The sequence below is a fragment of the Ascaphus truei genome, chromosome 11, assembly GCF_040206685.1.
Source record: "Ascaphus truei isolate aAscTru1 chromosome 11, aAscTru1.hap1, whole genome shotgun sequence".
Lineage (NCBI taxonomy): Eukaryota > Metazoa > Chordata > Amphibia > Anura > Ascaphidae > Ascaphus > Ascaphus truei.
This window is the reverse complement of record NC_134493.1, coordinates 54,713,665-54,785,753: the sequence shown is the minus strand read 5'-3', so window position 1 is coordinate 54,785,753 and position 72,089 is coordinate 54,713,665. Positions and strand designations below refer to the sequence as shown.

The window sequence follows — 72,089 nt, the reverse complement described above, 5'->3', positions numbered from 1 at the left end:
ATGCTCTGCAGGGACTGTGCGTACCAATACATGGGGTGTAACTAAGCGATGCTCTGCAGGGACCGTGCGTACCAATACATGGGGTGTAACTAAGCGATGCTCTGCAGGGACTGTGCGTACCAATACATGGGGTGTAACTAAGCGATGCTCTGCGGGGACTGTGCGTACCAATACATGGGTGTAACTAAGCGATGCTCTGCAGGGACCGTGCGTATCAATACATGGGGTGTAACTAAGCGATGCTCTGCGGGGACTGTGCGTACCAATACATGGGGTGTAACTAAGCGATGCTCTGCAGGGACTGTGCGTACCAATACATGGGGTGTAACTAAGCGATGCTCTGCGGGGACTGTGCGTACCAATACATGGGGTGTAACTAAGCGATGCTCTGCAGGGACTGTGCGTATCAATACATGGGGTGTAACTAAGCGATGCTCTGCAGGGACCGTGCGTACCAATACATGGGGTGTAACTAAGCGATGCTCTGCAGGGACTGTGCGTATCAATACATGGGGTGTAACTAAGCGATGCTCTGCAGGGACTGCGTATCAATACATGGGTGTAACTAAGCGATGCTCTGCAGGGACTGTGTGTACCAATACATGGGGTGTAACTAAGCGATGCTCTGTGGGGACTGTGCGTACCAATACATGGGGTGTAACAAAGCGATGCTCTGCAGGGACGGTGCGTATCAATACATGGGGTGTAACTAAGCGATGCTCTGCAGAGACTGTGCGTACCAATACATGGGGTGTAACTAAGCGATGCTCTGCAGAGACTGTGCGTACCAATACATGGGGTGTAACTAAGCGATGCTCTGCAGGGACTGTGCGTATCAATACATGGTGTGTAACTAAGCGATGCTCTGCGGGGACTGTGCGTACCAATACATGGGGTGTAACTAAGCGATGCTCTGCAGTGACTGTGCGTACCAATACATGGGGTGTAACTAAGCGATGCTCTGCAGTGACTGTGCGTACCAATACATGGGGTGTAACTATGCGATGCTCTGCAGGGACTGTGCGTATCAATACATGGGGTGTAACTAAGCGATGCTCTGCAGGGACTGTGCTTATCAATACATGGGGTGTAACTAAGCGATGCTCTGCAGGGACTGTGCGTATCAATACATGGGGTGTAACTAAGCGATGCTCTGCAGGGACTGTGCGTACCAATACATGGGGTGTAACTAAGCGATGCTCTGCAGGGACTGTGCGTATCAATACATGGGTGTAACTAAGCGATGCTCTGCAGTGACTGTGCGTATCAATACATGGGGTGTAACTAAGCGATGCTCTGCGGGGACTGTGCGTACCAATACATGGGGTGTAACTAAGCGATGCTCTGCAGGGACGGTGCGTATCAATACATGGGGTGTAACTAAGCGATGCTCTGCAGAGACTGTGCGTACCAATACATGGGGTGTAACTAAGCGATGCTCTGCAGTGACTGTGCGTATCAATACATGGGATGTAACTAAGCGATGCTCTGCAGGGACTGTGCGTATCAATACATGGGGTGTAACTAAGCGATGCTCTGCAGGGACTGTGCGTATCAATACATGGGGTGTAACTAAGCGATGCTCTGCAGGGACTGTGCGTACCAATACATGGGGTGTAACTAAGCGATGCTCTGCAGTGACTGTGCGTACCAATACATGGGGTGTAACTAAGCGATGCTCTGCAGTGACTGTGCGTATCAATACATGGGGTGTAACTAAGCGATGCTCTGCAGGGACTGTGCGTACCAATACATGGGGTGTAACTAAGCGATGCTCTGCAGTGACTGTGCGTATCAATACATGGGGTGTAACTAAGCGATGCTCTGCAGGGACTGTGCGTATCAATACATGGGGTGTAACTAAGTGATGCTCTGCAGGGACTGTGTGTACCAATACATGGGGTGTAACTAAGCGACGCTCTGCAGGGACTGCATACCAATACATGGGGTGTAACTAAGCGATGCTCTGCGGGGACTGCGTACCAATACATGGGGTGTAACTAAGCGATGCTCTGCAGAGACTGTGCGTACCAATACATGGGGTGTAACTAAGCGATGCTCTGCAGTGACTGTGCGTATCAATACATGGGGTGTAACTAAGCGATGCTCTGCAGGGACTGTGCGTACCAATACATGGGGTGTAACTAAGCGATGCTCTGCAGGGACCATGCGTACCAATACATGGGGTGTAACTAAGCGATGCTCTGCAGCGACTGTGCGTATCAATACATGGGGTGTAACTAAGCGATGCTCTGCAGAGACTGTGCGTACCAATACATGGGGTGTAACTAAGCGATGCTCTGCAGGGACTGTGCGTATCAATACATGGGTGTAACTAAGCGATGCTCTGCAGGGACTGTGCGTACCAATACATGGGGTGTAACTAAGCGATGCTCTGCGGGGACTGTGCGTATCAATACATGGTGTGTAACTAAGCGATGCTCTGCGGGGACTGTGCGTACCAATACATGGAGTGTAACTAAGCGATGCTCTGCAGGGACTGTGCGTACCAATACATGGGGTGTAACTAAGCGATGCTCTGCAGTGACTGTGCGTATCAATACATGGGGTGTAACTAAGCGATGCTCTGCAGGGACTGTGCGTATCAATACATGGGGTGTAACTAAGTGATGCTCTGCAGGGACTGTGTGTACCAATACATGGGGTGTAACTAAGCGACGCTCTGCAGGGACTGCATACCAATACATGGGGTGTAACTAAGCGATGCTCTGCGGGGACTGCGTACCAATACATGGGGTGTAACTAAGCGATGCTCTGCAGAGACTGTGCGTACCAATACATGGGGTGTAACTAAGCGATGCTCTGCAGGGACCGTGCGTACCAATACATGGGGTGTAACTAAGCGATGCTCTGCAGGGACTGTGCGTATCAATACATGGGGTGTAACTAAGCGATGCTCTGCGGGGACTGTGCGTATCAATACATGGGATGTAACTAAGCGATGCTCTGCAGGGACTGTACGTATCAATACATGGGGTGTAACTAAGCGATGCTCTGCAGGGACTGTGTGTACCAATACATGGGGTGTAACTAAGCGATGCTCTGCAGCGACTGTGCGTACCAATACATGGGGTGTAACTAAGCGATGCTCTGCAGGGACTGTGCGTACCAATACATGGGGTGTAACTAAGCGATGCTCTGCAGGGACTGTGCGTACCAATACATGGGGTGTAACTAAGCGATGCTCTGCGGGGACTGTGCGTACCAATACATGGGGTGTAACTAAGCGATGCTCTGCAGGGACTGTGCGTACCAATACATGGGGTGTAACTAAGCGATGCTCTGCAGGGACTGTGCGTATCAATACATGGGGTGTAACTAAGCGATGCTCTGCAGGGACTGTGCGTATCAATACATGGGGTGTAACTAAGCGATGCTCTGCAGGGACTGTGCGTACCAATACATGGGGTGTAACTAAGCGATACTCTGCAGGGACTGTGCGTACCAATACATGGGGTGTAACTAAGCGATGCTCTGCAGGGACTGTGCGTATCAATACATGGGGTGTAACTAAGCGATGCTCTGCAGGGACTGTGCGTATCAATACATGGGGTGTAACTAAGCGATGCTCTGCAGGGACTGTGTGTATCAATACATGGGGTGTAACTAAGCGATGCTCTGCAGGGACTGTGCGTACCAATACATGGGGTGTAACTAAGCGATGCTCTGCAGGGACTGTGCGTATCAATACATGGGGTGTAACTAAGCGATGCTCTGCAGGGACTGTGTGTACCAATACATGGGGTGTAACTAAGCGATGCTCTGCAGTGACTGTGCGTACCAATACATGGGGTGTAACTAAGCGATGCTCTGCAGGGACTGTGTGTACCAATACATGGGGTGTAACTAAGCGATGCTCTGCAGGGACTGTGCGTATCAATACATGGGGTGTAACTAAGCGATGCTCTGCAGGGACTGTGTGTACCAATACATGGGGTGTAACTAAGCGATGCTCTGCAGTGACTGTGCGTACCAATACATGGGGTGTAACTAAGCGATGCTCTGCAGGGACTGTGCGTACCAATACATGGGGTGTAACTAAGCGATGCTCTGCAGGGACTGTGCGTATCAATACATGGGGTGTAACTAAGCGATGCTCTGCAGGGACGGTGCGTACCAATACATGGGGTGTAACTTCCACCTTTCTATGTCTGGTCAGCGGTCAGCGGTCAGCGGTCAGCGGTCAGCGGTCAGCGGTCAGCAGTCAGCCTAGCCAGTGTTGGAGTGCACATGTGACCTATTCTTTTTAGTGTTTTTATCCCATATTGATTTGTTGTATTAAATGTTTTTTATTTAAATCAGTCATTGCAGTGTCTCAGCCTCCGCTGTCCTGCATGTGAGTGTCTCAGCCTCCGCTGTCCTGCATGTGAGTGTCTCAGCCTCCGCTGTCCTGCATGTGAGTGTCTCAGCCTCCGCTGTCCTGCATGTGAGTGTCTCAGCCTCCGTTGTCCTGCATGTGAGTGTCTCAGCCTCCGCTGTCCTGCATGTGAGTGTCTCAGCCTCCGCTGTCCTGCATTTGAGTGTCTCAGCCTCCGCTGTCCTGCGTGTGAGTGTCTCAGCCTCCGTTGTCCTGTGTGTGAGTGTCTCAGCCTCCGCTGTCCTGCATGTGAGTGTCTCAGCATCCGCTGTCCTGTATGTGAGTGTCTCAGCCTCCGCTGTCCTGCATGTGAGTGTCTCAGCCTCCGCTGTCCTGCATGTGAGTGTCTCAGCCTCCGCTGTCCTGCATGTGAGTGTCTCAGCCTCCGTTGTCCTGCATGTGAGTGTCTCAGCATCCGTTGTCCTGCATTTGAGTGTCTCAGCATCCGCTGTCCTGCATGTGAGTGTCTCAGCCTCCGCTGTCCTGCATGTGAGTGTCTCAGCCTCCGTTGTCCTGCATGTGAGTGTCTCAGCATCCGTTGTCCTGCATGTGAGTGTCTCAGCATCCGCTGTCCTGCATGTGAGTGTCTCAGCATCCGTTGTCCTGCATGTGAGTGTCTCAGCATCCGCTGTCCTGCATGTGAGTGTCTCAGCCTCCGCTGTCCTGCATTTGAGTGTCTCAGCCTCCGCTGTCCTGCGTGTGTTAGTGTTGCTGCATGTTTTTTAGTTACTGTATCACACTACGTTTGCTTTTATATTATTCTTTACATGATCGTCTTCATGAGGAGAACCCAAGTGGACACCGCCTTCCATCCGGCTGTATACCCCCTTTTTTATATATTACCTTAGGGCCAAGCGCCACAGATATAACCTTTCCTGCTCGTTCTGTATCTGACCCAGGGTGTCAGAGTTATATCACAGGCTGCTGGCCGTCAGAGTTATATCACAGGCTGCTGGCCGTCAGAGTTATATCACAGGCTGCTGGCCGTCAGAGTTATATCACAGGCTGCTGGCCGTCAGAGTGATATCACAGGCTGCTGGCCGTCAGAGTGATATCACAGGCTGCTGGCCGTCAGAGTTATATCACAGGCTGATGGCCGTCAGAGTTATATCACAGGCTGATGGCCGTCAGAGTTATATCACAGGCTGCTGGACGTCAGAGTGATATCACAGGCTGCTGGCCGTCAGAGTGATATCACAGGCTGCTGGACGTCAGAGTTATATCACAGGCTGCTGGCCGTCAGAGTTATATCACAGGCTGCTGGCCGTCAGAGTTATATCACAGGCTGCTGGCCGTCAGAGTTATATCACAGGCTGCTGGCCGTCAGAGTTATATCACAGGCTGCTGGCCGTCAGAGTTATATCACAGCTGGGACTGATTGAGCCACCTGTGCTGAAGATGGTATATCCTGAAAACCTGACCTGTTGAGTGGCGCACCCCTGGCCTAGGGTGACCAGATCTCCAAAAGTAGAAACTGGGGCACATTAAAACATTATTTATAAAACCAATGACATCACTTACAAACAAACCCAATAACGGTATCGTCTTTATTTCTCGCCGCGCCCCCACTGATCCGGGGGTATGGATTTATTTCTCGCCGCGCCCCCACTGATCCGGGGGTATGGATTTATTTCTCGCCGCGCCCGCACTGATCCGGGGGTATGGATTTATTTCTCGCCGCGCCCCTACTGATCCGGGGGTATGGATTTATTTCTCGCCGCGCCCCCACTGATCCGGGGGTATGGATTTATTTCTCGCCGCGCCCCCACTGATCCAGGGGTATGGATTTATTTCTCGCCGCGCCCGCACTGATCCGGGGGTATGGATTTATTTCTCGCCGCGCCCCCACTGATCCGGGGGTATGGATTTATTTCTCGCCGCGCCCCCACTGATCCGGGGGTATGGATTTATTTCTCGCCGCGCCCGCACTGATCCGGGGGTATGGATTTATTTCTCGCCGCGCCCCCACTGATCCGGGGGTATGGATTTATTTCTCGCCGCGCCCCCACTGATCCAGGGGTATGGATTTATTTCTCGCCGCGCCCCCACTGATCCGGGGGTATGGATTTATTTCTCGCCGCGCCCGCACTGATCCGGGGGTATGGATTTATTTCTCGCCGCGCCCGCACTGATCCGGGGGTATGGATTTATTTCTCGCCGCGCCCGCACTGATCCGGGGGTATGGATTTATTTCTCGCCGCGCCCGCTGATCCGGGGGTATGGATTTATTTCTCGCCGCGCCCCCACTGATCCGGGGGTATGGATTTATTTCTCGCCGCGCCCGCACTGATCCGGGGTATGGATTTATTTCTCGCCGCGCCCCCACTGATCCGGGGGTATGGGTTTATTTCTCGCCGCGCCCGCACTGATCCGGGGGTTATGGATTTATTTCTCGCCGCGCCCCCACTGATCCGGGGGTATGGATTTATTTCTCGCCGCGCCCGCACTGATCCGGGGTATGGATTTATTTCTCGCCGCGCCCGCACTGATCCGGGGGTATGGATTTATTTCTCGCCGCGCGCCCACTGATCCGGGGGTATGGATCTGTTTCTCGCCGCGCCCCCACTGATCCGGGGGTATGGATTTATTTCTCGCCGCGCCCGCACTGATCCGGGGGTATGGATTTATTTCTCGCCGCGCCCCTACTGATCCGGGAGTATGGATTTATTTCTCGCCGCGCCCGCACTGATCCGGGGGTATGGATTTATTTCTCGCCGCGCGCCCGCACTGATCCGGGGGTATGGATTTATTTCTCGCCGCGCCCCTACTGATCCGGGGGTATGGATTTATTTCTCGCCGCGCCCCCACTGATCCGGGGGTATGGATTTATTTCTCGCCGCGCCCCCACTGATCCGGGGGTATGGATTTATTTCTCGCCGCGCCCCCACTGATCCGGGGGTATGGATTTATTTCTCGCCGCGCCCCCACTGATCCGGGGGTATGGATTTATTTCTCGCTGCGCCCGCACTGATCCGGGGGTATGGATTTATTTCTCGCCGCGCCCCCACTGATCCGGGGCTATGGATTTATTTCTCGCCGCGCCCCCACTGATCCGGGGGTATGGATTTATTTCTCGCCGCGCCCGCACTGATCCGGGGGTATGGATTTATTTCTCGCCGCGCCCCCACTGATCCGGGGGTATGGATTTATTTCTCGCCGCGCCCCCACTGATCCGGGGGTATGGATTTATTTCTCGCCGCGCCCCCACTGATCCGGGGGTATGGATTTATTTCTCGCCGCGCCCGCACTGATCCGGGGGTATGGATTTATTTCTCGCCGCGCCCCCACTGATCCGGGGGTATGGATTTATTTCTCGCCGCGCCCCCACTGATCCGGGGGTATGGATTTATTTCTCGCCGCGCCCGCACTGATCCGGGGGTATGGATTTATTTCTCGCCGCGCCCCTACTGATCCGGGGGTATGGATTTATTTCTCGCCGCGCCCGCACTGATCCGGGGGTATGGATTTATTTCTCGCCGCGCCCGCACTGATCCAGGGGTATGGATTTATTTCTCGCCGCGCCCCCACTGATCCGGGGGTATGGATCTGTTTCTCGCCGCGCCCCCACTGATCCAGGGGTATGGATTTATTTCTCGCCGCGCCCCCACTGATCCGGGGGTATGGATTTATTTCTCGCCGCGCCCGCACTGATCCGGGGGTATGGATTTATTTCTCGCCGCGCCCGCACTGATCCGGGGTATGGATTTATTTCTCGCCGCGCCCGCACTGATCCGGGGGTATGGATTTATTTCTCGCCGCGCCCGCTGATCCGGGGGTATGGATTTATTTCTCGCCGCGCCCGCTGATCCGGGGGTATGGATTTATTTCTCGCCGCGCCCGCACTGATCCGGGGGTATGGATTTATTTCTCGCCGCGCCCGCACTGATCCGGGGGTATGGATTTATTTCTCGCCGCGCCCCTACTGATCCGGGGGTATGGATTTATTTCTCGCCGCGCCCCCACTGATCCGGGGGTATGGATTTATTTCTCGCCGCGCCCGCACTGATCCGGGAGTATGGATTTATTTCTCGCCGCGCCCGCACTGATCCGGGGGTATGGATTTATTTCTCGCCGCGCCCCTACTGATCCGGGGGTATGGATCTGTTTCTCGCCGCGCCCCCACTGATCCGGGGGTATGGATTTATTTCTCGCCGCGCCCGCACTGATCCGGGGGTATGGATTTATTTCTCGCCGCGCCCGCACTGATCCGGGGGTATGGATTTATTTCTCGCCGCGCCCGCACTGATCCGGGGGTATGGGTTTATTTCTCGCCGCGCCCCCACTGATCCGGGGGTATGGATTTATTTCTCGCCGCGCCCCCACTGATCCGGGGGTATGGATTTATTTCTCGCCGCGCCCGCACTGATCCGGGGGTATGGATTTATTTCTCGCCGCGCCCGCACTGATCCGGGGGTATGGATTTATTTCTCGCCGCGCCCGCACTGATCCGGGGGTATGGATTTATTTCTCGCCGCGCCCGCACTGATCCGGGGGTATGGATTTATTTCTCGCCGCGCCCCCACTGATCCGGGGGTATGGATTTATTTCTCGCCGCGCCCGCACTGATCCGGGGGTATGGATTTATTTCTCGCCGCGCGCCCGCACTGATCCGAGGGTATGGATTTATTTCTCGCCGCGCCCCTACTGATCCGGGGGTATGGATTTATTTCTCGCCGCGCCCGCACTGATCCGGGGGTATGGATTTATTTCTCGCCGCGCCCCCACTGATCCGGGGGTATGGATTTATTTCTCGCCGCGCCCGCACTGATCCGGGGGTATGGATTTATTTCTCGCCGCGCGCCCGCACTGATCCGGGGGTATGGATTTATTTCTCGCCGCGCCCCTACTGATCCGGGGGTATGGATTTATTTCTCGCCGCGCCCGCACTGATCCGGGGGTATGGATTTATTTCTCGCCGCGCCCCCACTGATCCGGGGGTATGGATTTATTTCTCGCCGCGCCCGCACTGATCCGGGGGTATGGATTTATTTCTCGCCGCGCCCGCACTGATCCGGGGGTATGGATTTATTTCTCGCCGCGCCCGCACTGATCCGGGGGTATGGATTTATTTCTCGCCGCGCCCGCACTGATCCGGGGGTATGGATTTATTTCTCGCCGCGCCCCCACTGATCCGGGGGTATGGATTTATTTCTCGCCGCTCCACCACTGATCAGGGAGTATGGATTTATTTCTCGCCGCGCCCGCACTTATCCGGGGGTATGGATTTATTTCTCGCCGTGCCCCCACTGATCCGGGGGTATGGATTTATTTCTCGCCGCGCCCCCACTGATCCGGGGGTATGGATTTATTTCTCGCCGCGCCCGCACTGATCCGGGGGTATGGGTTTATTTCTCGCCGCGCCCCCACTGATCCGGGGGTATGGATTTATTTCTCGCCGCGCCCGCACTGATCCGGGGGTATGGATTTATTTCTCGCCGCGCCCCCACTGATCCGGGAGTATGGATTTATTTCTCGCCGCGCCCGCACTGATCCGGGGGTATGGGTTTATTTCTCGCCGCACCCCCACTGATCCGGGGGTATGGATTTATTTCTCGCCGCGCCCGCACTGATCCGGGGGTATGGATTTATTTCTCGCCGCGCCCCCACTGATCCGGGGGTATGGATTTATTTCTCGCCGCGCCCGCACTGATCCGGGGGTATGGATTTATTTCTCGCCGCGCCCGCACTGATCCGGGGGTATGGATTTATTTCTCGCCGCGCCCCCACTGATCCGGGAGTATGGATTTATTTCTCGCCGCGCCCCCACTGATCCGGGGGTATGGATTTATTTCTCGCCGCGCCCCCACTGATCCAGGGGTATGGATTTATTTCTCGCCGCGCCCGCACTGATCCGGGGGTATGGATTTATTTCTCGCCGCGCCCCCACTGATCCGGGGGTATGGATTTATTTCTCGCCGCGCCCCCACTGATCCGGGGGTATGGATTTATTTCTCGCCGCGCCCCCACTGATCCGGGGGTATGGATTTATTTCTCGCCGCGCCCGCACTGATCCGGGGGTATGGATTTATTTCTCGCCGCGCCCGCACTGATCCGGGGGTATGGGTTTATTTCTCGCCGCGCGCCCGCACTGATCCGGGGGTATGGATTTATTTCTCGCCGCGCGCCCGCACTGATCCGGGGGTATGGATCTGTTTCTCGCCGCGCGCCCGCACTGATCCGGGGGTATGGATTTATTTCTCGCCGCGCCCGCACTGATCCGGGGGTATGGATTTATTTCTCGCCGCGCCCGCACTGATCCGGGGGTATGGATTTATTTCTCGCCGCGCCCCCACTGATCCGGGGGTATGGATTTATTTCTCGCCGCGCCCGCACTGATCCGGGGGTATGGATTTATTTCTCGCCGCGCGCCCGCACTGATCCGGGGGTATGGATTTATTTCTCGCCGCGCCCCCACTGATCCGGGGGTATGGATTTATTTCTCGCCGCGCGCCCGCACTGATCCGGGGGTATGGATTTATTTCTCGCCGCGCCCCCACTGATCCGGGGGTATGGATTTATTTCTCGCCGCGCCCCCACTGATCCGGGGGTATGGATTTATTTCTCGCCGCGCCCGCACTGATCCGGGGGTATGGATTTATTTCTCGCCGCGCCCCCACTGATCCGGGGGTATGGATTTATTTCTCGCCGCGCCCGCACTGATCCGGGGGTATGGATTTATTTCTCGCCGCGCCCGCACTGATCCGGGGGTATGGATTTATTTCTCGCCGCGCCCGCACTGATCCGGGGGTATGGATTTATTTCTCGCCGCGCCCGCACTGATCCGGGGGTATGGATTTATTTCTCGCCGCGCCCGCACTGATCCGGGGGTATGGATTTATTTCTCGCCGCGCCCCCACTGATCCGGGGGTATGGATTTATTTCTCGCCGCGCCCCCACTGATCCGGGGGTATGGATTTATTTCTCGCCGCGCCCCCACTGATCCGGGGGTATGGATCTGTTTCAGTTTCCTCACAGAACAGAGACTCCCGTACAGCACAGCGATGCTTCGGCTTCTATTAATAAATCAAAGAATTGGACAATATAGGAGCGATCCGTGCAATAGCCGTGTGTGTGTGTGTGTGTGTGTGTGTGTGTGTGTGTGTGTGTGTGTGTGTGTGTTTAATAAATCCGTGCAATAGCCGTGTGTGTGTGTTTAAATAAATCCGTGCAATAGCCGTGTGTGTGTGTGTGTGTGTGTGTGTGTGTGTGTGTGTGTGTGTGTGTGTGTGTAAATAAATCCGTGCAATAGCCGCGTGTGTGTGTGTGTGTTTAAATAAATCCGTGCAATAGCCGTGTGTGTGTGTGTGTGTGTGTGTGTGTGTGTGTGTGTGTGTAAATAAATCCGTGCAATAGCCGCGTGTGTGTGTGTGTGTGTGTTTAAATAAATCCGTGCAATAGCCGTGTGTGTGTGTGTGTGTGTGTGTGTGTGTGTGTGTGTGTGTGTGTGTGTGTGTGTGTGTGTGTGTGTGTGTGTGTGTGTGTGTGTGTGTGTGTGTGTGTGTGTGTGTGTGTGTGTAAATAAATCCGTGCAATAGCCGCGTGTGTGTGTGTAAATAAATCCGTGCAATAGCCGTGTGTGTGTGTGTGTGTTTAATAAATCCGTGCAATAGCCGTGTGTGTGTGTGTGTGTAAATAAATCCGTGCAATAGCCGTGTGTGTGTGTGTGTGTTTAATAAATCCGTGCAATAGCCGTGTGTGTGTGTTTAAATAAATCCGTGCAATAGCCGTGTGTGTGTGTGTAAATAAATCCGTGCAATAGCCGTGTGTGTGTGTGTGTGTTTAATAAATCCGTGCAATAGCCGTGTGTGTGTGTGTGTGTTTAAATAAATCCGTGCAATAGCCGCGCGTGTGTGTGTGTGTGTGTAAATAAATCCGTGCAATAGCCGCGTGTGTGTGTGTGTGTGTGTAAATCCGTGCAATAGCCGTGTGTGTGTGTGTGTGTGTGTAAATAAATCCGTGCAATAGTCGCGTGTGTGTGTGTGTGTGTAAATCCGTGCAATAGCCGCGTGTGTGTGTGTGTGTGTGTGTAAATCCGTGCAATAGCCGCGCGTGTGTGTGTGTAAATAAATCCGTGCAATAGTCGCGTGTGTGTGTGTGTGTGTGTAAATCCGTGCAATAGCCGCGTGTGTGTGTGTGTAAATCCGTGCAATAGCCGTGTGTGTGTGTGTGTGTAAATCCGTGCAATAGCCGCGTGTGTGTGTGTAAATAAATTCGTGCAATAGCCGCGTGTGTGTGTGTGTGTGTGTGTGTGTGTAAATAAATCCGTGCAATAGCCGCGTGTGTGTGTGTGTGTGTGTGTGTTTAATAAATCCGTGTAATAGCCGCGTGTGTGTGTGTGTGTGTGTAAATAAATCCGTGCAATAGCCGCGTGTGTGTGTAAATAAATCCGTGCAATAGCCGCGTGTGTGTGTGTGTGTGTGTGTGTGTGTGTGTGTGTGTAAATAAATCCGTGCAATAGCCGCGTGTGTGTGTGTGTGTGTGTGTGTGTGTGTGTGTGTGTGTGTAAATAAATCCGTGCAATAGCCGCGTGTGTGTGTGTGTGTGTGTAAATAAATCCGTGCAATAGCCGCGTGTGTGTGTGTGTGTGTAAATAAATCCATGCAATAGCTGCGTGTGTGTGTGTGTGTGTGTTTAATAAATCCGTGTAATAGCCGCGTGTGTGTGTGTGTGTGTGTGTGTAAATAAATCCGTGCAATAGCCGCGTGTGTGTGTAAATAAATCCGTGCAATAGCCGCGTGTGTGTGTGTGTGTGTGTGTGTGTGTGTAAATAAATCCGTGCAATAGCCGCGTGTGTGTGTGTGTGTGTGTGTGTGTGTGTGTGTGTGTAAATAAATCCGTGCAATAGCCGCGTGTGTGTGTGTGTGTAAATAAATCCGTGCAATAGCCGCGTGTGTGTGTGTGTGTGTAAATAAATCCATGCAATAGCCGTGTGTGTGTGTGTGTGTGTGTGTTTAATAAATCCGTGTAATAGCCGCGTGTGTGTGTGTGTGTGTGTGTGTAAATAAATCCATGCAATAGCCGCGTGTGTGTGTGTGTGTGTGTGTGTGTTTAATAAATCCGTGTAATAGCCGCGTGTGTGTGTAAATAAATCCGTGCAATAGCCGCATGTGTGTGTTTAATAAATCCGTGCAATAGCCGCGTGTGTGTGTGTGTGTGTGTGTGTGTGTGTGTGTGTGTGTGTGTGTGTGTGTGTGTGTGTGTGTGTGTGTGTGTGTGTTTAATAAATCCGCTCGGTAGTATTAGAAAATAATTACTGCATTACAAAAAATTAATATTCAACTCTTAATGCCATTTATAATGAGATTTAATACACTGAGCATCCTGTGATTTCTATAGTTAGGAGGTTTTAGAACCTCCCCGGCAGTGCAAGATATTTGCAACACTTTCCTGTTTGGGATCATTTGTTGCCAATGTTCCCAGCAGTTTGAGCTGCAAAGTGTAACAATAGACAATGTTACCGTAGTAATATAAGAATGTATGTACAGTTGTGTGAAAAAGAAAGTTTCTCCCTCTTTGAATTCTATGGTTTTACATATCAGGACATCATAACAATCATCTGTTCCTAAATTAGGTAAATACAACCTCAGCTGAACAACAACACAGGACATATTACACCGTGTCATGATTTATTTAACACAAATAAAGCCAAAATGGAGAAGCTATGTGTGTATCTGTCAGTTTGCTCTGTGTGTGTGTAATGTATCAGTGTATGTCAGTGTGTATCTGTCAGTCTGCTCTGTGTATCAGTGTATGTCAGAGTGTGTATCAGCCTGCTCTGTGTGTATCAGTGTATATGTGTACTGTATGTCAGTCTGCTTTGTGTGTATCAGTGTATGTCACTGTGTGTATCTGTCAGTTTGCTCTGTGTTTATCAGTGTTAGTGTGTATCTGTCAGTCTGCTCTGTGTGTATCGGTCAGTCTGCTCTGTGTGTATCTGTCAGTCTGCTCTGTGTGTATCTGTCAGTCTGCTCTGTGTGTATCTGTCAGTCTGCTCTGTGTGTATCTGTCAGTCTGCTCTGTGTGTATCTGTCAGTCTGCTCTGTGTGTATCTGTCAGTCTGCTCTGTGTGTATCTGTCAGTCTGCTCTGTGTGTATCTGTCAGTCTGCTCTGTGTGTATCTGTCAGTCTGCTCTGTGTGTATCTGTCAGTCTGATCTGTGTGTATCTGTCAGCCTGCTCTGTGTATCAGTGTATGTCAGTGTGTATATCAGTCAGTCTGCTCTGTGTATCAGTGTATGTCAGAGTGTGTATCAGCCTGCTCTGTGTGTATCAGTGTATATGTGTACTGTATGTCAGTCTGCTTTGTGTGTATCAGTGTATGTCACTGTGTGTATCTGTCAGTTTGCTCTGTGTTTATCAGTGTTAGTGTGTATCTGTCAGTCTGCTCTGTGTGTATCGGTCAGTCTGCTCTGTGTGTATCGGTCAGTCTGCTCTGTGTGTATCTGTCAGTCTGCTCTGTGTGTATCTGTCAGTCTGCTCTGTGTGTATCTGTCAGTCTGCTCTGTGTGTATCTGTCAGTCTGCTCTGTGTGTATCTGTCAGTCTGCTCTGTGTGTATCTGTCAGTCTGCTCTGTGTGTATCTGTCAGTCTGCTCTGTGTGTATCGGTCAGTCTGCTCTGTGTGTATCTGTCAGTCTGCTCTGTGTGTATCTGTCAGTCTGCTCTGTGTGTATCTGTCAGTCTGCTCTGTGTGTATCTGTCAGTCTGCTCTGTGTGTATCTGTCAGTCTGCTCTGTGTGTATCTGTCAGTCTGCTCTGTGTGTATCTGTCAGTCTGCTCTGTGTGTATCTGTCAGTCTGCTCTGTGTGTATCTGTCAGTCTGCTCTGTGTGTATCTGTCAGTCTGCTCTGTGTGTATCTGTCAGTCTGATCTGTGTGTATCTGTCAGCCTGCTCTGTGTATCAGTGTATGTCAGTGTGTATATCAGTCAGTCTGCTCTGTGTGTATCTGTCAGTCTGCTCTGTGTGTATTAGTGTATGTCAGTGTGTATATCTGTCAGTCTGCTCTGTGTATCAGTGTATGTCAGTGTGTATATCAGTCAGTCTGCTCTGTGTGTATCAGTGTATGTCAGTGTGTATATCTGTCAGTCTGCTCTGTGTGTATCTGTCAGTCTGCTCTGTGTATATCAGTGTATGTCAGTGTGTATATCTGTCAGTCTGCTCTGTGTGTATCTGTCAGTCTGCTCTGTGTATATCAGTGTATATCAGTGTATATCTGTCAGTCTGCTTTGTGTGTGTCTGTCAGTCTGCTCTGTGTGTATCTGTCAGTCTGCTCTGTGTGTATCTGTCAGTCTGCTCTGTGTGTATCTGTCAGTCTGCTCTGTGTGTATCTGTCAGTCTGCTCTGTGTGTATCTGTCAGTCTGCTCTGTGTGTATCTGTCAGTCTGCTCTGTGTGTATCAGTGTATATCAGTGTGTATATCTGTCAGTCTGCTCTGTGTGTATCTGTCAGTCTGCTCTGTGTGTATCTGTCAGTCTGCTCTGTGTGTATCAGTGTATATCAGTGTGTATCTGTCAGTCTGCTCTGTGTGTATCTGTCAGTCTGCTCTGTGTGTATCTGTCAGTCTGCTCTGTGTGTATCTGTCAGTCTGCTCTGTGTGTATCAGTGTGTCAGTGTGTATATCAGTCAGTCTGCTCTGTGCGTATCTGTTAGTCTGCTGTGTGTGTAGTGTATCAGTGTATGTCAGTGTGTGTAACTGTCAGTTTGTTCTGTGTGTGTAGTGTATTAGTGTGTGTCAGTGCATGTAGTGTGTCAGTGTGTGTATCTGTCAGTTTGCTCTGTGTATCAGTGTATCAGTGTGTGTCAGTGTCTATCTGTCCGTTTGCTCTGTGTATCAGTGTGTGTAGTGTATCAGTGTGTGTCAGTGTGTGTATCTGTCAATTTGCTCTGTGTATCAGTGTATCAGTGTGTGTCAGTGTGTGTAATGTATCAGTGTGTGTCAGTGTGTCTATCTGTCCGTTTGCTCTGTGTGTGAGTGTATATATACATTAGCTGTACTACTGTATAACTATGTTACCCATTATGATCCTGTAATGTCCCCTACAATCTGTCTCCCCCCCTCCCCCGTGTGCCCTGACCACCGCCCAACACTATGGCCAGGTCTCCTCCCGTGCCCGCTGCGGGCGGGCCCCGGTGGGTGTGTGTGTGTGGGCGCGCAAAGCGCTGTGATGCGTACGCTGTCAGGGAAGACAAGAATATTGTCTTCCCGTGCCGCGATCGGCGTGCACCAATGGAAGGGCAGATATGCCCCGTCATGGCCGCGCCCCCCATCATGGCCCCGCCCCTGCGCTCCCCGCGAGCTCCCCTACAGACCGCCGATCGCAGCTGTAGTCCGTGCCTGCGCCGCCGTCCCGCCCGCCGCGCGTGCAGCAGTGAGGACTGGGGCCGCAGCCTAAGGCTTTGTCCATAGTGCAGGCTACGTAGCTCGCGCCAAACAAACACTCTGCAATGTAGTAGTGCATAGTGTGCGCACGCGCTACAGGGAGAGCGGCGCTTCGCAATACAAACAGGTTACGGCGAGGAGGAGGAGGAGCGCGGAAGCTGGCGCGTCCTACTATGGACAAAGCCTAAAGCAGTGACACGGTTTTCCCAAGAGCCCCCCCCCACAGCTGAGTATCTGAGAATAAACTACAGGAACCCTTCCCCTATTCTCAACCAGGTACAACCAACAGGTTTTACCAGTCCTGGTCTCCCAGCTCCCACTCCCCATAGAGATCACTGCAGTGTCTCCGCTAACACCTGCTGGGGATGCAAAATGTAAAAACAGGCCTGGATCAGCCTGTCCCAGGTAATGTGAGGTCAGCAATCTCCTCGCCATGTTACCAGGGGGATGGAGATGGAGACAGGACATTGGCGCGCTGGTGAGGGGGGCACAGGGGGGGGGGGGGGGAGAGCTGGCTTTGTGTCTGGATAAAAGGTCGCTGAGCCAGAGCCAAGAGGAAGGGGGGGGGGGGGTGGGGAGGGAGGGGGAGCCCTCCGCACAATGCGAGTGTGAGGCTGTGTGCGTACGAAGCCTGAATAACAAGGGAAGCCTGGCGCCCCCTCTTCCCACGGCCAGGGAAGGGGTTAAGTCCGCCCCTGCTTCCCATTCACACGCGGGTGGGCGGCAGATCAAGGGAGGGAGGGGGTGGTAATGGGTTTCCCGGCCAAGGAAGGGTCACGCAGCATATGCACACACAGGGGTGTTCTGCGCATAGGTGTACACGCAGGAATAGCGACACATCTATTTATAGGGATAGAGATACAGCTACTGTGTGTATGTATAGGGAGGGGATACATATATGTTATGGGATATAGATGCATCTATGTATAAGGGTATGGATACATGTATAAACATCTACTATCTTTGTGCGTAGCTGGAGCCCCCGGGACGTGCCCCCCCCCCCCCGCCCTAGCTGGAGCCCCCGGGACATGCCCCCACCCCCCCCCGCCCTAGCTGGAGCCCCCGGGACGTGCCCCCCCCCCCCCCCGCCCTAGCTGGAGCCCCCGGGATGTGACCCCCCCCGCCCTAGCTGGAGCCCCCGGGATGTGACCCCCCCCCCGCCCTAGCTGGGGCCCCCGGGACGAGCCCCCCCCCCCCGCCCTAGCTGGAGCCCCAGTGACATGCCCCCCCCCCCCGCCCTAGCTGGAGCCCCCGGGACGTGAGCTGGAGCCCCCGGGACGTGCCCCCCCCCGCCCTAGCTGGAGCCCCCGAGACGTGCCCCCCCCGCCCTAGCTGGAGCCCCCGGGATGTGACCCCCCCCCGCCCTAGCTGGGGCCCCCAGGACGTGCCCCCCCCCCGCCCTAGCTGGAGCCCCCGGGACGTGCCCCCCCCCGCCCTAGCTGGAGCCCCCGGGATGTGACCCCCCCCCTGCCCTAGCTGGGGCCCCCGGGACGTGCCCCCCCCCCCCCCCCCGCCCTAGCTGGAGCCCCCGGGACGTGCCCGCCCCGCCCTAGCTGGAGCCCCCGGGACATGCCCCCCCCCGCCCTAGCTGGAGCCTCCGGGATGTGACCCCCCCCCGCCCTAGCTGGGTCCCCCGGGACGAGCCCCCCCCCCCGCCCTAGCAGGAGCCCCCGGGACATGCCCCCCTCCCCGCCCTAGCTGGAGCCCCCGGGACGTGCCCCCCCCGCCCTAGCTGGAGCCCCCGGGAAGTGCCCCCCCCCGCCCTAGCTGGAGCCCCCGGGATGTGACCCCCCCCCGCCCTAGCTGGGGCCCCCGGGACGTGCCCCCCCCCGCCCTAGCTGGAGCCCCCGGGACATGCCCCCCCCCCGCCCTAGCTGGGGCCCCCAGGACGTGCCCCCCCCCCTCCCGCCCTAGCTGGAGCCCCCGGGACATGCCCCCTCCCCCGCCCTAGCTGGAGCCCCCAGGACGAGCCCCCCCCCCCGCCCTAGCTGGAGCCCCCGGGACGTGTCCCCCCCCCCCGCCCTAGCTGGAGCCCCCGGGAGGTGCCCCCCCACGCCCTAGATGGAGCCCCCGGGACGAGCCCCCCCCCCGCCCTAGATGGAGCCCCCGGGACGAGCCCCCCCCGCCCAAGCTGGAGCCCCCGGGACGTGTCCCCCCCCCCGCCCTAGCTGGAGCCCCCGGGAGGTGCCCCGGTGGGCGGTGGGTGCGCCACTGCCTAATTTGTCGGGTTTTTTTTGTATCAAACAGCGGCACAAACAAACTTCAAATATCTGAGGAACCAGGGTCAGCGGAGGTCAGGGGGACCCCAACCCATCTCCAGGGGACCCCCCTGCCCTGCATCAGGAACATTCAAATAGAGAAATGAGGACGGCTGATCTCTGGCGACACTAAGCAGCCTCTCAGCTTCTCTGCTAATGGTGTGCGGCCGGTAATCTGCTATAGTGCTGTAATATACAGATTCTCTCTCAGTGTCACAATACACAAATGACACATACGTAATCATTAAATATGCAGCTTCTTAGCTCAAAAAGCCTCAGTGTTCCCGAAGGGGGGGGGGGGGGATCTTTTGGAAGTGGCCCGTTATATGAATAAATTAAGGATGTTGTGATTATTTCTCATCTTAATATTTATATATCAAATACCCTGCGCCCGTCCTGAAGCCAGCTCATTTTTTTCTTTTCCCACCCTCCCATCCCTGAAAATAGCGATGTGACGCCTGACCATATCTCTGCGTTTCTGTCACCAGGTTCAGCGTCACTGCTTCGGAAGAACTTTCACGCCGGTCAACTTACGGGTGCCGGGAAACACTAAGAAGTGAGGCGTCGCACGCATACACCGCTCACCGCTCCATGCTGTTTTCTCCTCTCCTTGGCCCCACCCTCAGGCTCCTGGCACCTCCTCCTGATTGGCTGCTGCAGGGTAATGCAGCCAATCAGGATGGAGGAAGCTGCCCAGCTCCCTAGCAACAACCCTGCTCTCTCCCTGCTCGGGGAAATCCCGCGACCCCCCAAGCCGGTCAGGTCACTATGTCCAGAGAGGTAATACCGGACACATACATGTCCAGAGAGCTAATACCGGACACATACATGTCCAGAGAGGTAATACCGGACACATACATGTCCAGAGAGGTAATACCGGACACATTCATGTCCAGAGAGGTAATACCGGACACATTCATGTCCAGAGAGGTAATACCGGACACATACATGTCCAGAGAGGTAATACCGGACACATTCATGTCCAGAGAGGTAATACCGGACACATACATGTCCAGAGAGGTAATATCTGACAAATACAAAACTAGAGAGATAATACCTGACCACGTCGGCAACCCTCCGCCCCCCAGCACGCCGGCATCCCACCCCCCTTGGGTCAAGAATTCAATGATGTGCCCCAGGAATGCTGGCGGTGAGCCTGAAGGTGAGCGCAGTATAAGGGTGTCGGTCTGCCTTGTGCTCTGCACTCTCAGGTAACCGCTGCACTGTGGCTGCTATAAGGGGTCTGTGGGTCCCAGGCTGTTTATATTTACCCTGCAGTCGGGTCTGTTTGTGAAGTGAGGGTCCAGTGACGGGTCACAGACACACCGATCCTGTATTTGCTCTGTTTGCAGCTTTGTTCCTGTAAGAAATTAACCCGACTGTTTGTTCCATCCGAGCCTGATAACCAAACTCTCACATACATGTGTCGAAGAGACCTGTGAGGTTTGGAAAGCTCTGTACACTTGAAGAAGAGACCTTTGAGGGTTGGAAAGCTCTGTACATGTGAAGAAGAGACTTGTGAGGTTTGGAAGGCTCTGTACATATGAAGAAGAGACCAGTGAGGTTTGGAAGCTCTGTACACGTGAAGAAGAGACCTTATTCTATCTGCTTATTCATGCCCGTCCTCCACCGACCCAGCATCCTGAGCAGGTATGAGAGACTCAGCCCAGCCTGCACCCACCCAGCACCCTGAGCAGGTATGAGAGACTGAGCCCAGCCTGCACCCACCCAGCACCCTGAGCAGGTATGAGAGACTGAGCCCAGCCTGCACCCACCCAGCACCCTGAGCAGGTATGAGAGACTGAACCCAGCCTGCACCGACCCAGCACCCTGAGCAGGTATGAGAGACTGAGCCCAGCCTGCACCCACCCAGCACCCTGACCAGGTCTGAGAGACTGAACCCAGCCTGCACCGACCCAGCACCCTGAGCAGGTATGAGAGACTGAGCCCAGCCTGCACCCGCCCAGCACCCTGACCAGGTCTGAGAGACTGAGCCCAGCCTGCACCCACCCAGCACCCAGAGCAGGTCTGAGAGACTGAGCCCAGCCTGCACCCGCCCAGCACCCTGAGCAGGTATGAGAGACTGAGCCCAGCCTGCACCCACCCAGCACCCTGAGCAGGTCTGAGAGACTGAGCCCAGCCTGCACCCACCCAGTACCCTGACCAGGTCTGAGAGACTGAGCGCAGCCTGCACCCACCCAGCACCCTGACCAGGTCTGAGAGACTGAGCCCAGCCTGCACCGACCCAGCACCCTGAGCAGGTCTGAGAGACTGAGCCCAGCCTGCACCCACCCAGCACCCTGAGCAGGTCTGAGAGACTGAGCCCAGCCTGCACCCACCCAGCACCCTGAGCAGGTATGAGAGACAGCACAGCCTGCACCCACCCAGCACCCTGAGCAGGTCTGAGAGACTGAGCCCAGCCTGCACCCACCCAGCACCCTGAGCAGGTCTGAGAGACTCAGCCCAGCCTGCACCCACCCAGCACCCTGAGCAGGTCTGAGAGACTGAGTCCAGCCTGCACCGACCCAGCACCCTGACCAGGTCTGGGAGACTGAGCCCAGCCTGCACCCACCCAGCACCCTGAGCAGGTCTGAGAGACTGAGTCCAGTCTGCACCGACCCAGCACCCTGACCAGGTCTGGGAGACTGAGCCCAGCCTGCACCCACCCAGCACCCTGAGCAGGTCTGAGAGACTGAGCCCAGCCTACACCCACCCAGCACCCTGAGAAGGTCTGAGAGACTGAGCCCAGCCTGCACCGACCCAGCACCCTGAGCAGGTCTGAGAGACTGAGCCCAGCCTGCACCCACCCAGCACCCTGAGAAGGTCTGAGAGACTGAGCCCAGCCTGCACCCACCCAGCACCCTGACCAGGTCTGAGAGACTGAGCCCAGCCTGCACCCACCCAGCACCCTGACCAGGTCTGAGAGACTGAGCCCAGCTTGCACCGACCCAGCACCCTGACCAGGTCTGAGAGACTGAGCGCAGCCTGCACCGACCCAGCACCCTGAGCAGGTATGAGAGACTCAGCCCAGCTTGCACCCACCCAGCACCCTGAGCAGGTCTGAGAGACTGAGCCCAGCCTGCACCCACCCAGCACCCTGAGCAGGTCTGAGAGCCTGAGCCCAGCCTGCACCCACCCAGCACCCTGACCAGGTCTGAGAGACTGAGCCCAGCCTGCACCCACCCAGCACCCTGAGCAGGTCTGAGAGACTGAGCCCAGCCTGCACCGACCCAGCACCCTGAGCAGGTCTGAGAGACTGAGCCCAGCCTGCACCCACCCAGCACCCTGAGCAGGTCTGAGAGACTGAGCCCAGCCTGCACCCACCCAGCACCCTGAGCAGGTCTGAGAGCCTGAGCCCAGCCTGCACCGACCCAGCACCCTGACCAGGTCTGAGAGACTGAGCCCAGCTTGCACCGACCCAGCACCCTGACCAGGTCTGAGAGACTGAGCGCAGCCTGCACCCACCCAGCACCCTGAGCAGGTCTGAGAGACTGAGCCCAGCCTGCACCCACCCAGCACCCTGAGCAGGTCTGAGAGACTGAGCCCAGCCTGCACCCACCCAGCACCCTGAGCAGGTCTGAGAGCCTGAGCCCAGCCTGCACCGACCCAGCACCCTGACCAGGTCTGAGAGACTGAGCCCAGCTTGCACCGACCCAGCACCCTGAGCAGGTCTGAGAGCCTGAGCCCTGCTGTCCTGGACCTGATTGAATGTTTTCCCTGTTCTGAGGCTGCCAGCACTCCTAGGTGTAAGTTGCAACATTGTTTCTCTCCCTCCTGGCTTCCCAGCCCATTGCCTTGGCAACCCCCCTCTGCTCAAACATGATGTGGTTTGGCTATCCCCCTGCCATCCCCTGCTAGTTGGTTTAGGCCATTACTTGTTCCTGCTTGGACAGGAACACGTCTTTCTTTTGGAACCAGCAGCGTTCTGGAGCAGTTGTAGAATTATCATGATTTACCTCTGCCTCCCTTTTGCCACCTATCCCACTCCTCCCACCCCCTTTTGTTATTGTTCCTTTTTACAGTAAAAGCACAAAAGAAAAGAAGGACTCTGCGTGCATCTACAGGGAGTGAGTTAACTGCCTCTACCACTTGCCACAGTGTGCATCTTCAGGGAGTGAGTTAACTGCCTCTACCACTTGCCACAGTGTGCATCTACGGGGAGTGAGTTAACTGCCTCTACCACTTGCCACAGTGTGCATCTACAGGGAGTGAGTTAACTGCCTCTTCCACTTGCCACAGTGTGCATCTACAGGGAGTGAGTTAACTGCCTCTTCCACTTGCCACAGTGTGCATCTACAGGGAGTGAGTTAACTGCCTCTTCCACTTGCCACAGTGTGCATCTACAGGGAGTGAGTTAACTGCCTCTACCACTTGCCACAGTGTGCATGAGTCAGGACAAATGCTGTGTATATCGTCCTTCTGATGTGCCCTTCTCTGGTAATGAGCCGGGTAATGAGGGTTACAGAAGCCTATGAGATGATGACACGTGCTAACCCTATGTGCAAGATGGTTGTAGGGGAAAGAGAGGGAGAACGAGAGAGAAAGAGACAAGAAAGAGTTTGGGAGATGGGGATTGTAATAGTCTGGTAAATTGTACCAGTAGCCACCGGGACACAGGAGGAGGGAGTCCCAGGACATCCCACAGATGGGAGCAGGGTCGCTGAATGCTGGGGGGGGGAGAGGTTAACAGTCCTTTTAATGAACTGGAACCCCCCAGGGAAGATGTCGGGGATTGGCTGCATTGTAATGCTCACCCTGCTCTGTGTTCATTGCTCCAAGATCATTGAGTTCTCCAGGGCTACAGACAGCAGGAAGGAGACGTCCCCGCTGCCTGTTTAAGAAGAGTCGCCGCGTGAGGCGATCGATCGTGTGTTTGGGCTCAGTGACTCACCGACATCTGATCCCTGCGAGACGCGATTGCACGGAGATAACGACATCTGATCCCTGCGAGACGAGGTTGCACGGAGATAGCGACATCTGATCCCTGCGAGACGCGGTTGCGCGGAGATAGCAACATCTGATCCCTGCGTGACGCAGTTGCGCGGAGATAGCGACATCTGATCCCTGCGAGACGCGGTTGCGCGGAGATAGCGACATCTGATCCCTGCATGACGCAGTTGCGCGGAGATAGCGACATCTGATCCCTGCGAGACGCGATTGCACGGAGATAGCGACATCTGATCCCTGCGAGGCGCGGTTGCGCAGAGATAGCGACATCTGATCCCTGCGAGACGCGATTGCGCGGAGATGGCGACATCTGATCCCTGCGAGACGCGGTTGCACGGAGATAGTGACATCTGATCCCTGCGAGACGCGGTTGCGCAGAGATAGCAACATCTGATCCCTGCGAGACGCGGTTGCACGGAGATAGCGACATCTGATCCCTGCGAGACGCGATTGCACGGAGATGGCGACATCTGATCCCTGCGAGACGCGATTGTGCGGAGATAGCGACATCTGATCCCTGCGAGACGCGGTTGCGCAGAGATAGCGACATCTGATCCCTGCGAGACGCGGTTGCACGGAGATGGCGACATCTGATCCCTGCGAGACGCGATTGCACGGAGATGGCGACATCTGATCCCTGCGAGACGCGATTGCGCGGAGATAGCGACATCTGATCCCTGCGAGACGCGGCTGCACGGAGATAGCGACACCTGATCCCTGCGAGACGCGGTTGCACGGAGATAGCGACATCTGATTCCTGCGAGACGCGGTTGCGCGGAGATAGCGATATCTGATCCCTGTGAGACGCGGCTGCACGGAGATAGTGACACCTGATCCCTGCGAGACGCGGTTGCGCAGAGATAGCGACACCTGATCCCTGCGAGGCGCGGTTGCGCAGAGATAGCGACACCTGATCCCTGCGAGGCGCGGTTGCGCAGAGATAGCGACACCTGATCCCTGCGAGGCGCGGTTGCGCGGAGATAGCGACATCTGATCCCTGCGAGGCGCGGTTGCGCAGAGATAGCGACACCTGATCACTGCGAGGCGCGGTTGCGCGGAGATAGCGACATCTGATCCCTGCGAGGCGCGGTTGCGCAGAGATAGCGACACCTGATCCCTGCGAGACGCGGTTGCACGGAGATAGCGACATCTGATCCCTGCGAGACGCGGTTGCGCGGAGATAGCGACATCTGATCCCTGCGAGACACGGTTGCGCAGAGATAGCGACATTTGATCCATGCTAGACGCGGTTGCGCGGAGATAGCGACATTGATCCGTGCTAGACGCGGTTGCGTGGAGATAGCGACATCTGATCCGTGCTAGACGCGGTTGCACGGAGATAGCGACATCTGATCCGTGCTAGACGCGGTTGCGCGGAGATAGCGACTTGCTACCATGATGTGAATAAGTGAGCGAGGGAAATAGGTTTTGTGCGGCCGGGTTTGGAATGGAGAGCTGAGTTTCCCTTTAGTTCATCAATTCATGTTTTTTTTTGTTAGCTCTGATTAGTCTGACGAGCAATTCACAGAAGAGGTGAGTCTTACAGCTGCAGACCGAGCAATATCCTACATTTTTTTTTTAATAATTCAGTTATGTACTATGAGAAAATACTTGTAGAATTATTTTTTTTTAAACAACTCTGAATGACATTTTTAATGTATTATAATGTAACAAGCATTTTTTGTTTCTATATCAACCATTTACAAAGTCACATCCCCTTCCTCTTCTGAAACAGGCACACCCCTTTTTGAGCCCTGCCTTCTCTCTAGCAGTGCACCAATTGTATCTAGTGACTGCCTGGTCACATGATCATCCCCCACAGAACTTTGTCTCTTGGGTCCTCTTCTGCTGCACTGACAGCCATTTAGTGAACCCCCGAGGCGAATCTTCGCCGATCGATCACTGGAGAACGGATCGATCAGCAACTTAGCTAATCACTGATCACTGAATTGTGTGGATTGTATTGATGCGCGTATTAAAGGGGGGGAAATAAATACCGGCAGCTTCAAGTGATTTCCTTAGGCCGCGCTTATATTGCCGTCAATGACGTCACCCGTCGCCACAGGCGAGTTATATTTCGCTGGGCGGCGGCGGCGCGGGTTTCCGGGCATTTGATTGGTTCAAGGGTCGTCACATGAGGCGACAGCCCTTGAATAATCAAATTTTGCCGGCTACCAGTTTTCGCGACGTTGCTCCGTCGCATTTTCGCCGTCGCGCTTACTATAAGCGCACGCGGCGGTGGCAATGCGTTTGTTTTTCGGGCGACGTTGCGTCGCCGGCACTATAAGCGCGGCCTTAATGTTTGGAAAGTGGCGTCTTTCCTGATGTTGACGCAGAGGTTGTTCCAAAGTCTGGATCCTTCTGCTCTTTACAGGCTTAGCGTACGCACCCCCAGTGATTTGTTACCCCCCCGCCCCCGTCTCCCCCCACAAAAGGAGACCACGCTGATTTGTGGACGCAAAATAAGTCGCTGCTTTATTTATGAAAATGGAACCGTCGGCCGGTCCGGTGGCGCCTGTATGCAGATGACCCCGCGCGTCGCAACTAGTATGATGGGAGACACCCTCTGGTCTTCACCCACCCATCTGTGAAACGGTCCCACGCTCAGTCCCTCCTGGCGCCTGCGCCCAGGCGCATAAGTTGGCGCCCAGCTACCTAAGAGTCGGGCAGTGGTACAGCCGCCTTCCGCCATCTTTAAGTGTCCTGGGACCTCCCCAGCCGCAGCGCACCTCGCCGGTCCGACTGTATATGTGAGCGCGTCAGTGCGTGCCACCGGGACACATATTTGAATATCCCGCGGGGTCCTGGCGGCCGTGGCTGAGCGTCCCGGTGGCACGCACGGGGCGCGCTCACAAATGGAGTGGGAGTGGCGGGCCGCGCGAGGTGCCCTGCGGCTGGGGAGATCCAAGGACACTTAAAGATGGCAGAAGGCGGCGAGGTGACCGGCAGCAGGTAGTTCTGACGGCAGAGTGCCGGTGGCGATTTGGTCGCTATCAAAGTCGTAGACTGTTTCCACTAGACCACCTTTGGCGCTGCAGAGCATTGCGGAGTCCGGCATGAGAAGTATTTCCGCGCTTTCAGGATTTATCCATTTTTACAGATAAATTGCCAGGTTGTTTTTTTTTTCTTAAAGGAAATCCATTTTTTTTTTTAATCGATTTCCACGTGTTTATCACTCTCTCAATATCTTGATGAGAGAGAGACAAATGGAGAGGGGAGAGAGAGGGAGAGGGGAGAGAGAGTGGAGAGAGAGACAGAGAGAGGGGAGAAAGAGAGAGGGGAGAGAGAGAGGGGGGAGAGAGAGAGGGGGGAGAGAGAGAGGGGGGGAGAGAGAGAGAGAGGGGAGAGAGAGAGAGAGGGGGGGAGAGAGAGAGAGAGAGGGGAGAGAGAGAGGGAGAAAGAGACAGGGAGAAAGAGACAGAGGGAGAAAGAGACAGAGGGAGAAAGAGACAGAGGGAGAAAGAGACAGAGGGAGAAGGAAGAAAGAGGGAGACAGACAGAGGGAGAGGGGAGTGAGACAGAGGGAGAAGGAAGAAAGAAGGAGAGAGAGACAGAGGGAGGGAGAGGGAGAAGAGACCGATTTACTCAATTAGGGGAATCCAGCCCCCACCCCGACCCCCACCCCAGGAATATTTTTTTGTCACTCATAACGTAGTTTTCATCTAATTTTTAAGCAAATTGAAGTCGGGTTTAATGAAAAGTTTCTGATAACGGCAGCCGCAACAGTTACAAACAATGCGCCGATTATGCTGTCGACAAACTGCTCTTAAATAACGTGCGCCAATTTATGCCACCGGCGCTGATCATTTTAGTTCAACAGGTCTCCGGCGCCGTGGCTTGGGCCACAATGTGGGGAAAGGAAGAGAAACGGAGGGATTTCCGATCAATGTTTCCAGCAATTCCAAACACCAGAGGCAGCTGGGCCTGGCGGGCCCTAAAATCCGGGGGCCCTAAGATCTGGGGGGCCCTAAAATCCAGGGGCCCTAAAATCCGGGGGCCCTAAAATCCGGGGGCCCTAAAATCCAGGGGGCCCTAAAATCCAGGGGGCCCTAAAATCCGGGGGCCCTAAAATCCAGGAGGCCCTAAAATCCGGGGGCCCTAAAATCCAGGGGCTCTAAAATCCAGGGGCCCGAGGCCAGGGCCTGTCAGGCCTATTGGGAAATCTGACTCAGAGAGGGAGAGAGAGACTTTCGCAGTCTCCGACCTTTCCTTATTATCTCTTAGCTCACCGTGCTTCCACTGCAGCCCGGGATTTTATTGTATGTCTTTATTTATATAGCGCCAAAAGTGTACTCGGCGCTTCACAAGGAATACAGCACAGGGAATTATAAATCAGTGTTCGACAAACCTATACATTTGCTCGCCCCGGGCGAGTGGATTTAAGCCCCGGGCGAGTAAATATTGGCCCAAGCAGCACACGTTTGGTACTAGGTGGCGAGTAGATTTTTTTGTGTGGCGAGTAGATTTTTTGGTGATTTGTCAACCACTGATTATAATAATACAATAAGCGCAGTAAAATCAGACAATAGGAAAGGAAATCCCTGCCCCGAAGAGCTTACAATCTAAGAGGTATGATGGGAGACTTACAGAGCAGCAGGTGAGGGAATAAGTGCTGTAGATGGCAGCGCTTGGTCACAATGGGTGGTAGGAGTGACTATGGGTACGGGACAGTAGCCATGAGTGCAGGCTATTGGGATGCTTGATCTGTGAGGCGAGTTTTATGGTTAGTCAGTATTAGTTAGTTTTAGTATTAAATCAGAACGTTAACCCCATTTACATGGGAAGAGGTGGCAGGGAGGCGCGGGCGAGAGCGGGTGTGTATGTCTGGGTAACGACATCCAAATGAGCACTGCAGTGGGTAGCGTCTTTGCTTCTTGTCCATTTCAACATGGACCCCTACAAGCGTATGTGACACACTGTGTGTGCGCGCATTTGCATGCCATTACCCAGAATCCCCAGCTGCAGTGCAAATCAGCCCTCAGTGTGTCACTTAAGCTTATAGAGGTCCATGTGGAAGTGGGCAAGAAGCAAACAGTCACACACAATGTCATTACCCAGAATCCCTGGCTGCCGTGAAAGCACGGTGTGCTACCCGATCACGGGAAAGGGCAGGCCTGTCTGTCACAGGTGAATGTGCTCACAAGAGGGATTGTTATTTGCTGGACACTGGACGGTGGGGGGGGGGGGGGGAGGCAGGCGAGTGTCTCTTTGTTACTCATTAAACCACGGTAACAAACAGAAATAAGGTATTGAATTAGAAGTATTTCTCCCTACCTCAAGATAACAGGGATACAGGAAGAAGATAGCGCACTTTAAGTCTGGCTCTTGTGATGCGTAGTAGGCCTACTTGCAATGGAAGGGTTAACGACACAAACCAAACCCCCCCCCCCCACCACCACACGGAAATCAGGATAAAGATAAGTGTAGGGAATGGGTGCTGTGATGTGGGAGGGTGGGCGCTTATTTGAACAGGGGAGTAGCGCCTGTGACCTTTTTTGAAAAATGCAATATTTACACGTTTTATTTGCCGACGTTATTCCTGTGTTGGAAGATAATTAAGGTGACGTCCCTAACCGAACGCACAAAGAGGTGCACGTTCCGCCTTTGCGCTGTAATGCGCCATCTGGCACCGAAGAGGTTTATATTTTGTGAAGCCGTCCTCCCCGCGTTGGGGAAGATTTAAGGCCCGCGTGTGAATGGAGCTAGTGATTCAGTCTATCTGGTAAAGAGACAGCCTTTGATGTGGGTTTAGCCAAGGGTTATATCCCAGTGTCGGCTCTCGTTGTGATGTTGGGCAAGTCACTTTATCTCCCTGTGTCTCAAAAATTAGAGTGTAAGCTCTTCGGGCCAGTGCTCTATAATATATATATTATATGTTGTAGTGTGGGGCTGTTACTGCATCACGTGTTATCCAATTGTTCCCACGTAATAAGGCGAGTTGTGGACATGTAAGGCACTTGTGTCATCGTGACTGAGAGACAAAGGTCATTATTCCCATCACACTTGTCACTTGCAGGGTGGCAAAGTGATGCTTTAATTATAGAGAAGACAGCCAGCTGCAGCTGCAGTAACCAAGATAAGATGATGTTATTAGGCTGACTCACCGAGGAACGCATCACCTGCACCTCTCTCTCACTCCCTCTCTCTCACTCCCTCTCTCTCACTCCCTCTCCCTCTCTCTCACTCCCTCTCTCTCACTCCCTCTCCCTCTCTCTCACTCCCTCTCTCTCACTCCCTCTCTCTCACTCCCTCTCTCTCACTCCCTCTCTCTCACTCCCTCTCCCTCTCTCTCACTCCCTCTCTCTCACTCCCTCTCTCCCTCTCTCTCACTCCCTCTCTCTCACTCCCTCTCTCTCACTCCCTCTCTCTGCCTTTCTCTGTCCTCTCTCTCTCAGTCTCACATCTCTGACCCTTTCTATCTCGCTCGCTCTACCTCCTCCCATCTTCGTTTTCATCCTGTCATCCTGTCCATCTCCCCCCCATCCCATCCCATCCTAACCCCCGTCATCCCATCCTAACCCCCGTTATCCCATCCTAACCCCCCATCCCATCCTAACCCCCCTCATTCCACCCTAACCCTCCCCAATCCCATCCTAACCCCCCCTCATCCCATCCTAACCCACCTCATCCTATTCTAACCCCCCATCCCATCCTAAACCCCCCCCAATCCCATCCTAACCCCCCCCCCAATCCCATCCTAACCCTCCCTCCCAATACCATTACATGTGCAACTCATGGAGGCAACTCAAATTTCTTGTACGGACCTTACTGTGAGTGGGCTACCAGGATGTAGTTGCTCTGTTATTATATATATATATATACAGTTGTGTGAAAAAGAAAGTACACCCTCTTTTAATTCCATGGTTTTATATATCAGGACATAATAACAATCATCTGTTCCTTAGCAGGTCTTAAAATTAGGTAAATACAACCTCAGATGAACAACAGCACAGGACATATTACACCGTGTCATGATTTATTTAACAAAAATAAAGCCAAAATGGAGAAGCCATGTGTGAAAAACTAAGTACACCTTATGATTCAGTAGCTTGTAGAACCACCTTTAGCAGCAATAACTTGAAGTAATCGTTTTCTGCATGACTATCAGTCTCTCACATCGTTGTGGAGGAATTTTGACCCACTCTTCTTTACAACGCTGCTTCAGTTCATTGAGGTTTGTGGGCATTTGTTTATGCACAGCTCTCTTAAGGTCCTGCCACAGCATTTCAATCGGGTTGAGGTCTGGACTTTGACTGGGCCATTGCAACACCTTGATTCTTTTCTTTTTCAGCCATTTTGTTGTAGATTTGCTGGTGTGCTTGGGATCATTGTCCTGTTGCATTACCCAATTTCGGCCAAGCTTAAGCTGTCGCACAGATGGCCTCACATTTGACTCTAGAATACTTTGGTATACAGAGGAGTTCATGGTCGACTCAATGACTGCAAGGTTCCCAGGTCCTGTGGCTGCAATACAAGCCCAAATCATCACCCCTCCACCGTGCTTGCCAATTGGTATGAGGTGTTTGTGCTGATATGCTGTGTTTGGTTTTCGCCAAACGTGGCGCTGTGCATTATGGCCAAACATCTCCACTTTGGTCTCGTCTGTCCAAAGGACATTGTTGCAGAAGTCTTGTGGTTTGTTCAGATGCAACTTTGCAAACCTAAGCCGTGCTGCCATGTTCTTTTTATAGAGAAGAGGCTTTCTCCTGACAACCCTTCCAAACAAACCAAACATGTTCAGTCTTTTTCTGATTGTACTGTCATGAACTTTAACATTTAACATGCTAACTGAGGCCTGTAGAGTCTGAGATGTAACTCTTGGGTTTCTTGCAATTTCTCTGAGCGTTGCACGCTCTGACCTTGGGGTGAATTTGCTGGGACGTCCACTCCTGGGAAGATTGGCAACTGTCTTGAATGTTTTCCACTTTTGAATAATCTTTCTCGCTGTAGAATGATGAACTTTAAATTGTTTGGAAATGGCCTTATAACCCTTCCCAGATTGATGGGCAAGGCATTACCCTACCAACATGTTTCGTGCTACATAGAGCACTTTATCAAGGCCTTGCCATTTTTCCTTCCATGACTATTAAATATTTTTATGGATAACACTTTCCTCCTAAACTTTTTTGGATGTTTCCGGTTGTGCTCTGCATTTCTCTCTTCTATTGTATCTAACCCACAAGGACGGAGGCGCACCAAGATTGCCTGGAACCTGGATTACCATGGACGCTGCAGCAGACCTGTGAGTTTTTGCTTGCTACATGGTTATTATGTTCCGCTAAGGGATTTGGGTATTCCATTGGGGTGACAATTAGCATTTGGGTTCCTGGACTTATTGAGTGCCGCTTACGCGGGTTTACCAACTAGGATACCACACCCAGTACCCTCCCCGTATCAAGATTATACTCCAGGCATCATACAGGAACTATCATCTTCCTACCATAATTACCACACCTGTTTTCAGTCTTTAGCACCACGCATTATACATTTCCAGATTGATGGGCAGCAACAATTGCTTCTCTAAGATCATTGCTGATGTCTTTCCTCCTTGGCATTGTGTTAACACACACTTGAATGCTCCAGACCAGCAAACTGCTAAAACTTCGGCTTTTATAGAGGTGGTAACACTTGCTGATGATCAATTAATCAAGGGCATTTGATTAGCAGCACCTGCCTGCTACTTAGCATCTTAATTCCTATTATGGAAGCAGTAAGGGTGTACTTAGTTTTTCACACACAGCTTCTCCATTTTGGCTTTATTTTTGTTAAATAAATCATAACACGGTGTAATATGTCCTGTGTTGTTGTTCATCTGAGGTTGTATTTACCTAATTTTTAGACCTGCTAAGGAACAGATGATTGTTATTATGTCCTGATATGTAAAACCATAGAATTCAAAGAGGGTGTACTTTCTTTTTCACACAACTGTATATATATTAAAATTGAGCACATTTGTAAGAAGAACAACATTTCAAAAAAGGAACCTTCCACTGTGCCTCAAGAGGAAGGTTTGTGACCCGTGTATTCTGCCCGAGCTCACATATGGCTATGAAATTTGGACCCTAAATGGGAAGATAATTCAGAAGCTTCACACACCTCTAAGAAGTATGGAGAGATGTATGCTGGGTATTACTACCCGAAGAGACAGGGAGAAGAAAGAATGGGTTACAATAAATGACAATCGTCAGACTCGTATGGATTCCAAGAGTGATTAAAAGACCAAGACGATGACCAAAATTAAGATGGGAGGATGAGATCAGAACATGTGTGGGAGCGACGTGGAGAAGAGGCTGTAACCGCAGTACCAGGGAGATCATTGGGGGGGCTTCATCCAGCAGTGGGGAGACCAGGGCTGGAGAGGATGATGATGATATAAAATAGATAAAGAGAGGAAATATTTAAATATATATACAGAAAAAGAGAGAAATATATATAATATATTATAGAAAAAGAGAGATAATATATACAAAAATAAAGAGAGAGCAGCGTATGTGTGCGTGTATGCGTGTGTTCGCAAAGGATAATCAGCATTGGGGAGAGATGATGTACACCTAGATACTCAGTAATGCTTTATAGAGCAGAATTTTACGGGGGATGCAGGTATAAAAGCTCAGTGAGTCTGGGTCACTCTAATCTCTCAGCAATTCACAGCTGCCTTTTTCTGCTATAAAAGCTGCTATTAGGAAAATCGCATTTACGTGCAAGAACTGAAATAGACACTGCCAGATAGGCAAGTCACAGACACTGCAGTGTGTGTCATTCCCAGAGAGAGGGAGCAGGAGAAAGAGAGAGGGGGACAGGCGGGGAGAGAGGGGGACAGGCAGGGAGAAGGGGATCACAGACACTGCAGTGTGTGTCATTCCCAGAGAGAGGGAGCAGGAGAAAGAGAGAGAGGGGGACAGGCAGGGAGAGAGGGAGGGGCAGGAAGAAGGGGATAACAGACACTGCAGTGTGTCATTCCCAGAGAGAGGGAGAGAAAGAGAGAGAGAGAGAGGGGGACAGGCTGGGAGAGAGGGAGAAGGGGGGGGGGAGGGAGGAATGGATAGAGGAAGGGAGAGATAAAAACATGTAGGGAAAGAGATAGGTAGATAAATAGAGAAACAGAGGTAGGGAGAGATGTAGGAGCAGAGGGAGAGAAAAAAAGGTAGGGACAGAAGAGGATAGAATGAGGGAGATAGGGTATAGAGATAGGAGAGAGATAGGAGGGACAGGGGGATGGAGAGAGAGAAGAGAGGGGGTGCAGGCGCCGACAAGGTGGGGAGTGGGGGCCACCGACATGAAGGGGGGGCAATCCTCTAGTCCTAGGCCCCAGGAAATCTGTCGGCGGCCTTAGGTATAGAGGTACGTCTTAAGCCCATTTTTAAAGATTTCCAGAGAGAGGGGCCTCTCGGGTCGTTGTTCAGCCCCCTCCCCCATTGTACCACACTGCAGAATATGTTGGCGCTGTACAAGTAGCCGATAATAATAATAATATGGTAGAAGACTACTTGGTAAATCTGACCATAAACATGCTCACCTAATGTTCCCTTTGCAAACACTAGAGGGCGGGCTTGAGCTCAGTTCTTACAAATGATTGAAGCCTGCGTGTGAATATAGATACTGTATACTGTATATTATTACTAGCTGAGAGACCCGGCGTTGCCTGTGAGTTAAATTTCCCGCTAGGAAAGGGGGGGGGGTAAGGGGGGGGGACAGTGGACAGGAGGGTGGGTGGGCAGTGGACAGGAGGGGGGAGACAGTGGACAGAAGGGGGGGAGACAGTGGACAGGAGGGGGGGGGGAGACAGTGGACAGGATGGGACGGGACAGTGGACAGGAGGGGACGGGACAGTGGACAGGAGGTGACAGTGGACTGGAGGGGACGGGACAGTGGACAGGAGGGGACGGGACAGTGGACAGGAGGGGACGGGGACAGTGGACAGGAGGGGACGGGACAGGAGGGGACGGGGACAGTGGACAGGAGGGGACGGGACAGTGGACAGGAGGTGACAGTGGACAGGAGGGGACGGGACAGTGGACAGGAGGGGACGGGACAGTGGACAGGAGGGGACGGGGACAGTGGACAGGAGGGGACGGGGACAGTGGACAGGAGGGGACGGGACAGGAGGGGACGGGGACAGTGGACAGGAGGGGACGGGACAGTGGACAGGAGGGGACGGGACAGTGAACAGGAGGGGACGGGAGAGTGGAGAGGAGGGGACGGGACAGTGGACAGGAGGGGGACGGGACAGTGGACAGGTGGGGGACGGGACAGTGGACAGGAGGGGGACGGGACAGTGGACAGGAGGGGGACGGGACAGTGGACAGGAGGGGGACGGAACAGTGGACAGGAGGGGGATGGGACAGTGGACAGGAGGGGGACAACAGCGGACAGGAGGGGGGGCAGTTGACAGGAGGGGACGGGTACAGTGGACAGGAGGGGACGGGACGACAGTGGACAGGAGGGGGACGGGACAACAGTGGACAGGAGGGGGACGGGACAGTGGACAGGAGGGGGTGGTGACAGTGGACAGGAGTGGGGTGACAGTGGACAGGAGGGGGGGTGACAGTGGACAGGAGGGGGAGTGGGGTGACAGTGGACAGGAGGGAGGGTGACAGTGGACAGGAGGGGGGGGACAGTGGACAGGAGGGGGGGACAGTCGACAGGAGGGGGGGCAGTGGACAGGAGGGGGGGTGGGTTGCTTAAAATTTCCGGGTCCCTCCTCTCCACTCCCCCTGTATGTTTCTGGGCTCCCCCCTCTCTCTACGCTCCTGACCCCCCCCCCCCCGTAGCTCCGGTCCCCACCCTACAGTGCCTGACACACACACAGTGTCCCACACAGTGTCACACACACACAGTGTCACACACACACACACATACACACACACACACACACACACACACACACAGTGTCCCACACACACACAGTGTCCCACACACACAGTGTCCCACACACACACACACACACACACACACACACACACACACACACACACACACACACACACACACACACAGTCACACACACTGACACACACACACACACACACACACACACACCACAGTGTCACACACACACACACATACACACACACACACACACACACACACACACACACACACACACAGTGTCCCACACACACACAGTGTCCCACACACACAGTGTCCCACACACACAGTGTCCCACACACACAGTGTCACACACAGTGTCACACACACACACACACACACACACACACACACACACACACACACACACAGTGCCACACACACACACACACACACACAGTGACACACACACACACACACACACACACACACAGTGACACACACACACACACACACACACACACACACACACACAGTGACACACACACACACACACAGTGACACAGTGACACAGTGACACACACAGTGTCACACACAGTGTCACACACAGTGTCACACACACACACACACACACACACACACACACACACACACACACACACACACACACACACACACACACACAGTGTCACACACACACAGTGTCACACAGTGTCACACACACACACACACACACACACACACACACACACACACACACACACACACACACACACACACAGTGTCCCACACACACAGTGTCGTCGTCCCCCCCCCCCCACACACACACACACAGTGTTACACACACACACGGGACGGGACAGTGGACAGGAGTGGACGGGACGACAGTGGACAGGAGTGGATAGTGGACAGGAGGGGACGGGACGACAGTGGACAGGAGGGGAGGGGACGACACTGGACAGGAGGGGACGGAACGACAGTGGACAGGAGGGGACGGGACGACAGTGGACAGGAGGGGAAGGGACGACAGTGGACAGGAGGGGGTGGTGACAGTGGACAGGAGGGGGGGGTGACATTGGACAGGAGTGGGGTGACAGTGGACAGGAGGGGTGTGACAGTGGACAGGAGGGGGGGTGACAGTGGACAGGAGGGGGGGTGACAGTGGACAGGAGGGGGGGGTGACAGTGGACAGGAGGGGGGTGAAAGTGGACAGGAGGGGGGGACACAGTGGACAGGAGGGGGGGACAGTCGACAGGAGGGGGGCAGTGGACAGGAGGGGGGGTGGGTTGCTTAAAATTTCCGGGTCCCTCCTCTCCACTCCCCCTGTATGTTTCTGGGCTCCCCCCTCTCTCTACGCTCCTGACCCCCCCCCCCCCGTAGCTCCGGTCCCCACCCTACAGTGCCAGACACACACACAGTGTCCCACACACACAGTGTCTCACACACACAGTGTCACACACACACACAGCGTCCCACACAGTGTCACACACACACACACACACACACACACACACACACACACACACACACACACACACACACACCACACACACACACACACACACACACACACACACACACACACACACACAGTGACACACACACACACACACACACACACAGTGACACACACACACACACACACACAGTGACACACACACACACACACACACACACACACACACACACACACACACACACACACAGTGACAAACACACACACACACACACACACACACACACAGTGTCACACACACACACAGTGTCACACACACACACACACACACACACACACACACACACACACACACACACACACACACACACACACACACACACACACACACACACACACACAGTGTCCCACACACACAGTGTCGTCGTCCCACACACACACACACACACAGTGTTACACACACACACACACACACGGGACGGGACAGTGGACAGGAGTGGACGGGACGACAGTGGACAGGAGTGGATAGTGGACAGGAGGGGACGGGACGACAGTGGACAGGAGGGGACGGAACGACAGTGGACAGGAGGGGACGGGACGACAGTGGACAGGAGGGGAAGGGACGACAGTGGACAGGAGGGGGTGGTGACAGTGGACAGGAGGGGGGGTGACAGTGGACAGGAGTGGGGTGACAGTGGACAGGAGGGGTGTGACAGTGGACAGGAGGGGGGGTGACAGTGGACAGGAGGGGGGGTGACAGTGGAAAGGAGGGGGGTGACAGTGGACAGGAGGGGGGGTGAAAGTGGACAGGAGAGGGGGGACACAGTGGACAGGAGGGGGGGACAGTCGACAGGAGGGGGGCAGTGGACAGGAGGGGGGGTGGGTTGCTTAAAATTTCCGGGTCCCTCCTCTCCACTCCCCCTGTATGTTTCTGGGCTCCCCCCTCTCTCTACGCTCCTGACCCCCCCCCCCCCCCGTAGCTCCGGTCCCCACCCTACAGTGCCAGACACACACACAGTGTCCCACACACACAGTGTCTCACACACACAGTGTCACACACACACACACACAGCGTCCCACACAGTGTCACACACACACACACACAGTGTCCCACACACACACACACAGTGTCCCACACACACACAGTGACACACACACACACACACACACACACACACACACAGTCACACACACAGTCACACACACACACACACACACACAGACACACACACACACACACAGACACACACACACACACACACACACACACACACACACACACACACACACACACACACACACACACACACACACACACACACACAGTGACACACACACACACACACACACACACACACACACACACACACAGTGACACACACACACACACACACACACACACACACACACACACACACACACAGACACACACACAGACACACACACACACACACACACACACACACACACACACACACACACACACACACACACACACACACACACACACACACACACACACACACACACACACACACACACACACACACACACACACACACAGTGACACACACACACACACACACACACACACACACAGTGTCACACACACACACACACACACACACACACACACACACACACACACACACACACACACACACACACACACACACACACACACACACAGTGTCACACACACACACACACACAAACACACACACACACACACTGACACATACACACACACACTCTCGTTCCGGCCGCCGCCATCTTAGGTGCCGCGTGGAAGCAGCCTAACAGGCAAAGCACCACACACCTGGTAATACATATAGATTCCCCACACTGGAAATATGTGTTACATACAGAATATATAAAATATTTCTCTTTTTAATAAAGCCTGCCATATATATATATATATATATATATATATATATATATATATATATATATATATAGTGGTTGACAAATCACCAAAAAATCTACTCGCCACACAAAAAAATCTACTCGCCACCTAGTACCAAACGTGTGCTGCTTGGGCCAATATTTACTCGCCCGGGGGTTAAATCCACTCGCCCGGGGCGAGCAAATGTATAGGTTTGTCGAACACTGTGTGTGTGGTGGGTGTGTGTGTGTGTGTGATATATATATATATATATATATATATATATATATATATATATACCATAATACTGAGTTAAGTTATGGTGAGTAAAAAAAGTGACAAAAACCCTCCACAGGAAAGCAAATATGCAAATACAACTGTATGCTCATCTGCATGTCTTAGGCAGGTCTGCAACCCCGCCTTTCCCCATTATCACCCAGCATACAGCACTTCCACTGCAGCAAGGGATTCTGGGAAATGACATGCAAATGAGCACACAGTGTCACTTTTTGCCTCAAAAACCATTTTTAACATGGTTCCCTATAGGCTTAAGCTTGCTGCATGGTCACAGCTTTGAGCACAGCCAGGGTTAAGGTGCATACCCAGAAAACCACCCACAGACAGCTGTTTCGACCTTGATGGGTCTCATCAGTGTGGGGTTGATTTTAACTGGATATGCATAAGAGGCATATATTATATATATATATAAAGCATATGTGTGTGTGCTTTCTTTTACACTGCTTGGTCTCACATTGCTTCCCCCCCTCCCCCCCCACATGCTGTTAAGTGCATTAGAGCACTTTTGCTGTGTGTAATTATGAACGAGTAATTCCACTTTATCCCTGAGTGTTTAATGTACAACTTGGTTCTCCCACCTCCTGCTTTCGCTGCGCAATTACCTCTATATAATGCGGCACTCTTAGCATTGTGGTTACTTGGGAAATACGTGAAGGACATCTGGAATATTAAGAGGCCCGCTCGTCAGTGCTCTTAACAGGGTGTGTTTTTGCAGAGTACATTGTACAGCAAATAATAATCCCACTCGTGAGCACAGTCATACGTCTCAGACAGGTCTGCAGCCTGCCCTTCCCCGTTATCTCTTAGCCTACAGTGCTTCCACTGTAGCCAAGGATTCTGGGTAACGACATGCAAACGAGCACACACAATTTGTCACTTTTTGCTGCCGCATTACACAGCTTTTTTTTTAGCACAGCCGGGGTTAAAGAATTGCCGAGCCAGCAACCCTACTCAGAAACAGCTGTTGGGTCTCATCAGTGTGTGGTTGGTTATACAGAGTATATTGTATATAGGCACTGCCCACAGCTGCATAAAAGGCAGTGGCATTCTTTGTAGGGTGACCATATGTCCCAGGTTAGGCCGGGACAGTCCCGGTTTTTAGGGCTCTGTCCCGAATTTTTGGGGTGCTGTCCCGGTTTTTAAATCCCATTGGCCGCGACCCCTGCCTGCCGCCGGACTACCTTACCGCTACCATTCTGCATCTCTCCATGCTCTGGTGGAGCATGGGGTAGCTGCTCCCACTCCTCTGAAGGACAGGATAGAACTTACAACCCACTCCCAGGGGGGGGGAGAAGGTATCAACAACCTAAATTTGTCTGCAGCTCCCTTTTTGCCACCAGGGGAGGGGCGCCAGGTCTCAGCCCCGTATGGGCTGTACCTAGGCCTTAGGCCACCCCCCCTCTCACTCAAGGGAGCAGCTTACTACAGCAGAGCGTAGATTTAACCCTAAGACTGGTGCCATGGTGCCTTCTCCCGTGTGGAGGCGCACGGAGGCTGCGGGAAAGCGGGGGCTTTCCCTGGCCATGTTAGACGGGCGGTGGGGGGCGTTCCTAGTGACGTCACGGAGCAGGTTCCGCTCACGTGACCTGTCTGTGTCGCGCTGACTAATCAGTTTAACTGATTTCTCACGCAACGCGCGCCCCCTCCCGCACGCCACATGGACGCGAACACCGCCTTAAGGCAGTCTGTTCGCTCTGCGTGCGGGGTCTGCGGCAGCATGGCCGAGGCCTTACACTGCCTGCGCTGGTACCAGGACTTACGTGTTAGGCAGAGGATTAGTGGCCCAGGGTGTTACCTGGCTACATATATATATTTTAAACCTTCCCTCAAATCCTTATCTCAGGGCCTCAAGGTGGCGGGAAGGTGGCCACAGGTGTTCAGGAAGATGTATAGTGGCACTTGTGCTCATAGGTTCAACCATACTATGAAAGGTTGAAAAATATACCCGACTAAGGCCGTGCGCATAGTGCCCGTGACGGGCAACGTCGCCCAAAAACAGCGTGCGCTTATAGTAAGCGCGACGGCGGCAATGCGACGGAGCGACGTCACGTGGTGAATTTTGGAAGCTGGCAATATTTGATTTTTCAAGGGCTGTCGCCTCATGTGCCAGCCCCTGAACCAATCAAATGCCAGTGAGCCGGCGCAGCCGGCGCAAAGCGAAATATAACTTTCACTAGCGGCGACGGGTGACGTCACCCGTCGCGTCGCCCGTCGCGGACACTATACGCACGGCCTAAAGTGGGAAAGGTACGTGCCAAAATGCCGTTAAGGCCGGAACCCCCAAATATGAGAGATACCGAAATAGCTCCTCATTCTCCAGAGGCTGTGTTGCCCTTGGGGTGAGTGTGTTCAGGAAGGAGACATGGAGGCAGAAGATGCTAAGAATCCCCAGAGGTTTAACATAAACAGTAATCCAAACCTCATTCTGGCGACCTAAACTGCCACTCTCTCCAGTGACGCATTATCCGATGTCCGACGGATTACCCGACGTGTCATAATGCAATCCGCGGAACGCATTATTCGATGTCCTACATTACCCGACGCGTCATAATGCAATCCGCGGAATGCATTATCCAAAGCCCGAACGGATTACCCGGCGTCTCATAATGCAATCCGCGGAACGCATTATCGGATGTCCGACGGATTACCCAGCACGTCATAATGCAATCTGCGAAACGCATTATCGGATGTCCGACGGATTACCCAGCGCGTCATAATGCAATCCGCGGAACGCGTTATCCAAAGCCCGAACGGATTACCCGGCGTGTCATAATGCAATCCGCGGAACGCATTATCGGATGTCCGACGGATTACCCAGCACGTCATAATGCAATCTGCGAAACGCATTATCGGATGTCCGACGGATTACCCAGCGCGTCATAATGCAATCCGCGGAACGCGTTATCCAAAACCCGAACGGATTACCCGGCGTGTCATAATGCAATCCGCGGAACGCATTATCGGATGTCCGACGGATTACCCAGCACGTCATAATGCAATCTGCGAAACACATTATCGGATGTCCGACGGATTACCCAGCGCGTCATAATGCAATCCGCGGAACGCGTTATCCATTGCCCGAACGGATTACCCGGCACGTCATAATGCAATCCACGAAACGCATTATCCGAATCCCGAACTGATTACCCAGCGCGTCATAATGCATTCCACGGAACGCATTATCCGAATCCCGAACTGATTACCCAGCGCGTCATAATGCATTCCACGGAACGGATTACCCGGCGCGTCATAATGCAATCCGCGTGAACGCATTATCTGAAGTACGAACGGATAATCCGACACGTCATATTGCATTCCACAAAACGCGTTATCCGATATCCGACAGATTACCCGAAACGTCATAATGCAATCCGAGGAACGCATTATCCGATGTACGAACGGATTATCCGATGGGTCATAATGCAATCCGCGGAACGCATTATCCGATGTACGAACGGATTATCCGATGTGTCATAATGCATTCCGCGAAACTAATGATCTGATGTTCCAATGGATTACCTGACGCATCATAATGCATTCCACGGAACGCATTATCCGATGCCAGAAAGGATTACCCGGCGCGTCATAATGCATTCCATGGCACGCATTATCAGACGTCGGAATGGATTATCCGACACTCACGGCTGCAGATGGGATTCGCTTTCCGATATTCTGACTATTTCACGGCACTTTGCGGGACGGATTCTGTCGGATAACCTCTGGTTAATTCACATACTTACACTGTCCCTCTATCCTGTGCTGAAGTAGCAAATATAGTGTACATTATTTGCTATGTCAGTATTTATTTGGTAAGTAAATACATGTTTTAACATTAATTTGGCACATTTCATTGGAGGATCCGTTATTACTGTTCTTATTAACTTCACTAATATTGTATAATGACTTTATGTTCTATTATTGTACTCAGCAGCAGAACCTGTTGCTGCCTTGTGAACACAAGAAGCTACTGCTCCCAGGCTTCAGGTGAGCTTGTTCTGCAGTAGGCCCGTCACCGTGGCAACTAGGAACACGGAAACGTTGCAGTGGGCCACGCCCTCTCTGGTTTAAAGAGCTCGCGCCCGCCTCCCAGCCAATCAGAGCCACGGCGTGTTTCGAATTTGTTCGCGCGCCCAGCCTATAGCGCGTGGCTGCTTTCCCCGCAGTCCTCAGGTGACCCTGGGCACTGATCCGCCTTCTCCGTCATTGACTCCCTCACTGACGTCATCCCGCATGCCGACGCAGCCCTTTCCTGGCCAATCCCAACGCCTTCTGGCTCGGTTCAAAAATACTAGCGGCCCCGCCGATTCATGGGAATTGTGGGTGGGGCTATGTGGGCGTGGCCAGTGGCGACGCGTATTGGACGCCGGAGGGAATGGTGGCGCATCGGCGGCCATGTTTGTTGTGGGCAAACCCAGGGAGAGCGGCGTTGGAAAGGGACTCTGCGGCAACTGCTGCCGCATAAGCCACGGCGAGCGTCCCTCCTTTCAAGGCTTTATTTGAACGCATTCATGAACAGTATTAACTGTAGCGTTACCGCGGCTAACCGCCCGATTCCAGCGGGCCGTGACGTAGGAGCGCGGGGCGGGATCGCTGCGTCTGAGTTGCCATGGAAACGCCGGCCTCGGCTTTGATTGGACGAGGCAGGAGGGTAGGCCGCCGGGTAATGGGGCTGGGAGTTCAGTGTGGGCGTTGCTGTTCGACGCTGGGAGTTCGTCGGTGGGCGTGATCTCGTGTCGAGTGGGCGGGGTTTGGCCCTGGGGGAGGAGTCCCGGCCCTGAGCCTGGCACAGAGGGAGAGCTGAGCAGCGAGCGAGGCGGCCGCACCGACACCTGCCGGCCCCCAACCAACTACCTCACCAGGATGAAGGGAGGCGGTAAGTGGCACCCACTGGCTGTGTGACTGTCACCGCAGGAGCACTCGCCATGCGTACGCATACTCATATATAAATTATATATATATATTTGTGTGTGTACAATATATGTATATACACATAGTAGACGTGCAATGTGCTGTAGAATTGTGCACTTTCACGATTAAACGTCTGTTCCCAGCTTATGTCAGTGGAAGATCCCTCAACTTCCCTCCCAAATCACCCTGAGAGCAGCACACATATACATACATACACACATACACTTCCCTCCCAAATCACCCTGAGAGCAGCACACATATACATACATACACACATACACTACCCTCCCAAATCACCCTGAGAGCAGCACACATATACATACATACACACATACACTACCCTCCCAAATCACCCTGAGAGCAGCACACATATACATACATACACACATATATACTTCCCTCCCAAATCACCCTGAGAGCAGCACACATATACATACATACACACATACACTTCCCTCCCAAATCACCCTGAGAGCAGCACACATATACATACATACACACATACACTTCCCTCCCAAATCACCCTGAGAGCAGCACACATATACATACATACACACATACACTTCCCTCCCAAATCACCCTGAGAGCAGCACACATATACATACATACACACATACACTACCCTCCCAAATCACCCTGAGAGCAGCACACATATACATACATACACACATACACTACCCTCCCAAATCACCCTGAGAGCAGCACACATATACATACATACACACATACACTTCCCTCCCAAATCACCCTGAGAGCAGCACACATATACATACATACACACATACACTACCCTCCCAAATCACCCTGAGAGCAGCACATCACACACACGCATATATACATATCTATACTTCCCTCCCAAATCACCGTGAGTGCTGCACACCATCACACATTCTCACACACACACACACACACACACACACACACACACACACACACACACATATTTCCCTCCCAAATCACTCTGAGAGCAGCTTCTACACACTGTCGTGTGTATGTGTGTGTGTATATAATATACACTCACTCTCTGACCCTATGGTCAGTCACTTCCTGCTCTGTGGATTTTAAATCTCCCTCCAAAGTTGGGGGGGGGGGGATTGAGATCTGTATGCGCATTTATTCATAGAAGCCCCTCTCCTGTCAGATCAGGGGGGCATTGAATACGCCGGGGGCTGTTTTATTACCCCATTCATTACTGTGCTGATGGACGGTGACCCCTCTGTTCCCCCAGCTCTGCTCCCCATTAGTTTGTGGGAGGGTTCATGGCAAATAGTCTGATTTTTCATGTGGGTTTTCAATAATGATAAAAAGCCAGGACTATGAAATTGTTCATTTTCACTTGAATTCAAAAATAAACTTCCCCTCCAGCCAGCAAACCGGCTTTCCCTCAGACCACACTAATAACCTACTTGTTAATAGGATCTGTGTCTAATTTCGTGTGTGTATGTATGTGTATATATATATATATATATATATATATATATTTGCACCTGAAATTACTTTTTTAATGTTTTTTGTAACCCCAAATGACCCAGATCTCTTCTCTTTAAATTCCACAGTATCTTTTTAGGGGGTTTGACTTCAGGCCCCAAGTACCCTGTGTCCCTGTCCCTTGTATAGTCTGCTGGTTTAATTCACTTTGTGTCTCTTATTTGCACGGCTTTGTATTTAAATGGCTGAGGTGTAAGGGGAGGGGGGCTCATTAGGGGTTTTGGGCGGGTTACTTTTGAAAATAAACTACTTGCCAGCCAGTAACTGGCCATATATAGGTGGGAGGAGATAGGCTTCCAACTCAGGCCTCCACATAGCATTGCTCAATGCACATTTCCTGTAGGGGGTTGTAAAGGGTTAAGGGAGCTGCTGCATGGCTTTTTAAAGCCCATCTGACCAGCTATTTAAATAGGTGGGTGGTGTGTGTGTGTAATTATTTATATAGATATATATTTTTAACTTAAATTCTTAAAATGGAAAACAAAATTCAAGTGCATTTATGAATCTGCTGGTCTCCAGTACGTGTAGGTTGTAGGAGCAATTTTGGATCAAAGCTTAATACAATTTAATTATTTAATAAATCAGCGTTATTATAATTTTGCTCAATCCTTGTTAAAGTTTGTTTTATGTCTAATTTCAAAGGGCTTTCATATTTCTGTGTGTGTAATATCTATATATCGCTCCTTAAAATGAAGGACCCTCTGGGGACTGAAACATTGGGTGTGTGCAATTTGGGCGCAATAAAATCATTTTTTGCCCTTAGTGCTGTGCTGGTAATATAGATCACGTGTGATCTTATTTACATTTTTATATGTGTGTGTATATATATACAAACACATGTTTGTGTGATTTATTTATTTTAGTATAATAACCTGTTGGCTTTTTTTAGTGCAATATTGTAGAGAAAATAATGTATAATGAGCCCCTGTGATCAGCCTTGTGTTGCAAGGCATGGGGATCAATGTCAATGGGAAGGTTAGTGCCAGGGACGCGTTCACAAGGTACAACAGGGTGGCATTGCCAGGTCTGCCATGTTTCGGGTTTGTGACTGACCCCCTCTGGATCCGGGTTTCATTTGTCCCCCGAGCGCAATGCGTGGCAGTCCTCGATGGTAGTGCAAGGGTTAAACCAGATAGTTTTAAACGAGTTGCACTAGGGCAGGAGGGGCCAACTCCACAAGGGTCACCAACAGGTTGGGATAGCCGTGCTTCAGCACAGTCGTTGACCGAGCCACTGACGGCCACCTGTGCTGAAGCAGGGATATCCTTAAAGCCTGGCCCTTGTGTACTGGAGTTGGCCGCCCCTGGTAGGAGCTGTCGTGTACAGAGTCAGATAAAAGCACAAGCCTATTACTGGAATTGCAGTGTGAGACACTGAGACACAGTGATGTCCCTGAGACACAGTGATGCCCCTGAGACACAGTGATGCCCCTGAGACACAGTGATGCCCCTGAGACACAGTGATGCCCCTGAGACACAGTGATGCCCCTGAGACACAGTGATGCCCCTGAGACACAGTGATGTCCCTGAGACACAGTGATGTCCCTGAGACACAGTGATGCCCCTGAGACACAGTGATGCCCCTGAGACACAGTGATGCCCCTGAGACACAGTGATGCCCCTGAGACACAGTGATGCCCCTGAGACACAGTGATGCCCCTGAGACACAGTGATGCCCCTGAGACACAGTGATGCCCCTGAGACACAGTGATGCCCCTGAGACACAGTGATGCCCCTGAGACACAGTGATGCCCCTGAGACACAGTGATGCCCCTGAGACACAGTGATGCCCCTGAGACACAGTGATGCCCCTGAGACACAGTGATGCCCCTGAGACACAGTGATGCCCCTGAGACACAGTGATGCCCCTGAGACACAGTGATGCCCAGGCTGGCACTGTGTGTGGGTGGGTTTCACAATCTGTGTCTGGGTGGGTTAGTAGTGTATTGGTGCAGTGGTTACAATATGTGCTCACATACAGTTACCCCGCCTGACCCCCCCTGCATTGAGTGCTCTGCCTGCATTGTTTTTCTTACATTCTGATTTAATCAGATCTAACACCTGATCTGTCTGGCAGAGCAGTTAAAACCTCAGCTGCACTTAGCCACTCAAATGTCCTTTTTGTTTTTTAATGCTTCTACCCTTTCCTTGTGTAATCAAAGCACATACTTTAAATATTTTTGGAGTGAGGCAAACTATACAGCATGGTACATAGAATGTGTAATGTGTAAATAAGGGTACGTTATAATGTATTAATCCAGACTTTTCCCTTGTGAGTTTTGTTTGGCTAATGGTAGCTGGAATGGGACACTTCGCCGCGATGTCTGCTCCGCTGCGCACCCAACCTTGCGGGATATTTTAAAGATGGTGCGTCCAAGCGGCCTGTCTAAACAGTGTAGCGGTCCCATGTGGGACTTTTAAACATGCAGCGGTCGGGCACAGGAGCAGACATCGCGGCGAAGCGTCCCGACGCGGAGCATCCTAGAGACCCAGACCTGATGGGGACTGTATAATTCATTTTATAAAGATACCGGACAGGTTTAGAATTACACAGACTGACGGAAACCGCGAAAAGTAGAAAAATGAGAATTCTTCACTTCCACCTAGGAGCAAAGCGTGCTAATGGCAGTGACATGGTTAAGGCTAAGGCCCCGCTCCCAGAGTCAGCGCACCCGCACTGCTGACAGGCGGTGCGCTGAGATACACAGACCGCGATATGCGGTCTGTAGGGAGCCGGAGCGGGAGGTGGGCGGTTTGACAGGGAGGGGGGGCGTGGATTGAGCGGAGGGACCCGCTACTCTCCCCCCCCCCTCCCTCCACGGGCTGCAGGAGGGACCCGCTACTCTCCCCCCCTCCCTCCACGGACTGCAGGAGGGAGCTGCTACTCTCCCCCCCCTCCCCGGACTGCAGGAGGGAGCTGCTACTCTTCCCCCCCCCCCCCCCCTCCCTCCACGGACTCGGGCTGGAGCACTCATACATACACACACACACACACAGGCAGACACTCACGCACTCATACACACACACACACACACACAGGCAGACACTCACGCACTCATACACACACACATGCAGGCACTCACGCACTCACACACACACACACACAGACACACAGACAGAGGCAGGCACTCAGGCACACACATACAGACGCACACACAGACAGGCACGCACCTGCTTTCACTCCACACTCCTCCCCGCTCCCGGAAGCCTCTCCTCCTCCCGCAGCCTCCCCTCCCCATTGGCTCACAGCCACATCACGTGACGCGTCAACGCTAGGAAACACCATTCTGTTGTGTCTCCTAGCGGCTGACGAGCCACAGCGTGTAGTCAGCTGTGCCGCCAGTGGGGACCGGGACCGGCTCGCGAGGATTCCCCTGCTGGTGGGGAACTCGCTACATTGCCGCCCGCGCCAACGAGCGCAGCGGGACCGAGGCCTAAGGGGTCTGTCTCTACCTCTTCTCGGTCCCCTGGCGGGCGCTGTGGCCGGGCCATCAGATTGACATCACTAAATCCTATAGCGATCAGGCCCCGGTCTCATGGTCTCTTCCCCCTCTCTTTCCTTTCAGCCCTTCACTGCCGCTGCTCCAAATGTTTCTCCGCCCCTCCCAGACGGCGGGTGAAAAGGCGCCCGCGGTTACTGACACTACTCAGCCTCCCGGAAGATGTCCTCTTGTATATCCTGGAGTGCCTGCCAGCTGTGGACATCCTATCCATGCGAGATGTAAGGAGGGTGTGCCCGTCTCCCCCCCTCTGCGCCGCAAGTCTCCCCCCCTCTGCGCCGCTGTCCCCCCCCCTGCGCCGCCCGTCTCCCCCCCCTCTCCGCCGCTCGTCTCCCCCCCCTCTCCGCCGCTCGTCTCCCCCCCCTCTGCGCCGCTCGTCTCCCCCCCTCTGCGCCGCTCGTCTCCCCCCCCTCTGCGCCGCTCGTCTCCCCCCCCCCTCTGCGCCGCTCGTCTCCCCCCCCTCTGCGCCGCTTGTCTCCCCCCCCTCTGCGCCCCCGTCTCCCCCCCTCTGCGCCCCCGTCTCCCCCCCTCTGCGCCCTCGTCTCCCCCCCTCTGCGCCCCCGTCTCCCCCCCTCTGCGCCCCCCGTCTCCCCCCCTCTGCGCCCCCCGTCTCCCCCCCTCTGCGCCGCCCGTCTCTCCCCCTCTGCGCCGCCCGTCTTCCCCCCCCTGCGCGCCTGTCTCCCCCCCTCTGTGCCGCCCGTCTCCCCCCCTCTGTGCCGCCCGTCTCCCCCCCTCTGTGCCGCCCGTCTCCCCCCCTCTGCGCCGCCCGTCTCCCCCCCTCGCGCCGCCCGTCTCCCCCCCTCGCGCCGCCCGTCTCTCCCCCTCTGCGCCGCCCGTCTCCCCCCCCCCCTGCGCCGCCTGTCTCCCCCCCTCTGTGCCGCCCGTCTCCCCCCCTCTGCGCCGCCCGTCTCCCCCCCTCTGCGCCGCCCGTCTCCCCCCCCCCCCCCCCTCTGCGCCGCCCGTCTCCCCCCCTCTGCGCCGCCCGTCTCCCCCGGCCTCGCAGATTAATGATTAATAGGTTTCTGATTTTATATTTGACCATTTCAACTGCAGTTCACGAATTCAATACCAAAGATTGTTCAAAAAGTCGGCATAGAACCGGGTGCATATTTTCACCACCATTTTGATTCTGACCATAATTATTTTTTTTGGCATTTTTTGCATTTTAGCCTAGAATCACCCGTTGCAAATCATAACGCGCCCAACCCCAATACAAGTATTTTCGTGTCCCCCTCTTTTTATTCCTGTATATAATTCCGTAATTCCGTCCCTATTATTTTTTGATGTCTGAGCTGCAGTACATGATAAATGACTGACCCCGGGACTAGAACAGGGTGTGCCCGCTCCAGAGCTTATCACTAGACGGCGCCTCCCCTTCCCGTGACAAAGGGGTGGCGCTCACAGGGGCGGAAACGTCTCCTCTCGCAACGCGAGTCGTATAAAGTGACTGCTCCTCCCTGAGGAAGACCTTGTGTGTGGGCCGAAACGTTGGCGATTTGCATTGATGTGAGCAATACGTGTTCCTTGTTCCTCGTAGTGTGCTTCCGCCGTTGGGTTTTGGAAGTCTCTTGCTCCTCCCCGGCGCGCGCACATCGGTCCGTGCCGCTCCTCACTGTCTCACTCACCTGTTTCAGGTGGACCCTCACTTGAAGTCCCTGGTGGACACTCACAGCAGCGTCTGGGCCCGTGCCGGCTTCCAAGACGTCTGGCCTTCTCCAGAAAACCTGCAGCTCTTCGAAAGGTAACTGTCCCGGCATCGTTTAAGCTGCCGCCCCATTTCGGACCAAAGTGCACCAAATTTCCGAAGCAGGATTAAATATAGACGGCTTGCACCTATTTTTGTAATCTCTTTTTAGAGCTGGTTTGGGAAGATGAGGCGTGGGTGCTGGTGAAACGTTGGGTGCCCGTGAAACGTTGGGTGCCCAAAGCTTATCCATGGAAAGTGGGTGGATATCTGCAGTGCCTAATGCAGGGAGTCTTAAGCAGGGCGTCATGCCACCCATGGGTGCCTCAGATTGGCCTTAAAGGAGCAATTTATGCGCTTTTTAAATTCTTTTTTTTAACATAGGATTGAATCAGGGGTCTCCGGGGCTAAACCCCTTCAATGTCAGCTCTGGGGACTCCCTGCTTTCTGAGATACAGATCTCCGAAGGGGCTGCCAGTATCGCGGCAAAACTTTAACGCACCCAGTCAATAGGAAGTCGAACATGATGATGTCACGGCTTCCTATTGGCCCACAGGACATGGGAGCTTTGTAACTCCGCCCTTAAATGAACCCTGCTAACTGAGCGGTTATCGGCCCCCCCCTACGGAGGTATGTATCTCTGTAAGCAGGGGGTCCCCGGAGTTGAAATGAATGGGGTTCAGCCCCAGAGACGCTCTGCTTCCATCCTATGTAAATTAAAAAAAAGCGCACAAATGTTACAATGACGTTTGTTTATAAACGTCAAAGCGTCACTCTGAAAACACGGCCGTTTTTGGCTTTAACAATGATATTGTGATTAAATACTTATTTTAACGTTCTTACCCCAGTTTTCTTGCAACTGAACAAATGGCGGGGGTGGGACCCCAGAAATTGGATGATCTCAGTAGGGGGGGTGGGGGTGGGGAACCTGTAGAAAAGAAGGTTAAGAAACACCGGCCTAATTTCGCCTCTTCTTCCCCCAGGGCGGCAGAGTGCGGTAACTTCGAAGCCTGCGTGAAGCTGGGGATCGCGTACTTGTACAACGAGGGGTGTAAGTGTTTTATATCCGGTGGGGTTCTCGCCAAAAAGCCGGGGGGGCTTCATCGTGCTACAGTGGGGGAAGGGGGGTATTGGCTCACGCCCGCATTTATTTTTTTCTTTTTGTTCTACTAAATGCAGCGCTTCTAACAGTTTAGGGCGATGCCATTACCTAAGCTGCCGATTGATCCGTTCTCCCGTGATCGATCGGCGACGATCCTGCTGTCCCGGGTTCGCAATATGGCCGCCTATTTCAGTAGGGACGTGCCTGTGACTTCCTAAACGGATGCTTTAGCAAGGAAGTTTAATAGGTTGATACACATTAAAAAGGCATAAAGAATGGGTGTGGAATAATTATTAAAAAAATGTCGTTAAGTTCGATATAACCATTGATTTATCACTAAAAACCACATTGGATTTTGAATGTGGTGATTCTTTCGCTGTGGCCCTGTGAAAATGTGCATTGTAGAGCTGATTTATGGGAGCGAGCTGTCCCATTATCCATGTTACGGCTTTAATCAATTCATTTATTTACTTTAAGGAGCCATCCAAGCGATTTCTTCTCCTTTTTTTGTACATTTTTTTTTTCTTTAGCATCAAAGCTAGGGGGTCTTTGGAGCCGAACCCCATTCATTTCAGCTCGGGGGACCCCCTGCTTCCTGAGATAATTGCCTCCCTAGGCGGTGCCGGTACCCTGCAAGCGTCTCGCGGGCCAATAGGAAGCCACCACCAGATGACGTCGCGGCTTCCTATTGGTCCGCAGGGTGCGGGAGTTTTGAAACTCTGCCATTACGTGATGCGTGCTGCCGGCGCCCCCTAGGGAGGTGAGTATCTCCGGAGCGGAGTAATGAGACCCCTGCTTCCATCCTATGTTTAGATAAATCATCGCCTGCTTGGCTCGCCTCTCTAATCCAGTGAGTTTCCTCTTGTGTAAATCTTTCATTTTATTTATATTGTGAGTCTTCAATCTTCTGTAACGTGAAATTGATCATTTCTTGACTCGCGGGCAGGCGGCTTTCACATGAACAATAGCGGTGTGCAATATTTGTACATCTTCATCCTGTTGGCATGTATAGAATTACCCCGTGAGTTGTTTAAAGAGGCCTTTAAACGTACGTGGCATAGGGGAGAGTCTGTCAGTGCAGGGTGGTGGGTTCCAGGGTTGGGTGCAGCCCGGGAGGTATTTCGGAGGTGAAGAACATGAGGTAGTCATGGGCAGAGTGGAGAAGACTTGTGGGGTGACACCCAAAGATGAGGTCTGAGACTGCCCCAGGATGCCTGTCTCTCACGCCCCTGCCTTCTCTGCCCCTCCTCAGTGTCCGTATCGGACGACGGCCGGGCGGAGGTGAACGGACTGAAGGCATCGCACTTCTTCAGCCTGACAGAGCGTCTGAACACCGGAGCTGCCCCCTTCGTCTGGCTCTTCATCCGCCCGCCCTGGTCCTCCACGGGAAGCTGCTGTAAGGCTGTGGTGTTTGACAGCCTGAAGGAGTGCGGGGATGGGACGGGGGTAAGTCAAAAGAAACCATTCAGTGGCACGTTACATGCACAGCAATGGCGTGAATACAGCGCGGTGTCCGGAACAAACGGAAGACATCCTGTAACGGGAAACCGGCACATTCGTCTTAATGTAACACATCTTTCTATGTGCAGGCCGGGTGGACGTTTCGGTCCCCGTCGTGACACCATCAAGATGAAGGCCCTTAGTCCTTTATTAATATAAAGGTCTGAATGGGGCCTGACAAGTGTCTGTTGCCTGCAAATTAAAACTTGATTACGTGTGTGTGTGTGTGTGTGTGTGTGTGTGTGTGTGTGTGTGTGTGTGATCCCACACACACCACATCCCCACTTGTCCCCTCCCCACACATCAGATACATTTATTTCCTATTTTATAGAAAAGTGACAAGGTGTATTAAAATGTAGCCACAAAAGAGAGAGGCAGCATGGGAACCGTCACTATTTGATGGCGCTTTGCGCTTGTGGGGCGAGGCAGCATGGGAACCGTCACTATTTGATGGCGCTTTGCGCTTGTGGGGCGAGGCAGCATGGGAACCGTCACTATCTGATGGCGCTTTGCGCTTGTGGGGCGAGGCAGCATGGGAACCGTCACTACCTGATGGCGCTTTGCGCTTGTGGGGCGAGGCAGCATGGGAACCGTCACTACCTGATGGCGCTTTGCGCTTGTGGGGCGAGGCAGCCTGGGAACCGTCACTATCTGATGGCGCTTTGCGCTTGTGGGGCGAGGCAGCCTGGGAACCGTCACTATCTGATGGCGCTTTGCGCTTGTGGGGCGAGGCAGCATGGGAACTGTCACTATCTGATGGCGCTTTGCGCTTGTGGGGCGAGGCAGCATGGGAACCGTCACTATTTGATGGCGCTTTGCGCTTGTGGGGCGAGGCAGCATGGGAACCGTCACTATCTGATGGCGCTTTGCGCTTGTGGGGCGAGGCAGCCTGGGAACCGTCACTATCTGATGGCGCTTTGCGCTTGTGGGGCGAGGCAGCATGGGAACCGTCACTATCTGATGGCGCTTTGCGCTTGTGGGGCGAGGCAGCCTGGGAACCGTCACTATCTGATGGCGCTTTGCGCTTGTGGGGCGAGGCAGCATGGGAACCGTCATTACCTGATGGCGCTTTGCGCTTGTGGGGCGAGGCAGCATGGGAACCGTCACTACCTGATGGCGCTTTGCGCTTGTGGGGCGAGGCAGCATGGGAACCGTCACTACCTGATGGCGCTTTGCGCTTGTGGGGCGAGGCAGCATGGGAACCGTCACTATCTGATGGCGCTTTGCGCTTGTGGGGCAAGGCAGCCTGGGAACCGTCACTATCTGATGGCGCTTTGCGCTTGTGGGGCGAGGCAGCATGGGAACCGTCACTATCTGATGGCGCTTTGCGCTTGTGGGGCGAGGCAGCATGGGAACCGTCATTACCTGATGGCGCTTTGCGCTTGTGGGGCGAGGCAGCCTGGGAACCGTCACTATCTGATGGCGCTTTGCGCTTGTGGGGCGAGGCAGCATGGGAACCGTCACTACCTGATGGCGCTTTGCGCTTGTGGGGCGAGGCAGCCTGGGAACCGTCATTACCTGATGGCGCTTTGCGCTTGTGGGGCGAGGCAGCATGGGAACCGTCACTACCTGATGGCGCTTTGCGCTTGTGGGGCGAGGCAGCATGGGAACCGTCACTATCTGATGGCGCTTTGCGCTTGTGGGGCGAGGCAGCATGGGAACCGTCACTACCTGATGGCGCTTTGCGCTTGTGGGGCGAGGCAGCATGGGAACCGTCACTATTTGATGGCGCTTTGCGCTTGTGGGGCGAGGCAGCATGGGAACCGTCACTACCTGATGGCGCTTTGCGCTTGTGGGGCGAGGCAGCATGGGAACCGTCACTATCTGATGGCGCTTTGCGCTTGTGGGGCGAGGCAGCATGGGAACCGTCACTACCTGATGGCGCTTTGCGCTTGTGGGGCGAGGCAGCATGGGAACCGTCACTATTTGATGGCGCTTTGCGCTTGTGGGGCGAGGCAGCCTGGGAACCGTCACTATCTGATGGCGCTTTGCGCTTGTGGGGCGAGGCAGCATGGGAACCGTCACTATCTGATGGCGCTTTGCGCTTGTGGGGCGAGGCAGCATGGGAACCGTCACTACCTGATGGCGCTTTGCGCTTGTGGGGCGAGGCAGCATGGGAACCGTCACTATCTGATGGCGCTTTGCGCTTGTGGGGCGAGGCAGCATGGGAACCGTCACTACCTGATGGCGCTTTGCGCTTGTGGGGCGAGGCAGCCTGGGAACCGTCACTATCTGATGGCGCTTTGCGCTTGTGGGGCGAGGCAGCATGGGAACCGTCACTACCTGATGGCGCTTTGCGCTTGTGGGGCGAGGCAGCATGGGAACCGTCACTATCTGATGGCGCTTTGCGCTTGTGGGGCGAGGCAGCATGGGAACCGTCACTACCTGATGGCGCTTTGCGCTTGTGGGGCGAGGCAGCATGGGAACCGTCACTATCTGATGGCGCTTTGCGCTTGTGGGGCGAGGCAGCATGGGAACCGTCACTATCTGATGGCGCTTTGCGCTTGTGGGGCGAGGCAGCATGGGAACCGTCACTATCTGATGGCGCTTTGCGCTTGTGGGGCGAGGCAGCCTGTTGATGTGATGTGTCGGTGTATTGCAGAGGTTTGCAGGCGTAATAATAACCATTCTCATTACAATGCATTCCCAGCCTCCCGCCATTACTGTGCTACTCCCTACCTCATACTGCCCTCCCCCGGCTTCATGCCCCCGCTGTGTCTCTTCTTGTTTTTAAGGCTCTCCGGGGATCTGTCCAGTATTGTTTGGCAAAGGTGTTAAGTCTGTTTGAGGTAAGTCACCGCCTCCCTGTGGTGCGTTATATTTAACCGTATATAGGCATGTGTGGGTGGGCACATATAACCGTATATAGGCATGTGTGGGTGGGCACATATACATGGATATTGTTATAGCTCCCGCCAGCGTTACAGTGATAGTGCTGTGTTTGCCCGGTCTGCTTCCCCAGTAGTGTGTGTGGACCTGGGGAAGTGGAGCGCTTCCCGTCTCTCTCCGAGCTGATGGTAAAACCTGTTCCCCTTGTGATCCTTCCCATTGCAGGACGAGGACCGGAAGAGGGAAGCGCTGGGGATGTTTGAAACCTCGGCCTCTCAGGGCTGCCTGCACAGCTCCTACCTCATCTGGGAATTCAGCCAGCAAACCGCGGTGAGTGCCCCTTCCTGCTGCCTGCGCTCCCTGCACTGGGAAGCGCTGCCACTTACTGTTGGCAAATGGGTGACTTCCGCACCCATGTCTTGGTGTTTAAGGAGTTAACTTTGCTCCGTTAAACCGTGTCTGTACCCTGCTGTGCGTAGTTTCCAGTGGTGAGGGACCCACCCCCTAGTTCTGAGTGCTGAGGTTCTTCTCTTCTCCCCCCCCCCCATCCCATTTTACGTGCTGAGGTTCTTCTCTTCCCCCCCCCCCCCCCCCATCCCATTTTACGTGCTGAGGTTCTTCTCTTCCCCCCCCCCCCCCATCCCATTTTACGTGCTGAGGTTCTTCCTTAGTTTTGGGTTCTGAGAGTGCGTCCTGTCCCCCCTAGTTTCGAGGGCGGTCTCCACCCCCCCCCCTTAGTTTCAGGTGCCGAGTGTCGTCCTGCCCGAGATTTGGGTGCTAAGGCTTTCTCTCTTTTCTCTCCCCCCCCCTTAATTTCGGTTGCTGGTGGGCTCTCCTCCCTTATCTCAATCATGTCTGACAATTGGGCACATGGGTAACCTGTTTGCTCGGATCTGCGTCCTAGTCTCTGTGAACGTGGCGCAGTGACTCCCTCTGCATATCTTTCTAACCTCCCCCCCATCCCCCCCTCTCCCTAGTTATCCGATCCGGGCAGATACCTACAGAGCCTCCGGCAGCTGCGCGATTACGCCGCACGGGGATCCTGGGACGCACAGGTAACGCGCGACTCGCTGCTCCATCCCGCGCCTGTCTCCGCTCCTGTAACAGCCTTCGTGTCGCCACCAAAGGGACATCAAACCTAATATGTGCTTTTCAGTTCGGTCCATAAAGATTGAGCCCGTTAAACGTTCCCCGGCTGGTTTCCCGCGGCTCTCGCTCTCCACCAATCTACATCCCTTTCAAACACCTCCCCCCCCCCCCCCCCCCCCGTGCGCCGCGGGATATTGGCTCCATCTGTAGTTGGTGGTTCGGTAACCAGGACGATGTCCGTGAGTTTCCGCAGCAAAAGGAAGTCGGAGAATCCGCCAGCGGCGACGCCGGCTGTGGAGGGGGAACGGTTATTTTAGTATATGGTATTTGTCTCGGCCGCTAGGGATTCGCTAACGAACCCGGGTGATTTAATAGAATAAAGGAATTTACCGTTCCACTTCGGGGGACATAGCGCAGAATCCCCTGCAGAAGCGTAAGATTTTAACTGGGATCATGTTGGTTTCGTGCCCCTTGAGCACGTCCTGTTTAAAGAAATATAAACAATCTCTCTCCTCCCCCACCTCTCCTCCCCCACCTCTTCTCTCCTCCCCTCTCTTCTCTATCCTTTCCTCTCTTCTCTCTCTCTCTCTCTCCTCCCCCTCCCCTCTCTCTCCATTTTAACCTCCCGGGCCCTTAATATTTCAAACGCTCATTTCTCTGTAACGGCCGGATTTAATAAAATAAGTGTGTGTGTGTGTGTTAAAAACAAAGTGTAACCTGGACTGCCGCTTTCAGTCCACGTTGGGATGATACGTTTTCACACCGCAGCGAGTAGGTCATTTCGATGCCTGCTGCCTTTCAGATCTCCCTGGCCAAGGCCTGCGGGCACAGGAATCAGCTGGCGCAGGAGCACCGGGGACCTGCCGAGCTGGTATCGCAAGTCTTCCAGTCCTCCCTCCCCATCAACAAGAAACAGATCTTTACCACGCAGAAGGGCATGAACGATACCATGCGGTGAGCGGGCAGCCAAGAGGGTGGTTATGGACGTGGCCTAATACTCCCAAGAGCCCATTTTGAAGTTTGCATTCAGTCCCCATATAAAGACCTGAGCAGGGCAGTGGGAGGAAGTGGTGCTTCCCAAGGCTGCTCCTCAGGAAGTGGCAGCAGCTTAGCAGCCATGTTGCTCTGGGCTCCTGTTTCTTTTTAGGAATAAAGAGTTTATAAAAAGTGTAAATAGCAAATGTTGTAAAGACATGTTCACCATTCAATGTCACACGTGTGTGTGTGTGTGTGTGTGTGTGTGTGTGTGTGTGTGTGTGTGTGTGTGTGTGTGTGTGTGTGTGTGTGTGGCTCTGTACATCTATAGATGGGGATATGTGTGTGACTGTACATCTATAGATGGGGATATGTGTGTGTTTATTTTATTTATTTATTTATAAAATATTTTACCAGGAAGTAATACATTGAGAGTTACCTCTCGTTTTCAAGTATGTGTGGCTCTGTACATCTATACATGGATATATGTGTGTGGCTCTGTACATCTATAGATGGGGATATATGTGGGTGGCTCTGTACATCTATAGATGGATATATGTGTGTGGCTCTGTACATCTATAGATGGGGATATATGTGGGTGGCTCTGTACATCTATAGATGGATATATGTGTGTGGCTCTGTACATCTATAGATGGGGATATATGTGTGTGGCTCTGTACATCTATAGATGGGGATATATGTGGGTGGCTCTGTACATCTATAGATGGGGATATATGTGGGTGGCTCTGTACATCTATAGATGGGGATATGTGTGTGACTGTACATCTATAGATGGGGATATGTGTGTGTTTATTTTATTTATTTATTTATAAAATATTTTACCAGGAAGTAATACATTGAGAGTTACCTCTCGTTTTCAAGTATGTGTGGCTCTGTACATCTATACATGGATATATGTGTGTGGCTCTGTACATCTATAGATGGGGATATATGTGGGTGGCTCTGTACATCTATAGATGGATATATGTGTGTGGCTCTGTACATCTATAGATGGGGATATATGTGGGTGGCTCTGTACATCTATAGATGGATATATGTGTGTGGCTCTGTACATCTATAGATGGGGATATATGTGGGTGGCTCTGTACATCTATAGATGGGGATATATGTGGGTGGCTCTGTACATCTATAGATGGATATGTGTGTGTGGCTCTGTACATCTATAGATGGATATATGTGTGTGGCTCTGTACATCTATAGATGGGGATATATGTGGGTGGCTCTGTACATCTATAGATGGATATGTGTGGGAGGCTCTGTACATCTATAGATGGATATGTGTGGGAGGCTCTGTACATCTATAGGTGGATATGTGGGTGAGGCTCTGTACATCTATAGATGGATATGTGGGTGGCTTTGTACATCTATAGGTGGATATGTGGGTGAGGCTCTGTACATCTATAGGTGGATATGTGGGTGGCTCTGTACATCTATAGATGGATATGTGGGTGGCTCTGTACATCTATAGATGGATATGTGTGGGAGGCTCTGTACATCTATAGATGGATATGTGTGGGAGGCTCTGTACATCTATAGATGGATATGTGGGTGGCTCTGTACATCTATAGATGGATATATGTGGGTGGCTCTGTACATCTATAGGTGGATATATGTGGGTGGCTCTGTACATCTATAGGTGGATATATGTGGGTGGCTCTGTACATCTATAGGTGGATATATGTGGGTGGCTCTGTACATCTATAGGTGGATATATGTGGGTGGCTCTGTACATCTATAGGTGGATATATGTGGGTGGCTCTGTGCATCTATAGGTGGATATATGTGGGTGGCTCTGTACATCTATAGGTGGATATATGTGGGTGGCTCTGTGCATCTATAGATGGATATATGTGGGTGGCTCTGTGCATCTATAGATGGATATATGTGGGTGGCTCTGTACATCTATAGATGGATATATGTGGGTGGCTCTGTACATCTATAGATGGATATATGTGTGTGGCTCTGTACATCTATAGATGGATATGTGGGTGGCTCTGTACATCTATAGGTGGATATATGTGGGTGGCTCTGTATATCTATAGGTGGATATATGTGGGTGGCTCTGTATATCTATAGATGGATATGTGGGTGGCTCTGTACAGCTATAGGTGGATATATGTGGGTGGCTCTGTACATCTATAGGTGGATATATGTGTGTGGCTCTGTACATCTATTGGTGGATATATGTGGGTGGCTCTGTACATCTATAGGTGGATATATGTGGGTGTATATTTATTTTGATTTTGTTCTATCGCGCTAGTCGCCAAGAAAGTTGCGACTAGAGCGCGTGCTGGAACCCCGGGAGGACACTCGCGGAGCCGCTCCTCCTCAGTGTGTGTGTGTGTGTGTGTGTGTGTGTGTGTATCTCTCTATGTTGGTGTATAACTCTGTGTGTCCGCACCTTCTCCTCCCCCAGGTACATCCTGATAGACTGGCTGGTGGAAGTGGCCACGATGAAGGACTTCTCCAGCCTCTGCCTGCACATGACCGTGGGCCTGGTGGATCGGTACCTGAAGCTGCGCTGCGTCCCCCGGGCCCGTCTCCAGCTGGTGGGGATCACCTGCATGGTCATCTGCACACGGTGAGTGCGAGCTTGTTACCCGGGAGGGGCAGGGGCTTCGTTCCATACCTAACCGCGGCTCTTCTTCAGCAGAGGGGTCACATCGCACCGGGCCGATAACAAATGTCACAGAGCGGCGGCTGGTCTGGGCGATTTAACCCTTTCGCTGCCACGAGCAGCCGTGTCCTCTCTGCGCAGCAGTGGAGGAAATGATGCGTTGGTTAGTTGGTTGATCGATGATTTATTTTATTTTTGGGGGTGCACAGCTTTATCAGCAAAGAGATCCTGACGATCCGGGAGGCCGTGTGGCTGACGGACAACACGTACAAGTACGAGGATCTCGTCCGGATGATGGGGGAGATTATATCTGCCCTGGAGGGCAAGATCAGGGTAGGTTTCGAATGGGGAGACAATTGATCCCTTTTTGTAATTTTTTTTAACCCTTTGCAGTTCACCACATAGAGTTGGGGGGGGTTAAGATGACATGAGAGCCTGAAAATGTTTGTACGATGCAGGGTCTCTGCCCCCCTCCAGCCCTTTAAAGCCGCGTTCCACCCAACAGGCATTTTATTTGTTATTATCGAACCGCGTCAATTTCCGTTCTGGGTTCTTCCATCTCCATTTTGTTTCCCCGGCAGTGGGGTGGTACCAGGTTACCTGCAGAGGTAAGTATCGCAGGGAGCCCGGGTGACCCGGAGCGGAAATTAATGTGGTGCCTGTTTAAAGGTCCCAGCGGGCCAATAGGAAGCAGCGACGTCATCCCTTGCGGTGTCCTATTGGCCGGCGTGATGTGGGACCTTCAAACAGCAGAGAGATGCCAACCTCGCCTTCCGATGTGCAGGGGGCCCCAGAGCGGGAATGAACACGTCCGACCCCGTGTGTCCACCTATATAATAGTGTGTCCACCTATATAATATTTTCTTAACGGCTCACTTTAATGCCTTCTGGAGAGTTTACAATCCTATTTTAGTTGTCTACGGCACAAGACGGTAGTGCCAGCCCCTAGACACTCGCATGGACACACACGAATAATTCTGGGAAGGTGCAGTCATGCGTCTCCTCTCACTAAAAGTTGCCCTGTGTATGCAGGGGGTGGAGGGGTCTAGCCTCGTCGCCCGTTGCCCTTCGCCCCTTACTCTTTACATAAAATAAATCTGTGCCTTGCCTGCGTTATCTCCTCCTGTTCTGCTCCGAGCTGCGGGCGGTTTCTGCCGCGTGTCTTTGAAAGCTGCGGTTGTCGGGTTTTTGACTAGCGGAGATTCCCCCCCCCCCCCCCCCCCCCCCCGGTCGCTGCCGCTAAAGTCTTTGCTGGTCTTCATTGCCGCATTGAATGAGCATCTGATTGCAGAGCTGGTGAGCCGGGAAGATGCTGCATCTCATCACTGAGCACAATGACTTGCAATAGAGGCTCAGTGTGCCCGGTGATGGGATCGCTGGATCGCAGTAATTAACCTTTTTACAGAGTTTCCAAATGTATTTAACTCCTTACTCTGTGTGTGTGTGTGTGTGTGTGTGTGTGTGTGTGTGTGTGTGTGTGTTCTCTCGAGCTCTCTCTTCTGCCGTGCTTGTGTGTGCTCTCGAGCTCTCTCACTACCGTGCGTGTGTGTGTGTGCGCGTGTGTGTGTGCGCGCGTGCGTGTGTGCGTGCGTGCGTGCGTGTGCTCTCGAGCTCGAGCTCTCACTGCCGTGCTTGTGTGTGTGTGTGTGCTCGAGCTCTCACTGCCGTGCTTGTGTGTGTGTGTGCGCTCTCGAGCTCTCACTGCCGTGCTTGTGTGTGTGTGCGCTCTCGAGCTCTCTCACCGCCGTGCTTGTGTATAACACTGCAGTGTATAGGTGTGTGTGCCCCCCCTCCTGTCCAACTCCGCCCTCCTGTCCACGTCCGCCCCCCCTCTCAAGCTCTCACTGGCGTGCGTGCGTGCGTGCGTGTGCGTGTGCGTGTGCGTGTGTGTGTGTGTGTGTGTGCGCGCGCTCTCGAGCTCGAGCTCTCACTGCCGTGCTTGTGTGTGTGTGTGTGTGCGTGTGCGTGCGCGCGCGCTCTCGAGCTCTCACTGCCGTGCTTGTGTGTGTGCGCGCTCTCGAGCTCTCACTACCGTGCTTGTGTGTGTGTGTGCGCGCTCTCGAGCTCTCACTGCCGTGTGTGTGCGCCCTCGAGCTCTCTCACTGCCGTGCTTGTGTGTGTGTGCGCGCGCGCTCTCGAGCTCTCACTTCCGTGCTTGTGTGTGTGTGTGCGCTCTCGAGCTCTCTCACTGCCGTGCTTGTGTGTGTGCGCTCTCGAGCTCTCTCACTGCCGTGCTTGTGTATAACACTGCAGTGTATAGAAGGTGTGTGTGCCCCCCCCCCTCCTGTCCAACTTCGCCCTCCCCTCCTGTCCACGTCCGCCCCCCCTCCTGTCCACGTCTGCCCCCCCCCTCCTGTCCACGTCCGCCCCCTTCTGTCCACTGTCCGCCCCCCCTCCTGTCCACTGTCCGCCCCCCCTCCTGTCCACTGTCCGTCGCCCCCTCCCCCCACCTGTCCACTGTCCGTCGCCCCCCCCCCCCACCTGTCCACTGTCCGTCGCCCCCCCCCCACCTTTCCACTGTCCCCCCCCCCCCCCCTCCTGTCCATTGTCCGTCCCCCCCCTCCTAGCGGGGAAATTGAACTCGCGGGCAACGCCGGGTCTCTCAGCTAGTATCTTATAAGAAAGGGTAATTTAGTTCAATTCTTTAGCCAACGTGTATGACGCCTGTAACCACGTCACGGTGTGGCCCGTCTGTAGGGCCTAACACTGCTGCACCTGCAGAACGCTCTCAAACATAGTTTTCTCGTATGTCCGGGGCATAGAGCTAAGACGAATAATAGATGGTTTCAAATACAGTTACATAAATAAACAGGGTATACATTATATACATGCACCGTTAAAGATAATATATATTCTAGGCTTATGTAACAGTTACAGACCAGAGACCCCCTGCTTCAAGCCTATAACTAGAAAGGGTAGTGCCGGGTGTTTCACTGCTTTAATAATTGGGAAACCGTTAACGCTCCTCCTCTGCCGCTTCAGGTGCCCACGGTTGTGGATTATAAAGACGTCCTCTCCCACATCGTCCCATTGGACAGGAGCACCCTTCACCTCTGCAGCTACATCTCGGAGCTGTCCCTGCTGTTTACAGAGCTGTCCGTGTATTCTCCGGCTCAGCTCGCTGCTAGCGCTCTGCTGCTGGCTAGGATACTGCACAAGCAAGGTGAGCTTCCCAGCCACTCCATGAACCTCGTGTACGGACATGCGTCTTAAAGCCGCAATCCCTGCCCTGAATAAACTGAACCCGGGGGACCCTTGCTTCCCCAGATTTGTGGGGTTTTACCAGTTGCTCAAAGATGGACACCGGGGTCTTGAGCTAGAGAGCCACACTGGCATCACAGTGATGACTGTGGCTGAAGCTGGTGTGGCGGCCATTTTGTTTTCCCCGACTAGGAGAAATAACTCCAGAAACTGCAAAGATGTGTATCTCAAGCTCCAGGGCGTCCCCAGAGCTTACAATAGCAGGAGATGAGGGGCAGGGGATTGCTGCTTTGACATCAGTTTACTGGCTGCCCACGGTTACGGTCAGACACGGGTTCCAGCCGGGTTTACCAGCTTTACAGACCGTGACATTACTACTGAGCTGCGCACACAGCTGGCTGTCCGCCCTCAGCTGCTGACCACAGCCTGGGCCAGAAACCTACTCTCAGAAGTCGGGGATCCCCCACCAGTCACAGGGGCCCAGGCTCACACGCAGGCAGTCACTCAGCAGTGGGACACAAGGTGTTACATGAGTTAGGTCAGGGCTGGCCAACTCCAGTCCTCAAAGGCCACCAGCAGTTCAGGTTTTCAGGATATGCCTGTTTAAGCACAGGTGGTGGCGTCGTTGACTGAGCCACCGATGCTGAAGCAGGTTGGCCTGTTAGTGGCCTTTGAGGACTGGAGTTGGCCACTCCTGGGTTAAGCTGTGTTGAAATGATGCTCGCCAAACTCGGTTAGAATGAGGATGACAAAGGGGGTGGATCTTGGTAGTACTAAAAAAAAGTTGTATGAGTATAGTGTGCTCAAAATCAAACGTGTCTCTGCAATCAACTTCTTGATGAGGTCTATCAATGCCCAGATGCTAATTGGATGTCCAATATATATAATAAAACTGATAAGGCCTGAGAGGGATATGTACCTAGTGGTGTCCACCTGACAACCACTAACACGGACACACAAATATACACCCAAACACTAGGCAGTGTACACAGCAATGCCAGTTGGTGACAGGATATAATTCAGGGCACTATGGCCGGTACCTGCTAACTTCCACGTGCATCGTCTTATGGCATCCACGGCGTGCAACCTGGAGAATGTGAAGATCCAAGGTTATGGTGTGTAGCAGAGCACAGCCATCGACGGTCAGACATGATAAAAAAATCAGGGCAAACTCCAAATAGACCGATCAGTTTATTGCAGGCTTCAGCAACAGGACTGCATGAGCGCACCTACGCGTTTCATGCCGTAGCACTCTATTCATGTATTGAAAGGATGCCTGCCCAACTCGGTTAGAATGAGGATGACAAAGGGGGTGGATCTTGGTAGTACTAGAGAAGGACGCGTACTTTTACATGGATATACTGCTGTGGGTTCAAGGCGAGCTGGAGCGTGGGGAAACCAACACTCGCACAACGTTTCGGAGAGGTCCACGACTAACTAAGCCCACAATGTCGAACATTGTGAATAAACCCTTTTGATCGCCAAGTCCACTTTGAGGGATGGTTCACCAATCTTCGCCAAAGGGCAGGTCTTGGCACTATGAACACGGTGGACCTGGTGACCACAACGCACGTTGTACAGATGGGATTACCGCTTCCTCTCGCCCACAGCTCTTCCTTGGCCTGCTCAGCTGGCAGAGAGTACGGGCTTCACTTTGGAACGTCTCACCCCCAGCGTGCTTCTCCTGCACAAGAAATGGTAAGCATGCCGCAGTATCGGAGCCCCTTCCATACAGGGCCTCCGCATCGGCGCAGGTCGGCTCGGTTTTGAACCCTCTCACCACTTGCCATTTATCTTAACCCCCTCACCACTTGCCATTTATCTTAACCCTCTCACCACTTGCCATTTATCTTAACCCTCTCACCTCTTGCCATTTATCTTAACCCTCTCACCACTTGCCATTTATCTTAACCCTCTCACCTCTTGCCATTTATCTTAACCCTCTCACCACTTGCCATTTATCTTAACCCTCTCACCACTTGCCATTTAGCTTCCACGACGATGCGCCCAAAGACTACCGGCAGGTGTCTCTGACCGCGGTGAAGCAGCGATTTCAGGATGACCTGTACGACGAGATCAGCAAGGAGAAGGTGAGCCGGAGTGTCCGCGACGGGACGATGTGGTTGTACGAGCCCGTGGGATGCTGCCTCACAACACAGCTCATTGCTTTATAAAAGCATCGGTTAGGGTTGTTCTGTATTGAATGAGATACTCGTGTTCCCGTTGCGCTGCTCCGGGGGGTGAGATGCTTGGGCGACCCGTTTGCACCTTTTGTGTAAATCCCTGTTTGTGCTGCTTTGCTGCTGTGTGAATGACCAGGCTCAGTGCAGGGGTTCCCACCCCCTCCCCAGTGTGTATCCCCCCCCCCCTCCCCAGTGTGTATCCCACCCCCTCCCCAGTGTGTATCCCACCCCCTCCCCAGTGTGTATCCCACCCCCTCCCCAGTGTGTATCCCACCCCCTCCCCAGTGTGTATCCCACCCCCTCCCCAGTGTGTATCCCCCCCATGTGGGCTGTTCTATGGATGAGACTACAAACCCAAAGTTTGAATGTGCAGATTGCCCTCTATATCCAGTGAGGGGCAGCCGCAGGCCGCCCCTCTCCTCTAAACAGGACGATCCTGGTCCCACGCGCGCAATCTCCAACCTAAAAAAAAATGGCAGCACGGCCGGGGATTATACGGCAGTTTTATAGTAGAAAAACGCAGTATAGAGACTTGCAATCCAATTTAAATACTTGGGGCGCCGCCGGAAGAAACAGTCCTGTGTATAAAATAGCATCCGAATGTGGTTGGCGTCGCTGCCAAACCTCCACTGCTCAATCGGAACCGGAACGTAGCCAGAAGTGAACATACCCTCCCTACGCGTTTCACACGTCCAGAGGAACCCCTGATGAAGCATCGGTCGTGTGAAATGCGTAGGGATAGTATTGAGCCGTTCACTTCCAGTGGAGATTGGGCAGTGACACGGACCACCTTCAGATGCCATTGTACACACGGGACTCATGGTGCATGGCAAGTCTAGGTATTGCCTTTGTCTACTATAGCTCTGTTGTACACCTCTGCGTTCTTTGTCTATGGATGAGACTCCCTGTGTATGCTTCTCTGCGCTGCTCTGTGACTCCATGTGCATGAGGGCCCCCCGTAACCCACGCAGCTCTCAGGGTCCCTGTGCATGTGCCGTGGCCCTGCTGACGGGCTGTGTGTTTGGCAGGTGATGGACCCCTGGCTGCTGGTCACTCTGCTGGGAGTGGGTGCCTGGCTCAGGTAACAGTCTGATTGCTGTTGTCAGCAGGTGATGGAGCACAGCCAGCTATGTGCGCTGCTCGGAGCCCCCCACCAGGACACAGAGCCCCCCGGGTCCCCTCTCGGCGCTGCCGACGTCCAACCCTTCCTGTGCTCCCCCGCCGGCAACAAGACCAAGAGGTAAGCGCTTCAGCGCATCTCAGAAATGCCGGGTACCATGAGCTTGCAAGAGCATGGCAGATACCCCCACCCTGGCCAGAAACCTCTTCTGAACTCCGCTCTGCAGCACATCGCTCCGTCCTGCTCCCCCGGGAGGTGACACGAGAGCAGCTAATCTGTTCCAGAGCAATGATTCACTCAGTCGAATTGGCTCATTAGTTTGGCGTAGAGATGTCATGACACGGGCTGAGACACGACCACGTGGGAACACGGTCTCCCTGTGCTAGGAGTCAATGCTGGGTTAGGTCTATAGCTCTGCAGATGTGGGGGAGCACTAGTAAAGAGGTGGGAAGGGGCCGCTCTAGGAGATGAGAAAGGGCGTCCCCACATAAACCTTTCCATTTAGATCAGTTTCGCCATCTACCCGGCACAGGCTCCCCGGTGCTGAAACTAACGCGGTTCTGCTCCGGAGACCTCCGGCTTGCGCGTGTGTGTGTGCGCGTGCGCGCGTGTGTGCGTGTGCGGTCACCGGGAATGCTGCTTTACGGAAGGGGTCACACTTTTTAACAAAACCAATTATTTTGGTATACTTGAGATACTTCTCCGAGATGACTTCTGTTTAGTCGCTATTAAATGGGTGCACTGCTCTGCAGGGGAGGTTGGATGGCGCAATGCTCTGCGGGAGGCTCTTGGTGTGGCAGGTGCACTGCTCTGCAGGGGAGGTTGGATGGCGCAATGCTCTGCGGGAGGCTCTTGGTGTGGCAGGTGCACTGCTCTGCAGGGGAGGTTGGATGGCGCAATGCTCTGCGGGAGGCTCTTGGTGTGGCAGGTGCACTGCTCTGCAGGGGAGTTGGGATGGCGTGATGCGCTGCGGGAGTTATTCTTGGTGTTGGTGACGCTCTCCGGGAGGTGGGATTGCGCGATGCTATGTGGGAGGTATACCCAGCCTGCGTGGCACATCCAGTGACCGGCGTGGCTATGGCTCTCTCTCCCCCCCCCAGGCGCAGGGAGGACAACATTCAGGAAGACCGGGGCAGCTTCGTAACCACGCCCACGGCCGAGCTGTCCAATCAGGAGGAGGCTCTGCTCGGGGACTTCCTGGACTGGAGTTTGGACTCCTCTTGCACCGGCTACGAGGGCGACCGAGAGAGCGAGGGTGAGCGGGAGGGAGATGGTGAGTTTCACCTAGGACCCAGGAGCAGGGCCAGGTTAAACGCACAGGGCTTTCTTTCCCTTTGTCCCACCTCTGTCCTTATCAAAGACCTAATAAGGGGAGGGGGGCTCGCTGATCTCACAAAAGAGAGCAGCCCGAGGGGATCGAAGTATAGATTGGCCTCCCCATGCTCTCGTGTACAGGTTTATTAGAGACACACTATAGGAGGTATCTCCTGCGTTAAGAACAGCTCGTAACCTTTTCCTAAACGTATGTCAGGCAGTGTTTTTCTCCCAATGGGACACAAAGCGCGTCGCAATTACAGTAAAGCGCGCGGGACGCAGCACACACAATTGTTACAGGCACAGTCCCCTGCAGAGCTTACAATCTGTGTTTGGCGCCTGAGGCACAGGGAGATCAAGTGACTCGCCCAAGGTCACAAGGAGCCGACACCAGGAATTGAACCAGGATTGTCAGATTCACATGAAAAAAAGGGAAAATAAGGTGCTCCTACTGTGGAGTATATAAATGAGTGATATAATACAATATAGAAAGTGTTCAGTGATTTTGAGCAATAGTGCTCTTAAAGAACAACATGAGTGCACAGTGATTATGGTGATATATTAAATGCAGCTCCAAAAACAGTCCAGGATCCCTCTCCAGGGGAGAGTAGGCAGTGGAATTGGGGAACGCAGAAGTCACCAAAAATGAAACACAAAAACACAATGGTGCAGACGGTCTGGAATCGGGATAATCTGCTAGAGATGATCTGTGAGGTGAGAGCTCACATTGCACTGGTAGATTAAAGCAGTTCCAAATCTCTGGTGGGCTGATGTGGGGATGAAATGTGAGAGGATAAGTCCTGGTCTGGGTGGGCTAATAACTGGTGGTCCTCAATGGTGCTGTGTTCTCGGAGTAAGCAGAGGCGGCATACCGCAGTGCGATCTGCACCACAACGTATTTATACAGAAAAGGTGAAAAAACGCACTTACATAAAAATCAATTGGTACCGGCATGTAGAACTAAAGATGTGAGAGATCCGATCTCTGCTGCCAAGCGCTGCCTCTGTGATCCGGCGTCTCTCCTCTACTTACTCTGACAGCACCACACCATTGAGGACCACCAGATATTATCCCACCCAGACCAGGACTTATCCTCTCACATTTCATCCGACCAAACAGAGATTTGGAACTGCTTTAATCTACCAGTGAAATGTGAGCTCTCACCTCACAGATCATCTCTAGGAAATTATCCCGATTCCAGACCATCTGCACCATTGTGGTTTTATTTTTGGTGACTTCTGCGTTCCCCAACTCCACTGCCTACTCTCCCCTGATTCACACTCAGTGTCTTGACTGAGCCACTAATTCTCCATAAAGGTGAGGTCCCCTATATAAGAACATGGCCTTGCAGGACTGTCTCTTCACACCCCGCTTGCCCCTTCCTGTTGATACAGTAACGATATAGGATCACCGCTGCCCTATGTCGCACTGTCCCCTGAGCCTGTACTCAGCTTCTGCTTTGTTTGTCACGTGTCCTTAACAGGAAGTGGTGCAGTGGGACACAGGGCAGTGTGCGGGGAACTCCTGGCACCCAGAAACAATTTCCCTAAAACTTCTCCCCCCGCCCTGCTCAACAAGTGTGTGTGGTGCAAAACTGGAAAGTCGGACGCATGTTTCAGCCAATCGGATCAGAATGCAATCGGTCCCGCTGCAAAATGAGCGCAGTGTTTGGGCCATTTCTAAACATTAACGAGCTATAAAGGGGATTAAAATGTGGCGTGGCTGTCTGTCTCTGTGGTGTGGCGTGGCTGTCTGTCTCTGTGGTGTGGCGTGGCTGTCTGTCTCTGTGGTGTGGCGTGGCTGTCTGTCTCTGTGGTGTGGTGTGGCGTGGCTGTCTGTCTCTGTGGTGTGGCGTGGCTGTCTGTCTCTGTGGTGTGGCGTGGCTGTCTGTCTCTGTGGTGGTGTGGCTGTCTGTCTCTGTGGTGGTGTGGCTGTCTGTCTCTGTGGTGGCGTGGCTGTCTGTCTCTGTGGTGTGGCCAGCCGAGTCTCTCTCTTGGCTGTGGCCATTTGTGTGTATATAGATACAGAGAGAGAGCTAGAGAGATGACGCCTCTATTATTTCTAAACAATCTATATAACTCAGAATAATTATTAGAGGTGCAAGTAATTGTGTGTTTGAACATATGTTGGTGCTTGAGGTGACCGGGATTCCCCATACCCTGCTATATTATGTCAATCACCCGTGTACTGCGCTGCGGTATGTGTTGGAGCCCTGTGCTCGGTGGCACCCTTGCTTTTATTCACTGTTCTTCATCTCTCTGCAGTCACAGCACCCAGCGGTATCCTGGACATCTCCCTCTTCAACGCGGAGGAGCGCCCGCACTGCCACGACTCCAGCGACGAAGACTCGCCCGTCACCCTCTACCCCGTCCTGCCACTGCCCAAACCCGACCCCACCAACAACACCCCGAGAGCGCCAGCCGAAAACAGCTCCGGCTACTCCTCCGTGAGCAGCGGGAGCAGCCCCACCACCTCTCCCGCCGGTCTCGCCTTCACCCCAACCCCAGGACTGTCCCACAGCAGGCTGGCGCCAATCCCGTACCCGCAGCCCTGCGCCCCCCACATTAAGGCGGGTCGCAGGCAGGTGAAGCGGAAGAACCAGGCGCAGCACAGCGAGTAAGATCTCGCCTCCCGTGTAAAGACCCGCCCCCCACCCCCCCTGTTCTAAAGAGAAATATATATATTTTTGTCATTTAAAGAAGGAAGCTCGTCTCGCTATTATTATGGAGGATATTATGCTGCTATGGGCTGTGACAACACCAAGCCCCTCCCAATCAACCATATATCAGAGGCGGCCATCTCGTGTCCTCAAGGGCCACCAACAGGTCAGGTTTTCAGGATATCCCTGCTTCAGAACCGATTTGGGCTGAGGCAGGAATATCCTGAGCCTGACCTAATGGTGGCCCTTGAGGGTTGGAGTTGGCTACCCCTGCCATATATGAATCGGGGGGGGGGGGTCCCCAAGAGCTGAACGGTGGCACGCAAAGATGTGGGAACCCCCTCCCCCGATTGCAGATATGTTTAATTTCTTTAGTATTTGCGAGGAGAACGATTCCTTCTGGATCACCCACTCGCATTATATCAGAACGTGTGCTCCAGGTCCCGGAAGCACCTTTTCTCAACGGGACAATTGCAAAAGACGTGTATGAGGT

General features: G+C 53.2%; 1 protein-coding gene across 5 annotated transcripts; it reads left to right on the top strand.

Annotated features, from left to right (window-relative positions):
• The first annotated feature begins 43,283 nt into the window (after positions 1-43,283).
• On the top strand, positions 43,284-71,638 carry CCNF (cyclin F). 5 transcript variants are annotated; one of them, XM_075566405.1, is made up of 17 exons: positions 43,284-43,391; positions 49,369-49,523; positions 50,937-51,043; positions 51,970-52,037; positions 53,341-53,534; positions 56,324-56,377; positions 56,643-56,747; positions 57,395-57,472; positions 58,309-58,460; positions 60,919-61,083; positions 61,329-61,452; positions 64,102-64,282; positions 65,931-66,018; positions 66,311-66,410; positions 67,613-67,743; positions 68,724-68,896; positions 71,202-71,638. In XM_075566405.1, exons 1-17 carry the CDS (start codon positions 43,307-43,309, stop codon positions 71,555-71,557), a joined length of 2,316 nt encoding a protein of 771 aa, XP_075422520.1. In that variant the 5' UTR covers positions 43,284-43,306; the 3' UTR covers positions 71,558-71,638. The 5 variants fall into 5 exon arrangements, with proteins under 5 accessions (XP_075422520.1, XP_075422522.1, XP_075422519.1 ...); XM_075566407.1 differs by having other exon boundaries at positions 67,610-67,743; positions 68,724-68,878; XM_075566404.1 differs by having other exon boundaries at positions 67,610-67,743.
• Positions 71,639-72,089: the final 451 nt, after the last annotated feature.

Bases quoted from the DNA above. Each gene is read 5' to 3' on its own strand.
- CCNF (XM_075566404.1), top strand. From the start codon at position 43,307: ATGACTTTATGTTCTATTATTGTACTCAGCAGCAGAACCTGTTGCTGC. The intron at 52,038-53,340 runs GTAAGTGTTTTA...GCCCCTCCTCAG, and splicing joins GTACTTGTACAACGAGGGGT to TGTCCGTATCGGACGACGGC. The intron at 67,744-68,723 runs GTAAGCGCTTCA...TCCCCCCCCCAG, and splicing joins GCCGGCAACAAGACCAAGAG to GCGCAGGGAGGACAACATTC.